This window comes from Protomyctophum parallelum (genome assembly GCF_964188405.1).
Source record: "Protomyctophum parallelum genome assembly, chromosome: 22".
NCBI classification, from domain to species: domain Eukaryota; kingdom Metazoa; phylum Chordata; class Actinopteri; order Myctophiformes; family Myctophidae; genus Protomyctophum; species Protomyctophum parallelum.
This window is the reverse complement of record NC_139714.1, coordinates 8,357,964-8,430,052: the sequence shown is the minus strand read 5'-3', so window position 1 is coordinate 8,430,052 and position 72,089 is coordinate 8,357,964. Positions and strand designations below refer to the sequence as shown.

At 41.9% G+C, this 72,089-nt stretch overlaps 2 protein-coding genes across 3 annotated transcripts in view; one reads left to right on the top strand and one right to left on the bottom strand.

Annotated features, from left to right (window-relative positions):
* phf21b (PHD finger protein 21B) overlaps positions 1-24,357 on the bottom strand; it is a gene marked incomplete at both ends in the record, with an annotated part of 123,838 nt that extends 99,481 nt beyond the window's left edge. Inside the window, 2 exons of the mRNA XM_083758035.1 lie at positions 23,527-23,580; positions 24,304-24,357. Of these exons, the coding sequence (XP_083614161.1) occupies positions 23,527-23,580; positions 24,304-24,357 (108 nt within the window). The remainder of the gene's footprint in view (positions 1-23,526; positions 23,581-24,303) is intronic.
* Positions 24,358-48,524: 24,167 nt separating this feature from the next.
* nup50 (nucleoporin 50) lies at positions 48,525-65,457 on the top strand. Of its 2 annotated transcripts, XM_083757423.1 has the most exons (8): positions 48,525-48,679; positions 51,288-51,368; positions 53,358-53,441; positions 55,457-55,664; positions 56,937-57,620; positions 59,105-59,189; positions 61,238-61,356; positions 63,345-65,457. In XM_083757423.1, exons 2-8 carry the CDS (start codon positions 51,300-51,302, stop codon positions 63,542-63,544), a joined length of 1,449 nt encoding a protein of 482 aa, XP_083613549.1. In that variant the 5' UTR covers positions 48,525-48,679; positions 51,288-51,299; the 3' UTR covers positions 63,545-65,457. The 2 variants fall into 2 exon arrangements, 1 of the variants encoding a protein (XP_083613549.1); XR_014568747.1 differs by lacking the exons at positions 48,525-48,679; positions 51,288-51,368; positions 53,358-53,441 and having other exon boundaries at positions 55,461-55,664; positions 63,345-65,068; positions 65,113-65,457.
* Positions 65,458-72,089: the final 6,632 nt, after the last annotated feature.

Here is a 72,089-nt window from a genome sequence, read left to right as displayed (position 1 = left end):
GGAGGCCTACAGTACAGTTGTGTCTCAGCTTTAATGGAAAAACACACCATCCAGCGGTGAATAGGCTCATTTGTTTCTGCCGCAAATCCTCCACATTAGGCCATTATTCCTCAATGCACTCCGTTAAGTGCTTCTCAACCAGTGGTCCGGGGACCACCAGTGGTCCTTGAAGGGACTCCATGGGTGGCCCCGATATAAAGATATTCTACGTCTTTGGTCTGAGAGGCTGAAATCTCATCAAATGGTGGTCCGTGGCTCAAATGGCGAATACTTAATGGACCGTGATAGGAAAAAAGGTGGAAAACCACTGTGTTAAGACATTAAAACAAGCGAATGCATGGATAACACACAGAGAGAGAGAGAGTGCGCACACACGAGAATGAGAGGTGTGTGTGTGTGTGTGTGTGTGTGTGTGTGTGTGTGTGCGCGAGCGACTGTGCGTGTTTGTGCATGTCTCACTCTGACTCTGACTCACTCACTTGCCTAAAAATATTCATCTACCACACATGTCTCTTTCTTATGCTGGGTTACACTGACTCGTGAGTCAGCAGCTGAAATGTCTAAAGAGGTTGAGAAACAGGCCCTGTTCTGACAGCTGGGATGGGGATGGGGGGGGTAGTAGGACCACTCAACCAGACCAGGAGAACATTCGGCATTTTTTCGGCGTGAGAGCCACTAGACCAGCGGTTTCCAAACTGTTCAGGTCGAGACCCAAAGATTAGAGATTAGACATTTGCCTGGGAATGATCTGTATTTGGCCATAGACTCCCATCTTTAAATATGTTGTTCCAGGGACCCCCCAGAAGCAAAGATTTGAGTTAAAAACGTTCGCTCTGAAAGAATATATATTAAAAGATTTGTGCCACATTCACGATTTAAAAAAAATAGCAGATCTACAAGCTCGTGATATACAGATATACAAGCTGTGTGCTTGTATATCTGCTATTTTCACTGTTTGGGTCCCAGGCAAATGTCTAATCTCTAATCTTTGGGTCTCGACCTGGACAGTTTGGGAACCACTGGTCTAGTGGCTCTCACGCCGAAAAACTAGCATGTTCTTGAACACCTCAATGCATTCATGGCCCACCCATCTGACCACTTCGGTGTCCGTGTGGGTGTGCATCTGTGCCTTTTTAGAGTATCTTTATTGTTGTAAGTGAAGCAAAAGCAATTAAGCGTCTATAGTCTAGATTTAGTAAACTGGACCTGAGTTTGTTCTGTACTTTTCCCCCCACCCATGACCAAATGTCTTCGCCCGAAATATCAGAGCTATAAGCTCGTAGATCTGCTATTTTTGGGGCTACTCTTCCTCCCCCACGTACAGTACTTGGTTATACAAGTTTCCGCCGGAGGTTGAGAATCACTGTTAGGGCAAAGACGGAGGTCAAGACCACACCTAGCAGGTTTCCATCACGGAGGAGAGTTCTCGCTCGAGGTCGTCTGAAGAAGACAACGGAAACCGGCAGGGGCGAGGAGAGATGGGGGGGGGGGGCTGACGGGAGAGCGCCACGGAGGCGGTGAACTCTGATGATGTAACTGGCATGAAACTAGTACAAGGAGGAGGCGGGGCGATGTTTCTCCATGGCAACCAACCAACCACGGCCCCCGGAAGAGGTCCCCCACCCCACCCCTCCATAATGAACGAGCGCAAAGCGCCACCGTGTGACATATTCATCATCCCACCTCTCCTTTGCACTGTGTGCCACGGGAGGATAGAGGAGGATGGAGCGTTTGTTTTGTTTGTAAATCAGGACACCTCCTCCTGGGCCCTACAGCGCAAAAACAAGGGCAAGATCGCTTCCCAAATCCGACCAATACCATCACCCCACCCCCAGGGAACCACGGGGGTCCTTCGACGCCCCCCAAATGTGGAAGTCTGAAGATGTTCCAAGGGTGCGCCTCGGGCTGATAGGAGGCCTAAAGGCAGTGGTTCCTAAAGTTTGTGTTGTTGTTGTTGTTCTTCTTCTTCTCAAACTTGTTTCATGATCAAGGACCCCAAATTATTTATGTATTTTGGCCATGGGTCACATCTTGAAAAACTTTTTTTTCCCTTCTTCTTCTTTAAAATAAATAGCCGATCTACAAGCTCACAACGTGTCGATGTAGATCAAAGACCCGACTTTGAGAACTCACCCTCGGGGTCTAGTTTACCAACTGCAAGAGTAAAACGGAGAGAGCGTGTTTCACGTCCGCACGGCTGCATCTGTGTCTAACACGGCCAATTCCGTACCTGCAATAACCGAGCGCCACCGAGTGGCGCGCTACGAGCTTGTAGGTCTTGTAGGAGCTTGTAGCTTGTAGGCTGTCACAGTGAAATCCCAGCTCCGCCGTCATTCTGATCAATGTTTTGTTTGTGCCGCTCGGCGGCGGCCGCTAGCAGTGTGTGTTGCCCACAGACGTGTAAAGTAACTGAGTACATTTACACTAGTACTGTACTGTACTTCAGTACAGTTTTACTTTACTGGAGTATTTCAAACTTTCTGTACTTTTACTTCTACCACTCCATTACGTTCAGCCCACTTATACAGCCCTATACATTTCGGTCATTTGAAGATGGCAGATTTACAAGCTCGCAACGAGCTTGTAGATCTGCAATATTTGTATTTATTATTTTTAATTGTCAAATGGGACATTCTGTGTAATGAGTACTTTTACTGTCGGTACTTTAAGTACATTTTTATGACAATACTTTTGTACTTTTACTCAAATACATTTTGAATTCCGGACTTTCACTTGTCACAAAGTATTTCCACAGTGCCGTATTGATACTTTCACTTAAGTTGCTCCAAACAGCTGCAGGGGTCAATAGGTCATATCCGGACATGGGGACAGACAGACCTACACACATAGCTGTTCATTGGAGACGGTGTGCACCGCTCAAAAATGTGAGTAGGCTACTTTTTCACACCACTGGTTGCCCAGTGACAACAAGCTTGAGGCTGTTGGCACTGCGATGCCTGTGCCAGATTCTCTCTCTCTCTCTCTCTCTCTCTCTCTCAGTGGAAGGTCACTGGGTCATACAGCACATTACATCACCCACAGGATCATAAAGTCTGTGATTAGCATCGCATGGTGCATCGCAGGGCCCCCGCTGATAAATAACCTGGCTATCTCCTCCAGCCCTAAAAGCATTGACGTGCCCTCACCTTCCCTCGCAGGGCTTTTTTTTTTTTTTTTTTTTGCTTTTTCTCTCTCTCTCTCTCTCTCCTTTTTAAGAAAGGTGATACGGACGAATAGAGCTTTTTCACCCCGGTCGTTCTTCAAGGCAGGAACGGGGACACTTTGGAGGAGGGCCTCTTTTAGCGCCGTGCGCCTGTGGGACGGGTTCCGTCGGCTCGGCTGATCCATCAGTTGTCACGCGGAGATAATTTGAAGCAGTCGGAGGTCGAGGACGCGGGGATCCGAGAAGCAGGAGCTATCTTATCTCTGGCCGCAGCCATGCACAGAGGTCGTATACGCATGGAGGAAGCATATACATAGTCTGCACTTATATACAATCGCACTGGAAGGACGTCTAATGTCACGCTGGATCGGAAATGTTTGCTAACATTTGGAATCCATAAACTCCTTAAGTCGCCACGGTCGGGTCAGCGGACCCCAGGAGGTCCCCAGCAAAAATGTGCTAATATAGCATCAAAATAAGTTTAAGTAGGCCTACTTTAACCCTATATTGCGTGTGTAGGCCCATCTTTTCAGACTGTGAGCTTGTAGATCTGCCATTTCTGAAACATTTCCACAAATGTTGACAAAACCTTTGTACAAACTCTTTTTAGATGGGATAGGTCCAGGTCCGCAGCCAAATAGACACAATTGGCGGTCCTTGACATGAAATTCTTTGGGAAACAGATACAGCTTATTAATAGTCTATGAAAAGGCTCTCCTCCACCCCCAAAGGAATTATTGGCAGATATTTTCAGCTCCGCCCACTGTAACTGTAGCGCACATAAATCACTTGTTTCTTAGCGTGCTTATCTGTTACGTTTGGTAGCCTAATGAAAAACAAAAGGCCTCAGCCAGTCAATGTACTCTAGGTCCAACCCCACCTGCTCATTTTTTTCAAAGGGTCTTTGAAGTCACCCCTTGTTGTTGAATGCAGAGCGAGGCCCATTCTTCATTTTATGGCATGGGGCCTCTTTACCCTTTTAAGGGGCGCCACTAGGATGCTCAATAATGCATAACAACCCAGGGTTATTGAGGGATGCAGGATTTTAGAAGGAATATGTAAATGAACTGGGTTGGAAAGGGTGTGTCCACGTGCGGACCCCTCCCACCACGGCATCACTCATTCTGTGGGTGTTTTACATTTGGGCTGGGTGAGGAGGGGGGGGGGCGGGGGGGGAGTTCCCCAGTTTAGCTTTTTTTTAATCTGTTTTGACCCTTGCTTGAGGATAGTGGCAGTTGTCCCGAGGGAGGTGATGTTCTTTTTTTTTTCTTTTTCTATCATGTAAGCTTGGAGCAGAGAGAGTAAGAAACTACAGCCTTACTCATTTTCAGTGCTGAGCACAGGATGTCTGATACACAATCAGGGCCTGATGTCGACCGACCGAGGGGAGGCCATTTTCCATCCAAGTATGGAATGGTTTCCATAACAAAGCGTAATCAGAGAAACACACAGAGATCCAGTGCCTTCGTCGTCCCTTTTTCTATAATTGACCTCTTTCTGGTGACGTCTGTTTAGCTGCCTGAGTGAGTCCATTGTTTGTGGCGGAGAAAAGAAAAAGCCTTGACAAATGCTTCCTCACCCACACAAGCACGCACACACACACACGCGCACACACACGTTTTGTATTACCGTACTATACTTTTGAGACGTCAACCTTTTAGGACGGCATTGAAAAAAGCTGCAGAGATCTACAAGCTCAATCGACTACTTTTCAGGGTGTGTGTGCACACAGCTAGGTCTAAAGAAAGATAGGGAAAGCTCCAACCTAAACCTCTACATGTCTAATGCTAACCCTATAAACCCAACCCGAATCTTTTCTTAATTCCTCTAGAGTCTAACTCTGAAGAAAAACAATCTGGAGAATTGTCCCAATTCTACTATACTTATTGTGGGGACAATTGGCCCTCACAAGTATAGCAATTCGAACACACACACACACACACACACACACACACACTAGCAGTTGATGGAAAGGGGAGAGGTAACACAAAGCTAATCAGAGAATGGTGAGAGGAGGCCGCGGCAGGCAGTGGGAGAGGAAAGCAGCTGCTGTGCAAAATAAAAGACAATAACATTCCTTTCTTTCTGCTCGTCACGTGGGCCCAAACCGCCTCTGTCGTCTGGAAACCTTGCTCTGTGGTGGAAAAAGTAGCCACTCCAAGGAACTGCAATCTGTCTTAGTGTTAGTGTAACACCAGCACAGAGCACAGTGCAGTACAGACTAAGGACAGCCAATAGTCAGACAACCAATAGTCTGACAGCAAATAGTCCGACAGCCAATAGTCAGACAACCAATATTCCGACAGCCAATAGTCAGACAACCAATAGTCTGACAGCCAATAGTCAGACAACCAATAGTCAGACAACCAATATTCTGACAGCCAATAGTCAGACAACCAATATTCTGACAGCCAATAGTCAGACAACCAATATTCTGACAGCCAATAGTCCCGACACCCCAACAGCACCACTCAGTTCAGAGGGGTCTGATTTTTACTTAAGAAAAAGGTATCAATACTATAAATGTACTTGAGTAAAAGCACAAAAGTATTGCGATATACTTAAAGTACGAAAAGTAAAGTTGCAAGTATATAATAACGATATATAATAATTCAATGGCATTGCAATTGTAATGATTCTCGTGGGAAATGAGTTGAATCCCGATGAGCTGACTAACACTGCCTGTTTGGTCCGCACGAGTTCAGAGCGAAAGTAAAGAGGGGAGTTGCACCACTCGGTTCACACGGGTGTGATTTCTTTTAAGATCGCCGCCATTACAGGAGTCCATGCAGCGGCCATCTTGCTGAGGTCAAAAACACAGCCGAGCGTTGCCTATAGCGACATGGAACGGTAATATACGGTAAATATTAACCCATTCTGACCTGAGATCAGATTCATACGAGGATTCCGCCGGACACACGCTGGTCTGATGAACCCATTCTGACCTGAGATCAGATTCTAGAAATGTCAGTCGCTCTTCGATTTTTCAAAAATAGCAGACCTACAAGCTCGTATCGCGCCACTCGGTGGCGCGATATGAGCTTGTAGATCTGCTATTTTTAAATAGCTAAAGCATGACATGATGCTGACACCAAAATGGGTGCCCGGTCAGAATGGGTTAAAGAGGCTATTCTGGATTAATAACCTAATAACTCGTCCAACATCGTCCTGATCTGTGATTTTGCTCAAAACTCATCCAAAGACGTCCTGCGAGTATAGGCAAAAAGAAAGCTAATAAACGTTGGAGGCATGGTTCTCTTTTAATTACACCACCAGGCTTCTAGTCCTGGCAGTGATTATGCATTGCCTTTCAACCCGATCTTAACTCTCCCGATTGCCACATTGCGCCAAAGCATGTTGGCTCGACTTGTGGAAGAAACGGATTATTAGCATTTTCACAATTTCCTTTCTTATCGGGGTCCCTGGCACCAAGTCTTCTCTCAGATGGGGATGCATCGCACAAATACATAACAATTTTGGTGGTCGTTGAACGTTGACAGGAAGATGTTTGAGAACCTACGGTCCAAAGTACAGTCGACCTAAGCCAGTTTGTGGGAGAATCCTGTGACTCTCCGCACTGCTAGGGACCAAGAACCGAGTCAGGTGATAAAGCGTGTTAAAGATATATATATATATATATACACAGTATATATATATATAGAGAGAGAGAGAGAGAGAGGGAAAACAGCAGGGGAAAAAGAGTTTTCTACTGTTGTGTGCCTGCTGCTGCAACTCCAAACTCAACCTTCCCTCTCAATGTTTAATCGCGGTGACCTCTTTCATTAGGAGGATAAATAAAAGATTAGAGCGGGGCCCAGTTAATACAAAGCAAGAAGCAGTGGGACGGGGACGGGGACGGGGGGGGTGGTGGGGCGTATCAGAAAGACTCACTTTCAACTAATACTACAACTTTCCCCAGGCCTGTCTGTGTGCCGGTTTGTTGCGCCGCACGCCGGGAAAGCATCCTGAGAGTGTCTGGATTTGAACTCTCTGTGGTGGTTCCAGTTTTCGACACACTCGCGAGTTATACAGAGTTCCACCCTCGGTGTCGCGGGGTGTGCAGATAATCACAGACATTTCGCAATGCATTTTCTTTCCCTCCTGCAGTTATAAATCGGTTATTGGTGTCGCGCAGCGCAGCGTGCAAGCGACAGATTAGCATCCGCCAGTGGCTATCTGTGTGCAAAGAGCATTTCAACCTAAAAGTGCCATGGTTGAGGATTCCATTCAGATTGTAGCCCAACAACCCCAATACCAAATCCCCGGAGAGATCATATCAGTTCATAACAATGTGAGGCATTATGGAATAACACCACCTGCTTTAACAATGCACTGAGAGCTAGTTGGCCGTCTTCCCTAAACCCACTGGTTCTCAAACTTTTCCGTAGCGATCCCTAAATTGAATTGTATTTGGCTACGGACCCCCATCTGAAAATGTTTTGTGCCAGGGACCCCCAGAAGAGATTTGTGTTAAAATAATGTACTATTAAATATATATATATATATATATATATATTATCATCATCATCATAATATCAATGTACAAGCTCTTGTCACTGACAAAAGAACTTGTACCTGCTATTTTTGAATAGCCAACATATAAATGGATAGTATGGAAAGTCAGTGGTTAAAATGATTGAGATGCTATAACTGTACCTTTGCTGGTGACCCCCTGGTACCCCTCCCACCTTCCCACAAGGGGTCCCCAAACCCCACTTTGAGAACCACTGGTGTGCTCAAACTCTACCTACACAGTCCAATACATCAAACTATGGCACAGATGTTGGGAGAGAGGAAAGAAAGCATTCGTGATTGTGTGTGTGCATGAAATGTGCTGTATAATAAATAATGTGAGGCTTGAGCGCACGCTGACATCATGTGTGAGTGCTCCAGTAGCACTATGACAGAGCTACTCAGACATGGCCACTGTGTTCTCAATGCAACACTGTGTGTCACAGAGGTCTTCTGAATCTGACCTACAGGTCTAATAGCAATGTCTTATGGAGGGAGCTGTACTATCCCTGTTCTCCCTCCCCTATCTATCTATCTATCTCTCTCACACACACACACACACACACACACACACACACACACACACACACACACACGCGCGTCGTATTATGATACTTGTGAGGACAGTGATTCTATTCGGGAACAACCCAGAAGCCTCCAATAGCTCACACTGGCGAACGATTATGCATAAATCAGCCCTTCAACCGTAACCTCTAAATGCACAGCCCTAAAAACCTCCATTTTCATTTACCATAAAAAACATAAATTTCTCTTTTGAGGACCAGGAAAAGTGTCCTCCTCACTGAAATTCTGAAATTCTACTATAAAGTGTACTTGTGGGGACATTTGGCCCTCACAAGTATAGGCCCTCACAAGTACAGTAATACACGCACGCACACACACACACGCACGCACGCACGCACACACATTGCCATTCCTACTCTCTCTTAGACAGATGGAGGTGAAATAGGTTATGGGAGCAGCATGCTGCTACACACCATCACCCTGTCAGTCTCCTGGATAATTGAATCAGATGTGTATAGCCCCCACCCCCCCCACCCTGCCTACACCGGAGCGGAGCGACCGACGCCCCCACTTCTCCACTTCCTGGCATAAGTGAGCACCGCCGATGGACAGTGGTGGACAGTAGTATATTTACTGGAGTAGCGACTGACCTTCACGGTAGGGTAAGTCGTTTCCTTCGCAAATAAGTGTCAAATATAGCTCTATAAGTAACGCTATACGTTTCCCAAAACAGTGGGTTGGCCCATTTGTGGGTCACAGACCGTTTGTATGGGCCATGACTTCAGTAAAAATCCCATTTTATTTTTGCTACATTTATTATCAGGATACAGTCGAGATGAAAAAAAACAGGTGAAATGGGAAGTGACGATGCAAAGGAACGAGCAGACAGGACTGGAACCGGAGCGCGCGCTGCTATAGCAGCATGTGGTCTGTGGTTTCCCTCTCGCACCTCGGCGTTCCTCTTGAAAATCCCAGATGAAGACATTCCATATGCCATCGTCATGGGAACTGTCATCATAATCCGACCATATAGAGAAGAGGAGGAGATATGGGGCTGTGGGGTGTGGGCGAGTGAGAAGTTGGGAGGGTTTGAGGGAATAGGAGCTCAGAGAGTGATGATGAAGTGTCTTCTATTCTCTGGCTCTGGGTCGCTGCTATAGTGTGTGCTGACTGAGCACTGGGGCTGGTGTCGGCCGCTAAGCTGCTGACCATATACAGCCGCTGGCCGGCACTCTTCAGCCAGATGAGGATCACGAGGCTCAGCTCAGGGTTTCTGGGGCTGCAACTTATTTTCTTAGCCATGCATTGTTCTATCCATAACGTTTTTTCAGATTAATCGAATAGTCACATTTGATGGAGTTTTATACATATACTGATGACATCAAGGTGTGACGTGTAGGTGTGAGGGCGCAGCGGCCAGAAACCTCTAGTTTGTAAAAAAGAAGAAAGAAAAGCCTTGACCCAGTGAAGTCTGGCCTTGCCATAGCGTCCATTATTGTGTCGATTGACAGACAAGTGGTTGTGCAAAGCCTGAGCTGAACCACAGCTCACTGCATAATGTGTTATGCTTGAAAGAACTTTGCACCCACAGGGTGAGGAAATTTGCTTATAGCACATCATCACCTTTTATTCATCTCAGTCAGCTGACCCCGGTCCAGCATGAGAGCGCAAAGGGGAATTAATGGATTTTAATAGCGTAAAACCTGATAATAGGAGTCATGCAGGAGAAGAAAAGGAGAGACTGAGAAAGCAGAATAAATGATTCTGACCTGGCCGCCGACAAGTAGCTGGAACGCACACACACTAACGTGCGTTGCTACGCTACCAGGGTGAGCAAACTTGAGGAAGTTCATTACAAAGAGGCTTTTGAATGAGGGAGGCTTTTGTACCTCTGTCTCGCTCATAATTTGCGTGTGTCCCCATTCACAACCTGAAACTGTCAGCGTGGCGTTTGGTATAGACGATAGGGCTGGGCATATAAATATATCGAAACCCACATTTTGAACCATTAACTGATTTTCCTTCTGTAGGTTAATGTGTAGGTTAATTATTTTAATAATCAAGAAGCAGTTTCTGTGTTGTTATGACAATAAATTACATTTTAAAATACATTTTCTTTTGTAATCAACTAAATCAATGAGTCTGATTAACCAACTAACCCTGTATTATACCTGGCTGTTCGATGGCGTACAGAAATCATCAAGATAGATCGGTTATTTATTGTCACAAGTTGGTTCTTTTTTGAGGGGCGCTAGGCCCTCCTATGCCCAGCTTTCCGGGATTGTGTAAACACAAACATTGGCTTTTGATTGGCTGATCACCCCATAGCGATAAAAGAAGATAAAAGTGAGGGCAGAAAAGTGAACACGCAAATTTGTGATTGGCCAGAATGAGATGTATGATGATAGGAGCGCCGCTCACTTCACACCGGTGTGATTAGAAAGTCACCATAATGATCGAGGCAAAAAGTTTTAAATAATCATGATATTGATTTTGAAGTCATCGCCCATCCCTAGTAGATGAGCTGGCATGAATGGACGCATGCTCAAGCATACATGCGTATACTTGGGTATGCGCGACGGAGCGCATGCACTAATGGCACACACATGCACCAAACAGGGCCTGGGGGCAGACCGCAGGCTGGCTGAGCCAGCTAATCAATGCATGCCAAGGAGCTGCAGGCTCATTTCAATAACCCATTCTGACCTGAGATCAGATTCTAAAGACAGTTTTCTGAAAAATCTATGTTTCTATGTCAGTCGTTCTTCGATTTTTCAAAAAAAATAGCAGACCTACAAGCTCGTAGCGCGCCACTCGGTGGCGTGCTATGAGCTTGTAGATCTGCTATTTTTCAATAGCTAAAGCATAACATAATGCTAACACCAAAAGGGGTTCCCAACCAAATTGGGATAACTGCTATTCCACTTACGACAAACTGGAATATTGTCCCCGTCGGGTGGAAAGAAACCTTGTATACTGTTACGTTTTCTTTTTATATATATATACATATCATTTATCACAAACCCTTGTAAATACTTTTCATCGGGTCATATTGATCACTTTCACTTTAAAACATTTTCAAAAGTAGCAGAAATGGCCGATCTAATGCGTTGTGACTTGTTGTGAGCTTGTAGATCGGCTACTTTTATGCAACACTGTTGTACCACAAAGGAGGGCATTAAATTAGAAGAAAAAAGACAACATAAAAAGTTGAAATTTTGAGGTTTTTTGCCACATAACATATTTAGTTTACGATGTACTATGAAGTATAAATGGGTCTTCGGGATAGTTGAATTGTGCTTTCCTGGGGAATGTGTTGAACTTTCCGTTTCAATCATCATCTCCATCCATGGTATTAAAAAAACATGGCCATAGTCTTAGAGTAGCTGTGTCCATGGCATCTGGATGAACTTTGTAAATATCAAATTTGCCAATATAATTGATTGCAACTTCCTCTTCCCACCCTCTCCAAAGTGCAAGGGTGATATTTCAGTGCAAGAGGATATTGTCGCTGTCGGGCAGAAACCTCATATATCCATATTTCAAACCTTACGTGTTTTTTCCCGTGTAAAATAAATCCTCTGCTTCATCATACTAGCAGGGTTTCTCAAAGTGGATGCCGTAGCACCCTAGGGTGCCTTGTCGCAAGTCCAGGGGTGCCTCCGAATACTTGATATTTTGAATGTATCAATGTCACTCGCATTTATTTATCTGGTGCATTCCTTTTCAGTCTACAGTACACCAAGTCTCTTCACCAAATATATCAGAACTACAAGCTCACACTGTAGATCGGCTAGTTTTGGTGAATCCCCCCCCCCCCCCCCCCAGAATGGGATGCTGGGGTTTCATTTGTTTAATGCCAATTATATCAATTATTTTTATGTCCTATATTGGCAGCTGATAGTCTTATTATATTATATGTTTTCCTCATGACATACTGTATCTTAGGGGTAAATATTTTGTACCATATTAGCGTACTGTAATATGACATAAGGTGCTATATAATGTAGAAAAGGCGGCGAACCAAGCACTCAAAAAGGTGTAAAAATCAGGAGAGGGTGGATATAAAATCAAGGTACTTTATTAGAAAGGTTTAAAAAGCCAACATGTTTCGACTATGCCATATACCTGCCGCATTTTCTTCAGTATTTTAGTCCCACTGATCTTTGAAGCACCAGCCTACTTTTAAACTTTTTTTGCACCTCCACCGAGCACCTTTTTCTTTTTTGCTATATAATGTAATTCAGTGATGCCGTGGAAGAAAAGTTATTTACAGGGGTGACCTGAACCAAAAATGTTTGAAAACCACTGCACTAGAATATAAAATAGCAGCTCTACATGCTCTGTGAGCTTGTGGGTTATTTTCACTATTTGAAATAGGTTTCAAAACGACAATAAAAACAGTTTTTTGACATACTAGGTTTCCACTCGACAGAGACGATATGATATTGTGCACGTTGACATAATGTAGCGTCCACTGAAGGCGAAGCACATTGATGCATGCACACGAAACCGTGACAATTAACTTCAGGTCTGCGTGAAATTGAGCAATGATATGGACTCATAGCGCTGCAAATACCACCGTCACAGAAAGGGCAAATTAGCTATCCAAAAACAAAACCCGCTCAAATTAACTCGAGTCACAAGTCACAACTAAATGCAGCTGTTTGTGTAGCATGACTAAAATGTGCCCCCACACAAGGTAGGAGGGGTGTGTGTGTGGGTGTGTGTGTGTGTGTGTGTGTGTGTGTGTGTGTGTGTGTGTGTGTGTGTGTGTGTGTGTGTGCGCGCGCGCGCGCGCACTTGCGTCGTTGTGTGATACATACGAGGGCAATTTTAGAAAATGTTACTACTTTTTTGGAGCTGGGTAATGAAAGCTATCCGCATCCCCTTGAGAGCGTGTCTCCTCGCACCCTGGAGGTAGTACAAGACAACCTGAACTGCACTGACGGATATTCTCACCGTGCCTATACATTTGACAAGTTAGAAGACAGGAAAAGGGAGAACATGACTCTGTGTCTATGCAAATGAAGTCCCTTCCAAAAAAGCTGCTGCTGCTGCTGCACTATCTGCAAGCATTGCACCTCCTCTGAGGATACACACGTAATTACAAAGTATACAATATAACACACACACACAAACACAGCATTTTGTCACTGTTGAGAAGCAAACTAGCATTTCCAAAACGGTTCCCTTTCAGAAAATGGAAGAAAGCAATTATTCTCACTCTCAGTAATACTATTATAGTGACGGCTTGGGACAACATCTGACCAATCCGTCAACAATTTGAACATAATGAGGTTTCCATCTGACTCGATACAATCTGGAAGTCATTACCTACTACTTCTTTGTTGGCATAGTTGTTTGTTTGCTATAGCTTATCAGGTGTATGTGGTGTATCTTACATAGTAGTTCAATCCGTTTCCCTACATTTCTTATCTCCCACGTATGCATTGATTGATCCATGGAGCAAAGCAGTGTACATTCTTTTGTTCAACTTGTCGCCGAACTCCATATCTGGAGCTGACTGATTTGGTTGCAACTGATGCCATGACGACACATTGAGTTTAGACAACACACTCCATATTTGGGCATAGCTGCAATTATTTTTGCGACCTCGCCCTCAGGGCGTCTTACAGGTAATATATGGGATAGGATAGGCGCCACATATTCTGTATGACAATGTAACTATGTGTAGTTATATGCCTAGAAATGTATTTTTGTTTGTGGTTCTCTGTAATTCCATAAAGGAATGACATGGCGCTTGGAAAAAGAAAGAAAGAAAGAAAGAGAAAAAGAGAAAAAGAAAGAAAGACTGCTAGACTAGAGAGAAAACAAATTAAGATTTGTATAATTAACTCCATTCCATTAAGAACTATTCAACTTTACTTCTGTGAGCGCTGCTACGTACGACATACGTTTGTTGAACCTAAACAATATCTTCATTATTTCCCCTGAGATGAGGTCAAAACCATGTTTGCTGTAAAAGAGTGCTGAAAGTTAATGACTTTTCATTCCCCCTGTTGTGTGGTGTACTGGATGATGTGTCCAGGGACTTTAACGTTACCTGTGAAACAAGCCTCAGGGAAACTTTTACAAAAAGATAAGTGGTTCTAAACAAGAGGGAGATATAGCCAGCAAAGCTAACTCCCTTTATCATTTTTTCTTTACTTATTTATTACTTTTGCTCATTTGCTTTATTGGGTAAGTATTATACGCTGTAGCTGTGTGAGCTATGAAGCTTAACTCGCTGAACCCTATGGGCATGTCATAAATAGTCGGACATTCTGCGAAATTGGAAGATTCACACGCTTGTAGGTTGGCTATTTGATGTAGAGGGAAAAGTATAGCCTATACTATAGGCTATACTTTTCCCCCTATAGACTCCTGGGTGGGGGGGGGGGGGGGGGGGGGGGGGGGGGGGGGGGGGGGGGGGGGGGGGGGGGGGGGGGGGGGGGAGTATATTTATGAGTGTTCAATACAATAATAGCAATACCTTTTATTACTGTGTCAATGTCCAAGCAAGAAGCTGAGCTATGTTGTGCTATAGCTATACGGTGTATGTGGTTTGAATGATGGCCGTGCTCATAGAAAAGTCAGGATTTACTCCTCTCTTTTCATGGTACACTGTTGCTTTAGGGAAAGGAAGATGAAACAGTGTTCTGTGAAGAGAAGGAGAGAAAAAGGGGGGGTGGGGTGGGGGGGGGGGTGACATAGCAGTCAACATGGGTTAATTCATTGTAGCCTTTCCACTCCCTCTGCCAGCCAGCGGAGCCACATCAGCAGTTTGCTATGAGTCCCTGGAAATGAGTGCTTGCCTTACAGTAATAGGGAGCCGTCACATGGAGCCACACAGCTGAAAGACGGTCCAAACCTGTCCTCATTAGTGCAATAGACGCTGCTGTGCGATAGGCCCTGCAGCAGGTGCTTTGCAACCTGTTTACCTGTCTCTCACAATTAGCCTTCTTGTCTAGAATCTAGACGAACAAACAAAATACAGAATTTAAAAAAAGTTTAAAAACAAAACACAAACTCATTAACGTTCTCCTTCTCTCTCTCTCTCTCTCTCTCTCTCTCTCTCTCTCTCTCTCCTGAAACATCCCTTCAGTCTCTGATTAGCAGGAAAGGTGACCTTTATAGCGCCGTGCTCGACTGTTCAGGGAATGTCTTAGCGTTAATGTTGACACTGGCAGACCGACAATGGCATTTTGGGGGAAGGACTCGAGTCGAGTGTTGAAAGCACTTGCACCTCGCATGGAAGTGGAAGATGAGACATAGCACAAGGTCAGACAGATAGCACAGCACAACTTCCCCCCCAACACACACACACACACACACACACACACTAGGGCATTAACCACAAATGTGATTATTCGGGTAGTCGACTAGCAAAACGGTAGTCGACACTGTAAATCAAAAATCAAGTATTCGCTAATATTATTTTTATGATTATTTTGTTGCTTTTCTACAGCAGACATGCAGCTGTGAGCTCTGTTGTTTTGTTGGTATAGTTCTCCAACTTAAGTACCGGTACTAATCCATTCCTGGCTGATTGTCTTCATATCGTAGTCTACAAGCCTACTGTACGTGGGTTTTGCCGTCACCGTCACTCGTGTAGGTGCGGTGGGCGGCAGCGGCACTGGCAGCATTCAAGACAGATTTTCTTTGGGAAAAGCATATGCCTCATCGGCTCATATGCTCAATGGGTACAACTACAGTGTGTAAATACTTTTACTATTGGTGCGTTTATTACTGTATTTTGTTCAACAAGTTAGATTGGAGACGTGTCGTCGTGTCGTCCAGTACAGTAAAGTTACCGGACGACAGTAAAGTAACTCCTCCTCAGTTCTGCCCAATATTATACACAGTTTGGTGACAGTCACACTACAGCTCTTGCCGTGATTTCATGTTTCTTTTTCTTATTCATCTTTCTTCATGCTTAGCCAACAAAAGTGCAGGCGTGCGGCATTATTAAAAACAAACAGCTATGCCGCGCGATCGTAGTCATAATAGTCGTGATGGAGTGAAGACAGTTGATCATCTGTTCTGATTCATAGCCTGCTAGCTAGCAAGCCTAGTATGTAATTATAACCTCCTAGCTTGTAGCTCCTTCTAAAGCTATGGACCAGAGCTAATCATAACCATTATAAAGACCAAATGAACTGTGAACAACGTAACATGCTATGCTGCGCCGTAGAAAGGTCTTGCGCATCAAAAATAGCAGATCTACAAGCTCACAACGCGTCTATCCGTGAGTCATTGTGCACTTGCAACTTTGACTTGACTTGTAATAACAGCTGATGTGTTTTTCGACCAATCAGACCGGTAGCTAGCAGCACAGCCAGCCTGCATTCAGTGGCGACACTAGCGTTGTTGACTCCAATTGTAACAATGGAATGCGGAAGTGCTCATTCTCAATGGGATAGTTCCAATGTTTGGAACTATAGCCCACATAGGTACCCGGCTACCCGCTTTGTGGCGAGATCAAAGTGTGTCGCCACTCTCTTATACTATTCCACTCGGCCTGCATTCACCGGCCCACGTTTTGCGGTTAATCCTTCACCCGCTGGCCGTTTCAGAACACGGCGTTTTAATGCTTGATTGGATGGAAAAGAATATCATATTTTACAGCCGAATAATCGACTATAAACCGATTTTGATGGTAGTCGAGTCGACAATCAAAAATCAAGTTTGGTTAATGCCCTAACACACCCACACACACACTCTCTCTCACACACACACACACACACACACACACACACACACACACACACACACACACGCACACACACACACACAGCATTGTGGGTAGCTGCTGTCCTCCCGGAGGAAGAGCCATCTCAGAGTTTCCTGCTATGCTGCTCTTAATTAAACTTGTGTGCAAGCCTTCCAGTAGTGATTAAAAGGAGTCTGCAAACAAAATACAGGGGAGGAAGGGGGGAGGTTCAACGTAGCCTGAAGTGCACGAGGACAAAAGCCGAGATTTATACTCCTTCGGGAATGAGCCAGGGATCGGCCACTACTCTCCAGTGTGATGTGTGGTTGCCCTTTACTTGCCCCTGTCCTCCTCGACACCCCCAAAGACCTGAAGACATGCACGGTGCACACACACACACACACACACACGACATATGACTCACTCTTTCTCTTAACACTGTCTATCATTCATATGGCTGAAACTGAGCCAGGATGTGCCATAATGCTTCAGTGCCTCTAAAGCTGCCTCCTCCAACTCAAGACTGTCTATGCACTGTACATTATCATCTGCTATCTTATAGTGGGGTTTACGTATACATTATCACCTGCTTTCTTGTAGTGAGGTATATCACACATGCTAGCTTATAGTGTGGTTGAAGCAATTCCTCCAAATTGCCATCTGATGAGGAAGTTTCAACAAAACGGCAACACGAAATAAATGAATAGAAGTGTATAAATGTATGGACTGGCCTACTGTAAAAGCACGAAAAAAAACACTTCAATCTCAAGGAGCCTCGAGGGAGCAGCACAGCTCACAAATAACAATTTCCAATGTAAAAGAAAAGGAAAAGAAAAACAACGTGAGTTTAGTGAAGTCCAACGGAAAATCCCTAAACCTTCCCCACTGGTTTTAATCGGCCCTGCAGGAGCCCATAATGAGCTGTCCTGGGATTAGCCAGGAGTTTGGTCAGGACTGCTGGGGAATAAAGTTGCCTCCGTTTGCCTGCCGCAGCAGGCCTTTACTCTGTGACCCCTCCGCGCACTCCTTGTGCAACTGAGACACTCACGCCACCCACCAGCCGAGAGGAGAAGCTGTACCTGCCCCGCAACAATAGATGGCCACGTTCGGCCACCCCCTCCCTGGATTCTTTAGCCCTGGCACAGCAGGAAGAGGTCTATACGAAAGAGCGAGAGAGAGCAGGAGGGGGATGGAGAGAGAGAGAGAGAGAGAGAGAGAAGTATCACTGCTTCCCACTGGGGACAAAGCACAGCTTTACCAGCCCTCTCAAATGTCCAATTACTGAGCAGGCCTGATGTATGACACAATACAGTTTTAGCGGCGCAGGCCAAAGGCTGACCCATGGTAACTAATGTATGCACAAGGGGAATTGGTGTAGATCAGTGGACAGGAAATAAAATGCAATGCCATCTTCGGGCAGCTTTTCCACCGACTCGCTCTAATATTGGAACTGCCTACATTTTCTTACGTAAGAAGGAACCGCGGATATTGTGGCACCTTTAATGCCATCTGTTGGATTGTGAAGGAACAAAAAGGGTATTTCCACATCTTCCTCAGTTTGTTTCTCCTCGCCCCGGAGCCTTCACAGCAGGCAAAGAAATACCAATTTGTGTTTTTGTTGCGACTGAGTACAAAGGCGCAAAACTCCTCATTAAAAAACTGTTTCAAACATTTCATCACTTATTAGCAGGTATTCTGGCGGGAGGAGGGGGATGGGGGGGGATCGGTTTTATACAGGCACATCAATCTGAAGAAAACAGTAGTGTGTCTGACCCCCACCCCCCCAACCCCACCAGGCTAAACTCCTAACCCCTGCCAGACTGACAAACACACACACACACACACACCATGAACATATGGACGTACATGCACACACTTATATATGCACACAACACCACAAACACACAGGAGTAAGAGATCACGCCAGCAGCTGGAGTGGGACTGAAGCCGGGCCCTGGAGGATCTCAGAACATATTAGCCAACATACTGGCTCGGGGCCCTTCCTGTCCCCGAGCCACCGTTCTCCGCATCTGTAGGCCAGGAAAAGCCCCATCTGAAGCCCCGCTGATACCACAGAAACATCCACAGGGTACAAAATCAGATGCTGTGACCTTGTTCTCGGCAACGGTCTTTGCCGACTGATAAAACATATATATAGTATAGGGAGTATATTGTGTGTCCTTAAGAACCACTGCTGTTTGCAGTTTTATTATACATAATTGGAGTCTTCCTTGAGTGGCTGAATTAATTCTGAGTAGTTGGCTTGTACTTACTTCGAAAAGGCAATGTTGCAATTATGTACTGTGTGTGTGTGTGTGTGTGTGTGTGTGTGTGTGTGTGTGTGTGTGTGTGTGTGTGTGTGTGTGTGTGTGTGTGTGTGTGTGTGTGTGTGTGTGTGTGTGTGTGTGTGTGTGTGTGTGAGGATGCCTGTTGACATGTAAACTTGCTGTCACTCGGCATTTCACACACCGTAATGATTACATCTGAATCGCTCCTAAACGCATCAGTCACGCCCTTTATAGGGTGGCAAAGAAGTGCAAGGAACCAGTTTGCATATAAACACAGCCTTCCTTATCATAACGCAGACACTTACAAAATGTGTGCACATTTACATATTAACCCATTTAGACCCATGAGGACGATTCTACAAATGTCTTCTAAATCCTGACAGTTTTCTGAAAAACCCATGTTTCTGTGTCAGTGGTTCTCAAACATTTTCATGTCAAGGACCTCCAAAAATAAATGTAATTGGCCACTGACTCATCTCAAAATATGTTGTTCCAGGAACCCCACAGAAGCAAACATTTTAGTTCAAAAACATTTTCACGATTTTTCAAAAATAGCAGACCTACAAGCTTGTGAGCTTGTAGATCTGCTATTTTTCAATAGCTTAACGGAATGCTTAAAACACCAAAAAGGGGTTCCCGCCCAGAATGGGTTAAACGGCAAGCATGGCGGATTGGCTCTCATTGCTGCAGGGCCCGCCTCTCTACCGCCGCCTCCTCCAATCCCAGTCATTCTGGTGGCAACTTCCACAGGTAAGTAACGCCAATCACGGCGCAGCATCGCTCAGGGCCAAGCTCATTTTCGCAAACACATCTGAGCAAATAGCTGGTGACAAGGTGCTGAATTACTGTGGAGCTGCAAACACACATCTGCCTTCACATTCTCTCACTCTCACAACACTTTTTATTTATTTTTTATCGTGGCCTTTAAATATTCCCACATCATGAAACCTGCTGTCTCTTTAGCGCGTGCACACACACACACACACACACACACACACACACACGCTCTCTCTATCTCTCTCTCACACACACGCACGCATGCGTGAAACAATTCTTAAACAGCTCCTCTTCCATTGTGTCTTTCATTGTGCACACATGCCACATGCACATCCTTCCAGTAAACAATATTTTCTCAAAGTACCACCCCGCCTCTCTCTTTACGCACGCACACACGCACACACACACACACACACACACGCACACACACACACACACACACACACACTGTCCATCTGTTTGGCTTTGTCCTTTTTACTTTCTCTATGGCCCATACGATCCACTACTACATAAATTAATAATAATAATAATTTGAAAGATCAGAACTGGCAGTAGTCAACAAGTACTTCTTTATTTCTAACAGTGCCTTTTCCCTGCAATCCAGCAGTCACAGAAGAAGCCATACCAGTGCACAGACACACGCATGTCACCTCTGTCAGGTGGAAACCTTGTATGTCCAAAACGGCCTGTCAGCGGCGATATGAAAAGGCTAAGTGATTCAAGCATGTGTAGTCTTACCACAGATGATAAGAATAGGCTAAGACACGTGATTCAAGCATGTGTAGTCCTATCACAGACGTTCCAATGGACGTAGTGGTGAAGGAAGATGTTCGCACATAGAAAGTCAAAGAGCTAAAATAAGTATCCCTGGTTACAGAGAGCGCCTTTGAAACGGGCTGACTGCCGGAGTCAGGTAGGGCCATGCATTGAAAAGACCAAGCAGCCCCGGGTACAGAACTGTGAGCTTCTGTGGTTATATTCTTTGAAAGGCCTCAGCCAGACAACAAATGGAGCAGAACAGTGTGCTTGGCGAGGAAAAAGAAATGAGAAATAAGAAAGGAGTCGTGTTTTTTTTCTCTTCAAAGCATTGAAATAGTGTTCTTTCCACCTGTCAGTAAAAAACAGAAAGATGGGTTCCATGATGCAACACGGAGGCAAGTGGAGCAAAACTGAAATGGAATCAGTGGATCTGGAATACATTTTGGTACATCTCGATACTGTAACTAAATAGCTTTTGACCAGAGTATGAACAAGTGCAGAAGGTCGACCCAGAAGAAATATAAAAGGCTGTAGTCACACTGGCAGTGATAATATATAAGCAGGGCCTCCATTTTGCGTTGAGTTATGCAGTCTCTATAGGGTGTGTGTGTGTGTGTGTGTGTGTGTGTGTGTGTGTGTGTGTGTGTGTGTGTTTAAACATTCATCAATTGCATTTACAAACATCAGTCAAATCCAGACAGTATTATCAACCCCCTCCCCCATCTCTGTTGAACAACTACTGTATACCTCCACTGTGTTTAGCTTTCCAAGACAGTGTCTAAAATACTGTGTGTGTGTGTGTGTGTGTGTGTGTGTGTGTGTGTGTGTGTGTGTGTGTGTGTGTGTGTGTGTGTGTGTGTGTGTGTGTGTGTGTGTGTGTGAATATGTTCTTGCATTTGCTACAGACAAACTAATGCAATGACTTGTGCTGCATGTTTAAGTATGTTAATGTATTCCTAACAAATCCTGAGTGATTTCACAGTGCGTGGTCACATAAACTCAGCTTCAAATAGTGACCATGGAATGACCTTTGTGCTCACTCAAACCAGCCGAACTGAACAAAAAAGAAACACAATCACTGTTAATGACTTGTGTCTTAATCCATCCATTAGTTTCCAGTGCATGAAGTACTCACAGCCATCTAAGTGCAACATTAAGTTCAGAGCATTAACAAAGTTATCTTCGCAGATAAATGCTGAAGATTCAAGCGTTCTGTTCAGTCAAAACTGATTTATTTTTTTAACAAATATATACCAAAGATATAAGACATTCCAACTTAGGTCTATATGCTTTGGGGCGACAAAGTGCACCAACAACAACAATAAACAGAGTTAAAATAGACATCCTTCACTGGCATCATCCAGTTAATACTTGAGAAGCAGAGGTCACAATTTGCTCATAAAATAAAAAGGGAATGTTTTTTTATATATATGTACACACAGTGATTGAACACCCCGGTGTGCAGTGCTGACTAGGGCATTCTCTCTCTTTTCTCTGGCACCCCTCCCCCTCCACCCAAAACGGCATCAAAGCAATCAAAATGGTAATGTTAGGCATGAATGGGGCCCATCCCCCTGCACAGAAACTCTGCAGACTTTTTCTCCATGTTAGGAAGAAACCACCCCTTCTCTCTCAAAATGGAAGCTTCCACTACCAAACTGAAAAGCGCTTTTACGACAACACAACAACAAACAAACCGTTACAGCCGGCCACCTAAAACCTATAGCATGTAAGGCTATACCAAAAAACAAAAAGCCCTGCGTCGATATCGGCTCCCCTCTTGTGCATTTAGAGCAAGTTTTAATTGCGAGCTGCAACAAATCAAGGCGCTGTTCCAAGTGCTGAAAACTGCATTCCACAGGAAACGGGATCGATTCAACTCAAGCGAATTGCAAGAGCGACGCTTGAGGAATAAATAAGAAAAATAAATACGAAGATCACAACTAATGACAACATATGTATGTTGTGACACCACCCCCAAACGGGGTGTTTGTGATTTTGAGGCAAGTTTGTTATTGTTAAAAGATTGTTTAAGTTGACAAATGCAGCGTTGTGACTTTAAAAGCCTCGCATGGCAGCTGTCCCTGGTGCTGAAAGACTCATGCTCTCCTGCTCTCTCTCTCTCTCTCTGGGCGTCACAGCTTTTCAACTACCCGATGCCTTCAAATGACAGTTTAAACCCACGCATGCTGAGTTTAAAACACTTAATATCAAGTTAATATTGGTCGCTGTTATTGCTACAAGATTGTACAGGGGGGGGGGGAGAAAAAAAGTGAAAGCGTAGTCGTGGGCGAATCAAATGCAACCTCGCCGTCATGTGACCAAGAAGAAATAATACCACAAGACTAAACTATAAAGTAACAAAATCCTGGATGTTTAGGTTATAAACGGCATTTAACACTCGATTTCGCTGCCATCGCGTTCTGTACTCGATCCAAACTTAATGCCTCGTGTCTCCAAAAGTCAGGGACCGGATACTTCAAGCTTCTCCTTTATTATTAGCCTACTCTCCAGAAACATGTCGACCTACTCAAAATGGACGCTAAAAAAATGTCCAACATTTCATGTTACACAACTTTAGTTACCGAGACAATAATCACAGTCGAGCCTATATGTATTATGCTTATGCTCTCACGTTAAAAGGGCTTTTGTGTGGTGTTAAATAGCCTACTTTTGAATCAATCGCATTGTTGTAGCCAGACGGTCTGTGGACAGTCTACAATGGGCACAGAAATATCAAATTAACACTTAGCCTAAGAGACGAACAAGATGCTGGGGATTCTTACTTGTGTGTCGCTTATTCTCGATTGTCTTTCGTGTTGTTTCCTAAGCTCGCCGTCCTACAGTTGAACAAAACACTGCCAGTGTGAACGGTAAATAAAGAGCACTAAGATCATATAACATGTCGGCAGAGATAAAACTTCAGGGCGAGCATGTCGGGATTTTGACGGTAGCCTACAGTAAAAGTCACGACGAGGACGAAAGCTGGACAAAACGCCGTGACGTTTAAGCAAAGAAGAGATTTATATGCAGATAAAGTTTTGTCGTATAGACTCCCCCAATTAATGAACTGTCCCTAATCGTGAGCATGTTCCATGTTAATAGACAGTGTATTACCTGTGGGTCTTGCTTCATCTGTGCAGTGCAACTAGTTTCTAAAACGAAGAAAGGGACGAAATGGGGGGGAATTGCAAAAGTGTCTCAAGTTTAGTAGGCTATGTTAAGGGAGGAACAAAGCAGCGAGCATTACCAACGAGTCAGTTTCTTGTGCAGCTCATAAATATTCAGGTCGCGTCCTGATCGCCACACAGCAGCAGCACTGCATTATCACTCCAAATTCTAAAGAGCTACGACAATACCAAAAGTACTCCAAAAAGTGTCCCGATCACGCTCGAAAGTGGATGTTTATGCAGTCACCCAGGCACATAAGCGAGACGCTGGCACGTCGCATACTTATTTATAACATCTCGGCGTTTCGACCCCGTGTTCAGATTTGTTTTCATAATTGCACTCCACTTGAACAGCAATAAGGCTAGAAGAAATAACACGATGTTTCGCTTTACCTGATGACATTGGATTTCTACTTTCAACGCCTCGTGCAGGCCTTGTAGTTCCATGTTCCGACTCCAAAAGCACTTTTCTCCCACTTTCGATGCAATCGAGCCGAAGTTTGAGTGAATTAAAGATTTTTTTTAAAAGCGACAATAACAATTGAAAGAAAGAACTACTCGGGGCTGCAAAGCAAGTTCTCGCTTCTTTACAGGGGTAGGACTCATCACCCACTTTACGCCAGTGGGGGAAAAGTGCTCCAAACACGGCGGAAACACCTCAGCGCTCCGACATTTCCACTCCAAAAATGTCCAAATATCGATAGATCTCGTCCGGAACGCCGAACTCCGTGGCTTTCGGTAATTTTGAGTTGAATAAGGGGCGGACTATATTTTGTCCGAGTCCGCGGCTTGATTTCACTTTGCCTGGGGAAAAAAGTTGCGCTTCGGCTGTCAATGCTTATTCTAAAGTTCCCGGATGGAGAGGAGTGAAAGAACAGAAACTCTCCTCCATCCTCCCGTCGTCTGTCTCCCCCCCCCCCTCCTCCTCACCCACCAACCCCCCTCTTCAGTCACCAACATACGCTCAGTCATGCGCACTCCTGGCAGAAAGGAAAACACATCCAGAGTGGCCCACAACATCGCATGAATAACTATTTTTATACCCCGAACGGTTAAAGTAATAATAATAATACTGTTGGTGGGCTCGGAATATGGGCCTTATATGAAACAGAGAGAATACATTTAGGTTATTATGAAAGCAATTATTCTGTATTTATGCTATTGTGAGGTTGTGATGTTTGATGAAGTTATAGTAGCTATAGCTATTCACAGTAATTAACTTAATAATAACCATAATCATGTGATTGTTGCCCAATATGCGAGATCAATTTGAATTACCAGCCTATACACTTCAAATAAGCTAAACTGGACTGAAGTGTCATTAATTAAATCAAAAATATTTTAATTTTCAGGAAAGTTTAAATAAAGCCTATAGGAAGGCTTGTGTAAATATACAACTAACTAAGCTATAGACAATATGTTTGATCCACTTTAAAATAAGTAGGCTACTTATAGGCTATACGCAAGGCAAATTGTATTATACAAATAGAGAGATAATACACGTTTGTTCTATTACAGAGGAGTTCGGGGTTGTAGTTTTTCCTCGGACCCCACAGAGACTATGGGCAAATGTGTCGATTTGATCGCAAAAACATAGCAGCTCATTTTATTTTTTCCTTTTCATCATTTCAATTCTGACCCCCCCCCCCCCCCCCCCCCCCCCCCCTCTCACCCCACCCAGCCCTCCTCTCCTTGTCAGTTCTCCTGCACATGGATTCGTCTCCCTCCCCCTCCTAACTCCCTCCCTCCTTCAAGGCAACACAAGTCAGGGCGCGATTGGAGATCTCTGGTGTGTTTGCGCAGAAGAGGCAGAGGAGAGAGCCAATCAGGAGTTGTGAACGCTGCTTATGCCTACGGACCCCATGACGAGGGACCAATCAGCGTGTCGGACGGAGGGCTGGGCACACTCAGAACATGATATGTGAGTTGAAAGTTGATGTGAAACAGACATGGCATATTTATGCGTTGTTCTATGCGTATATATATAGCCTATTCTTATTAACTCGGTGTAGAAACCTTACTAAAGAGTTGAATAACTTTTGTGTAACACAAATGCTATGCTATCAGTAGGCCTAGCCTAGCCTAGGCTATAATAAATATTATATTTATTTATATATAATATGGCATTGCATCGAGCTTAACTTTAAAGGAACATCTACAGCTGCACACATTAAAGCGAACAGTATAGGCCTATTGCGTTCGCCGCACGGTGTCACTTGCCGACAACAACAATAACTTCTCATCAAGCATGACAACAACAGCACGCATCCAAAGTGCAGGGTTGAAATCATAATATTGATTTCTGCCGAGTGAGCCAAGAGACGATCATCGAGCTCAGTCACGGCGGGGCTCGATCTGGTCGGCAAGCGACACCGTCATACGGCGGAGCTATAGCCTATTATTATTATAGCATGCTTTAAATTAAAGCAGGCATCACACGGCGTAGTGTAGTGTAGTTGGAACCGAAACATGATGAAGCAGTACCATGGACAGCGACACTCAGCTCAACTATTCGCCTCAGCCAGGGCTGTTCATAACAATTCGACCGACGTAGCTAGGCTACTAAAAGGAAGTTATTTATTCATGTAGGCGAGGTTCACTCGCCTTGAGCCATATACTCCATTGGGCATATTAATGCAACATTGAAATCCCATGGGATCTTTGCTCGACCACCATTTCCAAGACGCCAAAAAAACAAGGACATTTGGTCGATTCAGGAGTAGGAGTATTTTTGAATAGCCTATTATATTTTTTCAATGCCTACGTTATATGGGTTATACTTTAATGTCTCGTAATACTAGGCCTACGTCAAACTTTAAAGTTACGTAACTGCACCGCCAGCACAATGAGAAATACAAACGGGGAATGGTTTTGTAGACCTAAATCCTAAAGCGGATTTGTGTTATGTCCCAGCATCATAGGACCCATCCCCCACCCACAGCACAGCAGAGAACAGCACAGGTCGGAGCCTGTACTGTGTTGCTGCTTGCTACATCAGCTGCTACTTTTCATTTCACGGCTGAGCGGTGAAACTCTTGAACCCCTCTCCTCCGAAAACGACCAGCCGTCGCTTTCGATTGCAAGATGCTTGGAGTTAAGCTCCGCCAGGGTTAAGCATCACCCTTCCTCCCTCCCCAGAAAAGGGCAGATAGATATACCGAAAATAGTTGTTGCTGTGTTTGTGATTTTAGTTTGCATCGTTTCGGTTCCCTCTTCATCACCACCACCACCGCCCCCACATAGGTCTAGGATGAGGCTAGTGCTGGCGTTTGTGAACAAAGAGGATAATGTCCAAGATCACAGTTTTCTTAATCACTGGCAGTGGTGGTAAAAGTACTCACATTTATTCTATTTAAATAAAATTATCAATATAGATGCAATGTAGAAATAGCCTACTATTTTACAAGTAAAAGTCCAGAATTAAAAATGTACTTGGGCATCAAAATATACTCAAAGTAGCCTACCAAACATAAAAGCATTATGTAGAATGCCCCAAATGTTCAAATGTAAAAAACAAACAAAAAACAAACAAAAAAAAACATTTGAAAATAGTTGATCTACAAGCTCACAATGCGTCGCGTTGTGAGCTTGTAGATCTGCTATTTTCAAAAGGCCGAAATGTATAGGGCTGAAGTGGGTAATGTATGTTCTGTAATAGTCAAAATTATTCAAATAACTTTTGAGTTGCTTTTGAGGTGGAGTACCACGATTCCTCCCCACCCAAGAGGACATCTCCAATTCATTCAATAATTGTTGTGCTGAATATTTAGGGATCTTTAACAACACGACCTATTAAGAATCCTAGAAATGGGAAATACTCCAGTAAAGTAAAAATAGCAAAACATGTACAGTACAAAGTGCAGTACATGAGTAAATGTACTTAATCAGGGTCAGGGCCCACTTGGAAATCTCCAAAGCATTCACGGCTCATATCAGGTCATAGATGCGGGCCGCATGCATTTTCAGAGGATGTTTATTTTGATGATCAATGTAGCTAACATAATGTAGGCATTTAGCAGACACTCTTAATCCAGAGTGATTTACGCAAGAACAACACATGGAAATAAATAAAATACATTACAAAAAAAAATTGTCATCAAGACTCATAAGTAAGCTAAGTATCTAACATCTCTCTAACAGTAATCTGTACAATGAAACTGAGTAGGCCGGGCCTATACAATCGCCTACAGTCACATAGTTTACTTTATAGGTTTCTATCTATAGGTATTGCAATGAAAGCTCATGTTCGGAGGTTTGTAGCCTAATACAAAATACCATAACGTTAATATTATATCAATAAAATCGTAGTGTTTTGGCAAATATGTGTGGCCCCACTTGGTGTCCCGACCCGGAGGTTGGGAATCGCTCTTCTTAGTCATTTAAAAGCATGCACTACTCCAGTAAATTAGGTCAACCGATGTGGATGTATGCTTAATAAGATAAGAAAATATGATTATTCTGATGTTACTCATCTGTCCCTCACATCCAATTATTCTAATGGTATGCCTTTTAACACCATTGAACATTTGTTTCCTGAGCTTACGAGAATACGGTAGCCTATATTTACTTTGTAAATTGCATCGTTTGGCTGATTTGTGATCCTACAATTATGCATTTATTTTTGTTCTGCCCCAACGATGCTTTGAAAACCCATCATCTCTGTGGAGCAGTCCTTGAAAGGGCTGTGTGATGAAGAATACATTATATTTATTATCACTAAAAACACAGACAAATGGAGAGATGACTGTTTTTTTTGTGTGATAATAAATATATTCATCTCAAGCATAGGACTCAGTAGTGGGTCACAAGATGTTCTGACAGGCTTGTGGACAAGAAATACTGTATTGTATTATTTTATTTACTTCATGGTCTAACTGCTTTGGGTTAGTAGGTATCTACAGGTTTGGTAGAGCAATGTGTATTTGGAGACCTTTATTAGCCAGTTGTTAAATAAATGAAGGGGGGAAAGGTCATAGTTAAAAGTCAAATAATTTTTAAATATAGGCCTATTACCAGTAAGACGCCTTAAAGGCGAGTAGGGACCGCAGGGCTTAGACTCTACCAGAGTATTGTCACTTATTATGGGTTTTTTTTCAAAGGCTACTTAATAGTTAATATCCAAATCCAACAGATAAACAAGTGCAGCAAGTGCCTATATGAAGTGTCTTCAGTGTCTATATGAATACTCAAATGTGCTTTACATGGGGGGCATGAGAAAACAAATACAAAACTTTATTATGGGGGAAAACACTAAGACAAAGGAATAAAATCAAAAACTGTGGAATGAACTAGCTGGGGAGTGCATTTCACATGGGGTTGGGGCAGACCATTGTCTGACCATGGACTTCCACGCTTGCTGCTTCGCATCGAGGACAGCTTTACAGCTTCGTGCTGTGGTGAAATCACCGCAAGCCTCCGGTGTCCTCTGCGAGACATGTGAAGCCTAATCAGCTAGCATGGAAGCTAATGTTGGTCATATGGATTATGGAACCTTTCCCTCTGATATTGCACACAACCATGCTGTTATCCACGCGTCCATCCGATAGCTTTTAAATGTAAATGTCCCATCCACGGAGCAAAAGCGATATAAGCGGCTTCTTAATTCATTGTTTTATTGGTAATTAAATAAATGAAGGGGGAAACGTCATAGTTCAAATCTAGAGTAAAATAATTAGTGTGGTACTATAGTAAATTGTAACACTTTATTGTGGGCTTGCCCTAGCGAGCACACAGTTATCTCCATAGTACAGCGGCTAACAGCCATATTGTGAGAGAACCTTTCACTTGGTGATACAAGCGTGAAATTTGGCATGAACATGCCTCTGGGTCACCTCTTTAACTTTTTTAACCGAGCCAGCGAAAAATCCAATATGGCAGTCATTTTTCAAGATGGCCGCCAAATAAAAAAGGCCTTTTGTGGCGGTTCTGGACAACCATGGGTGCGGCCGACTCGAGACCGGGCACTGCACTCCCTGTGGGTGTGTGGAACGTGTGTGTCGAATTTGAAGTCGGTGGGGCGAACGGTTCTCGGGTTACGTGGATTATAGATGTACACACGCACACAAAATTCGTGCAATATATAAGCAGATCATTGGAACGGTTGTTCGCTTGGTGATACAAGTGTGAAATTTGGCATGAATATGCCTCTGGGTCACCTCTTTAACTTTTTTAACCGAGCCATCCAATAATCCAATATGGCGGTGTTATTTCAAGATGGCCGCCACGTCTAAATGTTAGCCTATGTTTACATTTCTTACAAATTTTAGGAAAATTTTCACCATTAAATACCGACTTACATCCCAGTAGCTACCCTCGATCAGTCCCATTAGGGAAAGACCAAGGCCACACAATCCGTTGGAACTACTCCAGAACTATACTCTGCCAGGGCTGGGAGGTACGCTTCTGGCGCATGGAAGGACTAGGCTCTGTGGGTTGACTCCTGTCCGGGCCCCTCCTACGTCCCACCAGGTGGTTCCAGGACCCACCAGGTCCAGGACCCAGACCCAGCAGCAGACCGAGCACTCAAAACACTCAAAATAAATATACAAAAATGAGCAGAGGGTGGATATAAAATCAAGGTACTAAGTATGATACTTGCCCTGATGAAGACTCCTTTGTGAGTCGAAACATGTTTAACATTATTAGTAAAGTACCTTGATTTTACATCCACCCTCTCCTCATTTTTATACTTTTTGGAGTGCTCGGATCGCCGCCTTTTCGTCACTCTTTCAATCCCTTTGATCTTTGAAGCACCAGTCGACCTTTTAAACCTTTTCTGCACCTCCTTTGAGCACCTAGTTGATTTTCTTTTACAACTTTATGTTACTTATTTTTGTGAATCTATAGTCACTACACTCAATGCCTTTTATGAGGAGCTGAGGAGCTCACAGATCTGCACACGTTTTTGCAGAATGTTAGCCTCTGAGTAGCGATACTATAGGGTTGCAAATCTGTATGTTTGAGGGTCTCTGTGAACCCAGAGCCCCTTGAATCCTCCACCATCTCATCGCTATCAGCATCAAATGTCAAGTTGTACCCTTCCTGCATTAATATGATGTTTGGTGTGTAGCCTACATTTTTAAAAGGCCAGTTTATGATAGAGTCAAGCAAAGACCTTGAAAGCACAGATAAAAACACGCAGCTTATCTACAAAGATATCATATGTCAATGCTAACTTTGTGTGATACCCAGAGTATCGACCCTCCAGAAAAACAGCGGGCAAAAATCCTTGATTTTGTGTAAATCCTTACAATTTACAATTCAGGCATTTAGCAGACACTCTTAATCCAGAGCGATTTACAGTAAGCAAGAACAAAAAACATGGTAATACATCATATACTGTACCTAGAAAAGTCATGAATCATACATAAGCTAAGTTGTCGGGGCTAGGGCAAGTGCTACGGGCTAAGATGGAGTCTGAAGAGGTGGGTTTTCAGACTACGGCGGAAGATTGAGAGTGAGTCTGCAGTTCTGATTGCAAAGGGAAGTGCATTCCATAGTTTTGGAGCCAGAAGGGAGAAGAGTTTGGGACGTGTGGAGCGTTGTCCTGGCGTTTTGGGGGAAGGTACTTCCAGCTTCCCTGCGTTGGCTGATCTGAGCGTGCGGGAGGGTTTGTAGGTTTCGATCATACTGCAAGATATGGGGTGCCATACCTTTGCTTGCTTTGAATGCCAGCATCAGAGATTTGTACTGTAGTTTATGTGATTTTATGCAGTGAAATATGTGAAAATTTGCAAAATATGCGGAAAGATGAGAAATGTGAAATAAGCAAAAAGTTGCAAAATATGTAGAAAGTTGCAAAATATGCGGAAAGTTGTGAAATAGGCGAAAGGTTCAAAAGGACACAGACAGATGGGTGGAACGGGTACTCTGCATTTCCACTGTGCAGCATGTGCTATGTATTTGTTAATATCATTGCTCTTGGAAACCTCATATGTTCAAAATCGCAGATATACATGTAAGCAAAAAATGTGTTGCGATGCAATGCGTTTTAATCTTGGATATCGGCTATATTTGCTGCTTTTGTCTGACAGTGTATTATAATGAGTAGTATAGGGCATATTTTATCATAAAAAAAAATTAATATGGAGATAAGAGGTTTCTGCTTGACAGCAACAATGTGGAGCTTCTACCCCACTTCGGGTTCAGCTGAAAACAAGTAAATGCTCCTGCTCATACAAAAAAGGTGTGAATAACTTAAAGTATAGGGTAAGTGATATTTTTTCATACGTTTTTTGTTCAAAGGTTCAATCACTATATTCTGATAGTAATCATTGTTATAGGTGTTTGTTCAATAACAGAGGTCTCCCTGTCTCTCCAGCTCTTTAATAAACTGAAAATACATTTTCAGGTAGGTGACAAAATTTCAGCTAATCAGGAGAGCTTATGTTTTATAGTGTTCCAGTTCCAATTGTGTCTGCTCATTTCTTCGTGTCATCACTTCCAATTCCACTTGTTTAATCTGTATCTGATTCCTGACTGCGTTCTCTATCCTGATTGGATAAAATTGGTATCCCGACCTGAAAATGCATTTTCAGTTTAATAAAAATCTGGAGAGACATGGAGACTTGTGTTACTGAATAAACACTATGTAGCAATGATCACTATCACAATATAGAGCTTTTTAACACTTATTTTAACCAAAGAAAATCACCCTGCCTTTAAAACAAATTGAAACAGAATGATCCTACATTTAAAATGATATTCTGACTGAGACCTCATGAAACTTCTCCGGGCTTTTCTTTCAGTATTTATAGATGAATCTGAATGGATGAATTTGAACTGCATTTGTATTTCCTGTTTCAAAGTGCCTCTTTGAAGTGTTTAAGAATAGAATCAAGTGGAGTTTTTTAAGAAGATATGCTGGAAGACTAAACAGATTTGATATCAGCTGGACATTTATAGTAGTCTAGTTTTAGCTTAGTCTACCCAAGGCCAGGCCTGGAATGGCCATCTGTCTGTTTTGGCAATTGCCAGAAATGTTTGGCCATTTCTAGAGGCTAGTGAGGACTGTCACACCATCGTTTCTTTTTTAAACTGACAAAATATTTGCAAAACAAAGTGAATGCCACAGGCAATTGCACTGGTGTAATTATGATTTCTTTGTCAGAGCAAGCACATTTCTTTGCAGGTAGGAAGGAGAGGGATGGGCTTTGATGCTTGTGATTCTAGTAATCCTAAGGTTTGTTGCTAGGGGAGGTAGGAACTTTGATTGGTTGATTGATTGAATACTTTATTTGTCAGAAATGTGAACAGCACGAATGTTTGCTGAATACTCGCCTATTTTCTCTAAATGTTCGCCTATTAAGACATAATAAATATATCTTTTTCTATTCTGGGTTCACGTGGAATTCACTGCTCTTAATAACAGCCCTAACCTTTATGACAAAAGCAACCAACCATAAATAAGTCTGTCACATTCTTTTATTAGAGTCAGTCAATGACAATGTGGCTTTTAGTGCTGTTTGGGAAAGAGGGAAACAAGGCCCAATCGACCGTTAAATCAACTGTTGTACATTTCATCATTTCATCGTTCTATAAAAGGTGAAACTCATCTTTCTGGCCGGTGTGTCTAATTCAGTTTGTCTGAACCCTAACATTGGTCGTGAAATGCATTGATGGTACAGACAAAAACAAGTTCAGCGGGCCAACCTGCAAACAAAGGACATTTAAAAAAAGAAAAGTTAAGGAGGCTTTGCAGGGAGTGTTCATGATGAACTTTTAACTACTTTTAACCACCCAATATACTTCAGTTGTCCCAGGTGTCTGCACTTGGTTACCTTCTTGTTTCCTTCTCCAGTAGATCTCTTTGCTGAAAATAACCAATCTACAAGCTATAGCTCTGCCGAGGATGTCACTGGTATAGGCAGGGATCTGAATGTTCACAGCCTTCCTCGAGTAGACGGAAATGGTGCATATATAATATAAAGACAGGTGGAAAATGGGTGAAATGGTCCTTTAACTTTACCACTTAAACTATAAAGCTGTAGAGTACTTATTCTACATTGAATCTCTTTGCCCAAAGTATAGTAGCCACTAAGCTCACAACGGGTCGTAACATGACTCGCTGTGAGCTTGTAGATTGGCTATTTTCTGTCAAATTTGCCCCAGATTATAGGGACACTAGGGTTTATGTTGTTAATTTAATGCATCTGAAATATAATAAAGCATCGTTGCTGTCGTGAGGAAACCTCCTAACTCAATTTTTGAGGTTAAGGAGACATAATACTAGTACCTCCTATAAATGCCGGAAATGCGATCTCCAAGCTGGAGGCGTTTGATGCCATTATTAATTTACACTTTATTTTTTATCCAGAGTGAATGGATAAAATGCGTTTTTGGGATTAATACAATATTTACTCATTCCATATTGACAGATGTTTTTGCTGAATTGGATATGGACAGGAGAGAGTGTGGAATACCTATAGATGTGACAGCAGCAGTGTGTCCACAAAATGATTGACTGGGTGGGTAACACAGTGGTCTCTGTGCTGCAGCTGTATCAGTGCATATCATCAATGGAGTGTGAACCGAAGAGCCCAGGGCAGTGCTGAGCGAGCGTCCATCATGATGCAGTCAATGTCCTGTCACCCCAAGGCTTTGTTGTGAGTAAAACATAAACCCAACCACATCCACAAACTGTCTTTCTCTGTCTTTTATTCTATGTGTTTCCTCACTCAGCTGTAGGGCTACAACTGTCGATCATTTTCTCTACCCATTGCTTTTTCCGATTAATCGAGTGATCAAGAAGCATGTTTCTTTTTTTCTTTTTTTTTGCGAATGAATCAATTCAAGACATACAGATATTAGTTTTTCGGTTTTCGGGAACGGATCGAATTGTCAGTTGGCAGTGGCACTCCACACCGTGACACACACGCCAAGTTTGAGGCCGTTCGGTCCGAGTTATGCCCAGGACGGACACACATACATACTCAGGTTCAGGAATTATTAACCCCAGCATAACCCCAGCATTGCCAGGGTTATGGTTTGGTGACGCTCTGATCAACGTGTTCATGTTTTGGCTGATGTCAGATATAATGTAATTATTGTTAGGCATATATAAGGCATGTCCATATTTGAGCATGATCCGTGACATAATTTGGTGTAACTCGCCGCGATTTTGTGTATTTCAGCTTCACTTCACCTTAATTTAAATTGCGTTGAATTGAGAGAGAGAGGGGATAGTTGTTTAGAGTTAACATTAGAGAAAGTAGGAATGCTAAAAGTTTAAAGACCAAAGTACCGAAACAATGTAATTCATTAGTAAACTATTCCTGAAATGGTAGGCCTATACTTATCATTGGTATTCACATACTCCCCTTTTTATCATCATCTAGCTGCCCATTTAATTGCACAAAATAAAACAGGTACTTGCATGGTGACAAACTTGTCTTTATATAGCCTAGAAAAGCATTTATTTTTGCACAGGTGTTGTGAATGACCCGATTGAGAATTTAAACGTTATTGCACACTGATGGAGGTTTAGTGCATTCTAGTTTGACTTCACCTTCATTTAAATTGCATTGAATTGAGAGAGAGAGAGAGAGAGAGAGAGAATGCTAAAGTAGGAATGCTAAAGTTTAAACACCAAAGTACCAAAACTATGCAATTCATTAGTAAACAATATCCTGAAATATCATTGGTACTATTATTGGTATTCACATACTCACCTTTTTATCATTATCTAGTCTAATTGCACAAAATAAGTTGAAATTAACTATAACATCTGTGGTTTGACATACTACACTGATAAAGATAGCATGTTAGCATAACGATGAAGACATTGATGAAGAATCTACATACATACATACATATACATACATACATACATACATACATACATACATACATACATACATACAGTCATACATACATACATACATACATACATACATACAAACCTTTATACAAAACTTCTCGAAAGACATTGAGGTCATCCTCATTTGCAGTGTCGTCGAGATACACAATACAACATTTCAAAGCAATAACAAAACATATACATACACACGCACGCACACACACACACACACACACACACACACACACACACACACACACACACACACACACACACACACACACACACACACACACACACACACACACACACACACATATGTTTGCTCTCTAGGGCTGTGGAATTATATCACTTGACACAATAACAATCTTGCAAACTGCAGGATTTGGAGGTTATTCATTATTTCTGCTCAAGTACACTGTTCTGAACAGTAGCATAATTAAAAAGGATTAATGAGGCACATAACCCAAATTAAAGATGCATTATTTTTTGAAACATTTGATAAAATAAAGCCAGCGTGGTCATTCATCAATTAAAGCATTAACATTCCAGTTATTAAACAATAATTAATCTTTTTTCGTACGGTAGACATTTTAGTTGCAAACGGTTTTGCTTGTGAACATTAACTAAGTGTTTGGCCTTTGAAAGTAGCATTGTATTGATAATTGGTATAAATAGTATAAAAAGGATCAATTTAGTTTATTATATAAACTATAAACTATATATACACACACACACACACACACACACACACACACACGCACACACACACACACACACACACACACACAGTTAAACGTTAATATCAAGAGAGACTCTACATCACTCTGGTGGTGAGGTGACATTTTTATTCTTTCTTCCAAATGGAGACTTGGCAGTCTGTCTATTGCACCACGCAGACAGGCACAGAGGCCAACAACATATCCCTCCCTCACTGCTGATGAAAAGATACACTGACATTTGTATGGATGTGACTTTGGGCTTACAAGAGGTTGACATGAATGTCAGCCAAATGTATTGTTGCGGAGAGCGGCGTTTGCATTCTTCTACGCATCAAAACACATATTTGTTTTGCTGTTCTTTTTGGTGGAGAGTCATTTGTTTGATGTACCGTAGTTTGTTTGACTAATACTAGATACTAATTCGGTATTCATCTTCACGTGCTGTACTGCAAGGGTTCCCAAACCTTTGAGGCTGTGACAAGCATTAATGCTTGGCTGTGACAACTACAGGCTCACAAGGTCTTGCAGTGCGAGGTGTGAGCCTCTTACTACTTCTTTGTAATATTTGACAATTTGGTATTAAAATGTCATTCAATTATAACTTTATAGAGATGTGCAAATACCCTGTATACACTAATATATGTTTACTGTTGATTGAGAAAACAATGTTTCACATTAACCTTTTAGTGCTTGTACTGTAGGCTATTCTCAATTCTCTGTTGGGTGGAAACCTACAGTATTATGTCCAAAAAACAAAACTGTTACCTTTCAGGATTCAAAAGTAGCAAAATTAGCATATATACAAGTTTGCGTAGGCTATCTGTTACTTATTTTGCTTTTGTGTGATGATATGGTCAAAACTAGGCTTTATCGATTAATTTAACATTTTTATGAATCGAAAAAGTAATCAATAGAATAATTGCTAATAAAATAGTAGATAGTTGCGGCCCAACAACAAGACACTGTATTTTCATTGCTGTGCTGTTAATCCACTGAACAGGTCCTATTTTTCTGTCTGGAAATGAGAACAGGCAGAGACAGGAAGCTAATGAGTAATGACACATTTTGTTTTGGTACAGCTAGCTGTTGGTATACTGTGACAGACTGACTGGGTGTTTGGTTATTCATCATTGTTAACGTTAATGGTTTCAAACACATCTCCAGTATTTAAAAGCACCGTCACCTTTCCACAACCCTGAACAGTCTTCCATAAAGTTCCTACTCAGACTGCAACTTTATAGTGATAATAGTGAGAGAAAACAAATGCCAAATGCAGTTCGGATCCTAGGTTAGCAACTTAATTTTAGGAGTTTCTGAAGTATATCTTGACAACAAAAAAATAAATGTATGGGTGAACTTTTCTTGTCACTATGTGAAAGACAGTAATGAGATAATACTGCTTTTGTTTGGATGCATTTTATGTCCAACCATAATGGCTAAGTAGTAATTAATTTGCCAAAAGAAAAACATCTTTTATCATACACTTCTCACATTTGTCATTATTCAAACATTTTGGCAGAACCAAGAAAATATACACTCACCAATGACTTTACTAATTACAAACAAAACTAAAGAGCTTTCTATTTTTTCCAGTGGAACTCCAACTCCATTAAATCACATTTGTGGTGCCTTCAGTATAGAAACAAAGTTTCTCCCACATATTAGTCTTTGTGCAACACTGGCTATTATCCAAGTCTGTGAATGAAAATGCATAGCGGAATGCAAGGGCACGGCTACAGCATAACGTCGTCTTCTTCTTTGAACAAAGGATCGGTTGAGTCCCATTTTACTATTGTACAATTTTGCATTGTTCAGCTGGAAAATTGGGCATGTGGAGATAATAATGCTGACTTATATGCTGACTCCCCAATGCGCTTTTGTGTGTCAAAAACAGCTTGGGAGGTAGAGGAGAGTACATACCGAAGGATATCTATGTAAGCGCTGTGTGCCAAATTGTCAGATCTTGCTTTAATTATTTTCTTTGCCTGGGAAGAATTCCAAAACCTTCGGGATGTGTGCTAAATCAAAGTCCTTTCATAAAGGCAAATGCATTGGAAACATGTGTCATTCCAGCGACTAAAGTGCTAAGAAGAAAACAAACTATTTGAATTATATCAAATATCATAACAAATCAATTAATTTGCTCATTTTAGTATTAGACAGATACCTGTGGCTTAGGTAACCACTTACCCATTTTGGGCGGGAACCCCTTTCGGTGTTAGCATTATGTTATGCTTTAGCTATTGAAAAATAGCATATCTACAAGCTCATATCGCGCCACCGAGTGGCGCGATACGAGCTTGTAGGTCTGCTATTTTAAATCGAAGAACCACTGAGAAACATAGAAACATAGCTTTTTCAGAAAACTGTCAGGATGTAGAAGACATTTTTAGAATCTGATCTCAGGTCAGAATGGGTTAAACCTTGTACTTGAACAGGGTTTGGGGGCGGGGCTCTGTACTTGGTCCCCTCCTTTTCTCCCCTCTATAAAAATAGCCGATCTACCAGGTCAGCCTGCAGCGCATTGAAGTGCGATGCCTTGTGACCTTTTTTGGTCTGCTATTCTTGCCAACTTGTCTCCACAAGTATACACAGTAGGGACACTAGGGTTCATGTACTTAAATGTGAAAAGGCTATAGGACTTGCACTGTGTTACATTGCATTACAGCATCGTAAACTAAGCCCGGCGGCGTGACTCCGTTTGAACTGTGTTGCCAGGTTACTTCACACCAGTGCAGTGAACCAAGAAAAGAAAATTGAGTCATAATGCAGAACAAGAAGCACAAATGTTAGCTAAGAGCAGTGTAGACCTCTCAAAGCGGGGCCTGGGAACCCACGGGTGTCCTGGAGGGGGTTCCAGCATGCAGCGGCCTATTTTACACTTAGGTTATTTAGGGTATTGTCAATGTTTTGTTTCGAAAAAAGATTGAAGAATTGTGAAAATCTTTGAATCATTTTGAAAATCTTAAACAACACAACTCTTCTCTTGTGGGGATAAGAGAAGAAGGAATAATTGTCACATATTTAAACTCACTCAAACACTCACTCACTCACTCAGTAGCCAACAGTGCAGGATCACAGTCTTAAAGATGGAGTATTTTTTTTCTTCAGTTTTTCATATGTCTATGAGGTGACAGTACTTCATTAGACACCCTGGAGTCATGTGCAATGATGTCTTCACTTTGTATTTAGGGTTTCTTCCTGGAGGCTGAACCCTTGACAGTCAAACGGGCCAATGAAATAAACAGTAATATAGTGACATCACACTATCAGCCCCTCCCCTAACCCCTCCCCCTTTATCATACAACTACAGCTGTGGGTGTGGCTTCAGTTCAGGTGGATCACCACCCATCACGACCCACCAGGCAAACCAGGCACACACATAAAAGCATGATTTTCATGATCATTGCTGTCGGGTGGAAACCTTGTATGTCCAAACACCTTTTTTTCCTTTTTATTATTTTAAACAAACTCCAAACAAGCTCACAACGTGTCGCGATGTGAGGTGTTGTGAGCTTGTAGATTGAGCTATTTTCACTACTTTTGTGCAACACTCTTGTATGATGACGTAGGACATTCATTTACAGAAGAAAATATGAAAAGTTTAAATTTGGAGATCTTCTACCCGACGGCACAAACATAACATCGGGACATACGAGGCACACCGTCGCTCCAATCCGCACGAAGCTTGGTGCAAACACTGTTCATCGGTCTGCCATGAGCCATGTGCCCCCCCCCCCCCCCCCCCCCCCAGGGGCCATGTTAGGGGTCAAGGCCCACAGGGGCCACACACCAAGCACAATCTCCTAGGGCGCCCAGGTTTTCGTTCCCACTAACAACAATGTTTTACACGTTCTGAATGCCCATGCCGGCAGATTCAGTAGCACAGCTCGGAATCAGTTCTTGAGGTGTTCACTGTTCAATACTTCGAATGATGACCAATGGTCTTTGACCATTGCTGATCAGTGCAACATATAGGATTGGATTTGAAGTATGCGTAGTGGCCTGAACATCTAGCAGCCTAATCTAAACATTTCAAATTAAATAAAGCTGTCGACATTTGTATTGGGGTAAAAAGTGCAATATTGGACTCTGAGATGTGGTGGAGTAGAAGTATAAACTGTCCAAAGGCTATTTATACCGTAGCCTAGCTACTAAGTAGCCTAAGTACTGTAAACATTCTATTTACAGTACCCAAGTAAATGTACTTACTTTACTTTCTTTAGGCACGAGAAGAATATGCATTGAGGTGTAGTATACTGTACATTTAAAAACAGTGAGGTTCACAGGAAGAGGTTACACACAATATAGTCTATATAGAAGGACTTTACAGCCTAACCCATGCAGTCTATAAACAAGAGAGACATCTGTGGTGGTATTTATTTATAAACAAGAGAGATATCTGTGGTGGTATTTATTTTTCATTCCATATTCTGCTCTTTCAACTCCTTCAAGACATAATTTTATATTGTTGCTGTTGGGCAGAAACCTTGTATCTCCATATTTTTGTAATAAATAAATGAATGCCCTACTTTTACTTTATCATACTGCAGTGTTAACCAAAGGCAGCTAAAATAGTTCATCTACAAGCCCACAATTTGGATATACAAGGTTTCCACCCAACAGCAGCAATATCTGGATGATATGCCATCGCAGTTGCACAATATTTCAGTTCAATATCTGAGGCTAAATTAAATTGCCTCAGCAGTATTAATGTTTCGTGGTGCTTTTAATTCATTTCATTCATTTTAATTCATCTGCAGTGGTGGAAGGTAACTAAGTACATGTACTCAAGTACTGCACTTAAAGCTGCACTATATAATTTTCTTCTTCAATCGCGGATTTGAACCCTGTTTGCTGACAATTTTACCATTGAGCCAATATAGAGCCTGCCTGCTTGCTCAGGAGATAAATTAACCACCTCCGCCTCGCGTCAGTGGTTAATCACCTTGTCGGTGATTTATCTATCAAGTAAGTAAGTACATTTTATTTATATAGCACTTCTCACAGAGAAAACTCACAAAGTGCTTTAACAATGACCACTCAGCCATACATTATCCCTTAATTAACACTGAACCCCTAATTGCTCCCGATGTGCTAGTTGGTGCCTTGCATGGTTTCCGCTGCCATCGGTGTGTGTGTGAATGGGTGAATGTAATGCACAATCTCTGTAAAGCGCCTTGGATAAAGGCGCTATATAAATGCACCATTTACCATTTACCATTTACTCTAAACTCTTTATAACTATATTTATTTCACTATCTCTTTTTAGTCTAACTTTTTGGTTTTTACTCAGAGAGACCTTTTACTGTTACTCCACTATATGAATATCACCTGCCGTATCTGAGGCCCTTGTTTGCATCCACACGGTAACAGTGTCACAGCTCTTTGGAAGGAGTTACTGGGCTTCTGCATTTGAGGATTTAATATGAATGAATAATTAATCGCTATAATTCAATCATCTCAATATGATTGTTCTAACCTCCCTGCAGTGTTGCCAAGTCACTTCATATTAAACCAAAACCGACAGCTTGCAATCAACTGACTTTAAGCAGTCTGACGGGCGAATTCATTTATCAGATAGATATTTCCCAAGGTGAAGGGAAGGATCATTGAATGTCTGAAACAGTTATTAGATGCGATCCAGCGCGACAGAGATCATGGAACTCCCAGACAAAGAGCGCCATACTATTAATATTGTATCTAATAATGCCAAAAGCACACTTCATAGACCGTTTCTTTTCATCAACTGCATGAACAGAGAGAGATATGCTCCTTTGCTCTGTTCAACCTCTTTCTGACTGGCTGGCACTGTTTTGGGCACGTCATTATACAGTAGGTAACAGTCATCAAACATCATCAGAAATGTTCACATCTCAAAAGGTTTCAGAAAGTAGAAGATCTACAAGCTCGCATCAGCTGATCTAGAGAGCTTGTGGGCTTGCAAATCTGCTATTTTCACTGGTTATAAGTATAGACAGATATACAGCGTGGCTCTGCAGGAGTCTATGCTTGTGTTTGGAGTTAATCTTGCACACCGCTGGCTCGATCAGTGCCAAATGTGTTTTGCACACTGCCAGTAACATGTTTCATGTTATGTTTTAATGTTTTAAAATAATTAGCTTTAATTTATTTTCCTTATCATGTGTGATTTTTTTTTTTTTTTTTTACCACCGTAGGCTATATGAGCAATAATATATATAGGAACTGCAGTAATACAACATGATCTGACCTTTTCCGTATTTGAAAGAGCATTGACAGTCTTGCATCTTTTCCTCTGGTTCTGTATTTATAAAATAGATGAGAGGGAATGCAGAACAAGGGTTTTAAGTCCATTCTTATCCAGAACAAATGATATAGAGAGATCAGTGCCTTGCCCAATAACCCTTTGAGGGGACTCCCACTTTTTATCATTTCCCCTTATGGGAATGAAACAGAATATATAATTATAAATGTTTAACAATTTTCTACTAATTATTTAAAATACATGTTTTATTATTATTATTATTATTATCATAATATCATGATTATCATGATTATTATTATCACTTTTTTGTCATCTATATGAAGTGGATGCTTCATATGCATAAATATATTGTTTATATTTTGTTTTAAACATATGCGCTTTGGCATGGTGTTTTTTTTGGCATTTATGGAGCGTGTCTTGAGTGTACAGGGTTTGATATGGTCAGATCAACATTATGGAATGTCACAACAGGTCAGCTCCATATATGGAGATCTAAGGGTAGGGCGAGGTCATGTGCACGCATATGGAATGTCACAACAGGTCAGGTCTATATATAGTATGGAGATCTAAGGGTGGCAGTGGGGGCAGTTTCTTGAGTGTACAGGGTTTGATAATGGCCCAGGTAGGGCCGGGACTTAATTTTCGGGCCTGTTGAGAACTCTAGTTTTCGCTGGCTGCCGGGCGTGGCTGCACTAATAACTTTGGGGCGGGCCCGTCTAGAGTTTAAATGGACAGGTATCAGTCAAAAGGGAGACATCAAAGAGGAAGGATGGATGGGGAAGGATCAACATATGGAATGTCAGAACAGGTCAGCTCCATATATGGAGATCTAAGGGTTTGAGGTTTGAGGTCAAATGGCCAATATTGATGACATCAGAGATCTCCATATATGGGCATGCCCATATATGGGCTTAATATTGAAGACATCAGGGATCTCCATCCCTGATGATGTCACGTGATGTCACGAGGCATGACCAATATGGTCATGCTTGGGGTGACCAACCAACCAAACAATGAACTGACTGACGGAAAATGCATGATTTCATAGTAAATGCGACCTGTGGTCGCAACAAATATATACCTATATGCAATTATGCACACGTGTGTATGCTCGTATGCACACATGCATATGGGGATACACATATCTACTATATAATTAGAGTGATTTTATATATTTATCAATTACTTTTTTTTTTTGTTCTCTTGAATTTTATGATGGAGTTGCTCAATTTTAGTTCAGTGTCCAGTTTATTCTATAGAATCACCCCAATGGCAGATAAACATCTCTCTTTGATGAGAAACTTTGGTCATCTTAAAAATTGCCGTTTTTTCTAGGCTTAAACAGCTCCTGCATCCAGATTGGAAGCGACTAATTGTATACCTTGTACATTATTGTTGCAGTGTCACGGTTGACTAAATCTTCAAATTCCGATGTGCTGTTTTTAATGAATATAGTCGGTTTGTTGACAACAGTTATTGCTTTCTTTTGTAGGATAGAAAAAGAAAGCAAGGATAGAAATTGGGTCTATTATAGTTTTGTATGTGTTACCCCAGACTTCGACACAGTATTTAAGGTAAGGTAAGGAGAGTTGTAGTGTCTGGAGTGATTTTGATTTTGTCTTTCATTTTGTATAGGATTGCGATTGTGTCTCATAGGAGTTCAGAAACCCGTCCACCAGTGGCATCATTGTTAGCCAGATTTATTTTAAACAATATTTAAAAATATATATATATTTACATTTTTATTATCGTGAGAAGGCTGTCTTCCATTTTCATTAGCTTGGATTCCCCATTGATGATGTCACTGATGGACGGGTTTCTGAACTGAGTACTATAGACGAATAACAGTTTAAGTCCACACTAATTATCCATAATGTATAAATGACTGATAAGGGGTCAGGACAACTAGGCCTTTTCTTTTTACTTAAACTGTTATTCGTCTGTCCACAGCCCTTATGAGACACAGACAGAGTAGAAAATAATTGTGGAGTTTTATCATGATAATTAGTGAGGACCAATTGTATGAAAATAGGTTGAAAAGTGGGGAAGTGGTCCTTTAAGTCTTAAGCCAAAACATTTTGTTTAAATGACGGTGGGCAAAATATAAGGGTGGCAATTGGGGAGAATGGAGGCTCATGTTTGCTGTGGACTGTGGCTGCATGTGAAATGCTGAAGTCGTGTAGTGACTCAGATGTTAGTTAAGTCATTATTCTCCTACAGGCTATATAAAGTAACTACGTCCATTTACTCAAGTAGGCTACTTGCTACACTAAGCATAGTGTCAAGGTGCTTTACTTGAGTATTTCCAATTTACTTGATACTTCTCAGAGGCAAAGCAGTTTTTATATTGTTTTTTGTATTGTCCCTGTCAAGTAAACATATAAATAAAAATATATAAAGTTACCAGTTACTTTGCACATTTGGATAATTAACAATGAATGCCATTATTAATTAAAACTATTCTACATTTTTGGAAGTATAAAATAGGGCCTAAATGATTAAATATAATGAATTATAATCCAATAACATGATATAATACAGTATAGTTCTGAAATAGACATTCTGCACAATACTTTTATACTTGTGCTACTTTAGGTATATGGCTAAAACTGGTGTACTTTGACCAGTAAGATTTTATATACAGGACGTTTACTTGTAACAAAGTATTTTATTTATATTTATAATTTTTACTTGAGTCCAAAATCTGAGTATTTGTATCACCACTGTTCTCCTAGTACCATTCTCAGCCACTAGAAGGCATTGGGTTGTTTTCAATCCAGCTCTTTCACTAATTCTGATATGCTCTCTTGCAGTTTATGCTACAGTGTCATTTTGCTTATAAAAGCATAACAGATAAGTGCCTCTACTTTAAACTAACTTTTTGCTGTGCTTTACAGCTCATTTACAAAAACTATTAAAATCTTTATTATGCTAATTGCGTTTGCATTTTCATATTACAGGTTTTAAACTACCTTGTGTATCAAAGTAGAAGTAGCCTATGCTGTGCGTGTGTGTTTTGCATGCAGCATTGCCATTTAATTTCACAGCATTAAGAACACTGGCGACGTTTGCTTTTCATTTTCCACTTGACTAATTGCTGTGCATAGCTGGACAGTTAACTAATTGAACATAATTACGGCTCCATTTGTACATGCCTGATTGACGGGAGATGTGCCTGGTGAATTGACAATTAGGAAGGGATGGAGGAAACAGAAATTATACTCAGGTCCTTGACATTTAATCAGGTAAATATCAATTAATAGCATGTCAAAGACTAAAGGCAACGACTGCAACTATACGACAAGAACAATGTGTAGGATCAGTGTTCTTCCAACTGTTATGAATGCATCCCTCTGGTCTTGGTGGGCTTTGAGGCAGTGCAGCCACATGCTATCGCATATCGACATAATCACCAATGTTCCACAATCCCTTCATCGTTGGTGATCAATAGCGTGTCTATGCTCACTGGGAATACACAGGCTTTGATTCTTCCCACAGCTCCAAAGGACGATTCTCTATACAAATCCTGCAGAGCTGTGAGGCCTGAATGGGCGCATCACCCATTGGCTGTTAAGAAGTATGTATCCTTCATAGAGTGCGGTGGGACCCCATGCACCATATTATCAGCCTGCTGTAATTTGCTCAACCCAGCAGGGAGAGTTGGTGGCCTCCTTTTGTTGGCTCACAACCCTCCTCGATGGTGGTATCGCTCCAGACCTATAAGCGTTTGGCTGAACCCCGCTTTGTTGTTGTTGTTTTTGTTTTGTTTTCTTTGTTTAATAAGAAATAAAAATAAAATCAGATTATATTCAGTATAATAACCCAAATGTCAGTAGTCTATATCAGTGTGTGGAAGGTGTTGACCTGTGGTATATTTACACATACAGTAGCATATCCTAGCCTGGAAACCAGCTCTGATACAGGATAAACAATGCCCTGGCAGTGATATTTGTCTGACCATGGCAGATTATCCATCCAAACATTATGTACCATTTAGAAATATAGCCTATACCAGCATAGCAGCTGGTATAGGCCTACTGTTCATGACATAGAAATAAGTTCAAGAAGAGTATCAGTGTGTTCAGTACGTGAAGAACTGAAGATAAGCCTTAAATATTTAAACGGTTCCTCATGGTGCTGGGTACTGCCAGGCTCTTTGAGAACCAGTAGTCTCTAGTATATAGTGTTTTGTATTCTATCTACATCTAAGGGTTTTTTTTATAACCTCTGCTCTGTTCATCTGCTTCATTCAGCCGTCCATTTTGTCTCAAATTATTGATGGCTTAATGCCCTATACCACATAAGCACAACAGTGACACTTGCTGAAAATAACACATTTCCAAGCATGATTTTTTTTTTTTGGAAAATCAGTGCTTGTCAGCAAGCAACACTGTCATACTACGGGGTGTATAATTTGCCTTTCCCTTTTTTGTGGTGCCAATCCTTTCCATTTTCTCCTCGCCAGCTGGTCAAGGGTCTCCTGCTGCCGCCAGGGCCCCTAGCTCACTTCCTACTTTCTCCAGCACCTGTTCCTATTTGGCACGACGGTCTGGGATCCTGAGAGTTTGGAGACGGGCCATCTGCTCCCCAACTCTGCACCATTTTACCCTCCATCCCTTCCCTGGAGCCTCTCTGTGCTTCCCGATTTATTGCTGCCCCTGAAACGCACAGCAGCACTAGAGCTCTAGTACGAGCTGTAATGGATTGGCTGGCAAATCCCACAATCACTCCAGCTGAAAGGAGAGTTGGTCGTGCTGTCACTCCCGTGTGCCCATTTTGGACCCGTTTAAATTATGGTATGAACTATGAAGAGTAATGGAGGCTATTTTGTCCTATATGGTTATAATCTGGTCTGGTAGAAGTGGTCCCAGTGATTCTATAACCTTTATTAATTTCAAGGACAGAACTCCCAGTTTGATATGTGTTAGATTAGGACCCCCATTTGATATGACTTGTATATATCTGGGAGTCGGACCCCAATTTAAACAGTAAAATCCCCTGTATTTATAATTTAACACCAACAGTGACAGACCGTAAGGGTCCATTTGGTTCCTATAACTATCAATAAAGTTTGCTGGAGACACCCTGGACTCCACATTGAGAACCAATGATAACAGTCCAGTCTGCAGCTCTACATAAAAGATAGTTTATGAAGTGTTCATCCTTTTCATTTAGTTAATCCATTTTTGGTTCACAAAGGCATTGATTCATTAGATAATATGCTACATGGCTATAATAATATAAATTCATGGGAATATAAATAGCTAGAGATAGATATTGTTAAGTGGTTGATTAACCAATTAAAGAACACATTTGTCTGTGTCAGTTTCAGAGGTTTTCATCTCTGCTATCCAAAGTTTGCAGTCTTAGAGACTGCCCATCTTTTCGAATAAATGCAATATTCCAACATGTATTACTTTTGAATGCTCACATCTACATCACTGTTATGCTCCCTAAGTGGTTGACTATTTCAGACAAATAGCATTTGTCAACCACAGTAAGTGGGTATAGGTCTTTTCCAAGGTTATAACCACAGGCAGAAAGAAGGGACATACATAATTTATATTCATATTCCGAAAGTCTTGAGCAGGTAAGTAACTATATAGAAATAGGTTTTGTTGAAGTGAGAAGGATAAATGTTAATTATCCTGTAGAGAAAAAAGTCGCTTTCTTTATTATGTTTCAACATAGCCTTTATATTGCTCTTAAACTACAATTCAAAGTGCATGATGTAATGGACCACAACTCCCATGATTGATCAGGACTCGGAAGCACATTGATGGTGCGCATGCGCGTGAAGGCGGGGTCGCGTGAATTGCGGAAACCCCTCTTGTTTGTGTAAAATGGCGGCCTGAGTGTTTCTTATTCAAATGAGCAGCAGCAGCACACCACCACCAATAAGCCGTTTTTTGCCTTAACATCTCTGAAAAACGTTCCACTGTGTACGGAATTAATTGACACCCAGAGATACTGAGCGGAATTCCCACGTAAGGAAAAGCAACGGTACGTTTCCTCTAAACTAGGCAACGAAAACAAAACAAACCTGTGCTAACAACAAGTCAAGTGTTACGTGACGCTAGTTTCCCAAGCGTTAGCATGCTAACCCGCTACCTCGTTCTTCGTTTTGCGTAATGTGTAATGTCTGTTCCGCGTTCAGAGTGAACGTTGACGACCCTATGCTAGACTACGTGTTTTTTTTTATCGCGTCATGACGTACGTTTAAATTGATCAAATGTTTGATTGATTTCCTATTGTGTCTGTCGGTGTGTTAGCTTAGCGCTTGGCTAGCTGCGGAAGGAAGGGACTCGGGAGTTGATGATGCTAGCAGGGCTTTCCTAGAAAATAGCCGATCTACAAGCTCACCCCGCGTCGCATCCGCGGCGGGTGGTGAGCCTGTAGATCGGCTATTTTCGGGCGCTCGACGCCGTCGTACGACGGCGCATAAATGATGCCGTAAAAGAGTTGACATGTGGTTGAACTTGAGACACGTTTTCTATTCTGTTTCTGTCTGTAAGTGTTGGGCATCGACTTAGCCATGGTTCACATGACGCTCGTTGACAGTCATGTTTCAGGGCTAGGCATCGACTCGGCTCTTGATAATTTTACTTTTGTTGTGTAAACATTGGGAGTGAAATTTATGGTGTGCTAAGAAAGTCCCAACACTTTCCCCATCGAATCAAACTATTTTAATCATATATGGATTATAGTACAGTATACGTGATGATACTATACCTGTTAACCTGTCCCGTTGACTCCTGTATAGGCTGCTAATGTTACATAATTCTATTTTCTGGATTAATTTAGCACATAATCAGATTCAAGTCCACTTCATTGTCACATTACAGGTTATTTTATTTGTGTTTGTGGGGGGGGGGGGGGGGGGGGGATAGAAACAGGTGCATGTATGTATGTACTGAAATAATTGTTCTGCGTTTGCATTTATACATTACATACATGTAAAGTGGTACAACTTCGTTGTGTGTTTGAGATTTTGTCTTTTGTCTTCTGCTTAAAATGTTAACCACTTTCAACCTGGCATTCCTGTTTTGGGAATTTGGATATGTCAAATGTTTTACAAAATTGTGAATATAGGAGATCTACAAGCTCACAACATGTTACTGCAACGTGTTGTGAGCTTGCAGATTGACTGGGGCCTAAAGCGGCATGAAAGTTTGACTTTGTAGTCGGCTTCCGTTCAGATTAAAAATGTCAGAACTTGGGTAAAACATGGCAGACTATTTGCAACGCTGGTAGTGTTGCAAATAGGCGTTCTTAGATGCAATACATTGAGAAAGGACACAATGATGTCACCCAATACAACGCAATACTGTACTCTGTAATGTACTGTAACAGAATCCACGTTAAAAACAATCGCAGTAAAACAGCGAAGGAAAAAAGAAAATTAAAGGCTGCATCCAAGTGTAACAATTTCTAACAAACTGAAACTCATTTGAGCGCCCAGTCGCTGACATTGTTATATATTGTTATAGTGGTGTGAGTCAGAGGAATGAAAACTTTAGCATCTGTACAGTGTTTACGCATTGATGAGGAGGAGAACAATGTTGATACAGTTGCAGTCAATGTTCCCTCTAATTTTTCATCGGTCTGAGCAAACACTCCAACCTTCTGAGCGCAACTTGAACAACTGCTGAGCAACATATGATGAAGGGCAGGCACGAGTGTACATTACGCTCATGTCAAGTTATGGCTTATTCAAACCTAATTACAGAATAAGTAACAGTTGCATTACCTTTTTAATATCTTTATTGAATTTGTATTAATTGTAGGCTATATGGTCATTTAAAAAAAGCATATCCATTATTATTCAGTATTTTAGTGAATACATACGTTGACAAAATGTGTACATAAATACAATAGGCCTACATGAGTCAACAAAACAACAATGACATAGGCCTTCTGATTGGTATTGACAGATATCTAAAAAAGGTTAGTCCTGACTCCTGGCAGAGAAGTGACAGGCATTAATACAAGACAGTAGGCTAATAATGTACGTGCATACGGTGCATTTAGTCTATATATGATGTGATGTGATCATTTGCTAGGCCTACCATTTGTAGCCTTACTAGCCTACACTCTGAGTTGAATGGACAGTGGACACTGGCTTATATAGACTGGGGTCCGAGTCCAGAGATGAAAATCATAATGAAATTACCTAGCCTAATTTCTATCAATTTAATTTGGGGGTCCTTGAAATTAATATGGCTGAGAATCAATGGGTTAAACTGGCTGTAGAAGACTAGTTAATTCACTGTAGGTCTGAAAAAAGTGAATTACATCTTGATGATGACGCCATCAAGATGTACTTCACAATGTTAATGATTTATTTTTCAGACCTACAGTTCTACGAAACACAGAACGAGGGTACTTTTTTATTATTTCCACACAACAGCTCTAAGGTATATTAATGACATAATAAAATGAGTGGAATTCCCCTTTAAGTTGTGAGTGATTCTTCAGTTGCAATTTGCGGCGTCTCGGTATCAGCCGATCGTGAGGGGAAACAAAATCTGGTCGGGATTGGTCCCCAAAAACCTGATTGGAGGCTCGGAGCACCCCTAGTAATCTAATCTTGCCTATTGCATGTTAACAGGGAAGAGTTGTGATGGCGAAGAGGATTGCTGACAAGGAGCTGACAGACAGGAACTGGGACCAGGAGGATGAGGGCGAGGAGGTGGGTGAAGTAAGCACTGCTGGTGGTCCTTGAGGGGGTTTCAGGTGGTCCCCAGCTAAATGATGAACAGTTGGTTACCAAATGGACCCTTATAGATCTTTAACTCTTAAGAGCGTAAAATGAAACCAAATGGTTTCACGCTCTCAAAAGTTAAATTATTGTTAAACATCAACTTACTTAATTTACAAGAAGTCTACACAATCAGTGAATGTAGAATAATTGTTATTTTGATCGTTTGCCTCTTATCTCTCCTATGGTACCACATCAATACAGCATGGAACAACATCTTATCTAACGATAACAAAATATACGTTTGGGGTCTGAATGGCTAAATCTCATCAAATGGTGGTCGGTGGCTCAAACTGAAAAAATAATGGGCCTTGATATGAAAAAAAGTTAGAAAACTACTACTACGTACTAAAGCGCAATAAAAACCAACACTAGAATGGTAGTACCACCAACGCTATAGTTCGACTCTAGCTTTGCTTACTGGCTGTCGTCGCTCTGATTCATGTCGATCTGAAAAAAGAACCCAGCTCTTCACACAAATGTGTGCAATATTGGCCCAGGCCGTAGCGTAACGGTCTGGGCACCGGACTGGTGATCCAGTCGCGGTGTGCCGCGGGTTCGACTCCCGGACCCGACACGGCCTTTACCGCATGTCATCCCCCCATCTCTCTCCCGTTTCCTGTCAGCCTACTTTCTATCCCTTAAAAAATCAATAAAGGCGTAAGCCGCAAAAAAATATCTTTAAAAAAAAAAAAAAATGTGTGCAATATTTAGCTATTTACTATGGATAGTTTCAAATGGCCCTATTCTCAATCTTCTTTTTCAATGAGATTGGCCTTATATACCGTAAATTAATCACTGCACATCCCTGGTTAACAGATGTACAGTCTATCACTAAATGTACATGTATATAGGCATAGACTTAGCTGCAATGTAATGGTCGTAAGTGCCTAAAAATATATCTTTGGAAGAAAAATAAATAAAAAAGGACCCGCAAAATGTTGCTCTTTTTTAATTTGATGTTTCGGTCGTTAGACCTTCATCAGGATGGACAATAAAAGATCCTTGAAAAAACGGATTAATGTGTGGTACTTATGGAAAGAACTGAGTTAGATGTGGTTCTTTGTAGTAGATTGGTTTAATGTAAATTGATAGAACCGAGTTGCTTTGATTGCGGCCATCCTGCCCTATAGGTGTCATTATTATAGTAGACCACAGACACCAGTGCACCCCTCCACTGTACCATCCTGCCCTATAGGTGTCATTATTATAGTAGACCACAGACACCAGTGCACCCCTCCACTGTACCATCCTGCCCTATAGGTGTCATTATTATAGTAGACCACAGACACCAGTGCACCCCTCCACTGTACCATCCTGCCCTATAGGTGTCATTATTATAGTAGACCACAGACACCAGTGCACCCCTCCACTGTGCCATCGTATCTCTTGTAACTGCTTGTTATGTAAAAGGAATCGATTGTCGTCTATATTGTAGACTGTGAATGACAATGTATAAAGTAGATGTGTATATCTTAAATTTAACGGCTGTAGAGCAGAAAAACACAATTGACCTTAAACAAAATGTAATCTAACATTATTAGAGCAATGATGTAATTTACCTCAAGTAGTAATGTCTATTGCATCAAATCATTTCTGAGTATCTGTTTGATCCCACTCACTATATTTGAATGGACTATAATACACAATAATATCAATTAATCTGTCAGAAGACCTAATGGGAGTACAGTCATATGGGATGTGTACTAGTTTTCACATCTTTCACATGGTGCCTACTACTTAATTCAATTATCGGTTTCCTTTTCCATTTAAATATTGTATTGATTGTCAAGTGGAGAAGTGTATGCCTTTTCAGCAAGTGAATGCAAAGCAGATGTACTATAAGTTTCCCAGCTGAACTGCTGCTCGTTGTAAAAGTCCATTGATTCATTGACCCCTGTGTGTCTGTCTGTCCTCCAGGCAGGGACATTTTCCGTTGCCAGCGAGGATGTGTTGAAAAGCCGTCCGATTAAGAAGGCCAAACGTCGAGGCGCTACAGGGGAGGCAAGTAAAATTAAACTTTACAGCTTGCTTTAGAATTGTGTAGTAGGCAGACGAAAACACCATGGACTTCACATGATGTGCAGGTTTAGAATAAATCAAGGAGAAACTGCACACTCCAGATACGAGTTGAATACAAGTGACTTTTAATGTCCTGAGTCTAACCCAACATTCTTTGTCAGTCTTCTAGACTTCTACCAAATCGTCTACTTCGATTTGTCAATGAGCCACTGGTCCCACATACAAATATTCCTAATTAGGCAGCTGTTAAATATTTACAGTTTGACTTGTGTCATACACAAATAAATTATCAGATCTTAAAGATAAATATAGAGTCATCATTAGGGCTTAGATGTTGGGAACAGTTAGTATCATTCTGCTGCCTTTTGATTCTTGCCTGTTCAGCTGTCTTAACGCAATTCCATGTAATGCAATTTCACCTGAGCTTGCTGCAAGGAGGATTACTCGATAGTAATTAACTTTTGTTTGTATAGCAAATGTAAGAAGGATGCAGTTTATGAAGTGCACTAAGTTATGCGCGAGCCAGTCCAAACAAGGCATCATAATACACACCCACAAAATTGTTGCACTAATACAAAATATGCCATCCGTGGAGATCCAATGAGTTTTTAATTAGGTGTGTGTGAGGTGTATCTGCTACCGGCTCTATTACTCCTATTAGTGAGATTATTCAGCCACACCACCCACTCAGCCAATCAAATCCCATATTTCTTCTGCATGCCATGTCGCACCCCTCCTGCAGTCCACCTCCAGTAGGTCTATGTTGCCATGGTTACCCGAGGTTGGCCACGGTGGAAATGGTTTTGGTGACCTTGCTTATCTCCCAATACACCACCTAAGGGTGGCCATGGTACTATAGGAATGAAGCTGGTGTTAGCAATGTTGAAAAGATATGGGTGAACTAGTCCGTATATCGAGTTATCGTTATGTCAAATCATGCAAGGAAGTGGATTACCTTATAGTTAAGCCCTGCATTGAGCAGAAATGGGAGATTAGAATATTCATTGACTCGTGTTAAAATTCGAAATGGCCTTTATCTTTAAAATTTGCATTTGAGTCTGACTGGAAAATCAAACATTCCTGTGTGGATATCTTTGGCTCATGCAACATGAGTTTGGATACTTTGGTAATACAGATCTGATTTTCCAGTTTTTGTTGTGTAGCGAACATTATGGAACAACAATACCAATGTTAACAGAATCCGGCAAGTTGGATTAAGGTGTAGAACTGTAGATGCTGTCTGCTCAAAATAGTTTAAATGAAATTAATTGTCTGTTCTCAACAAAGCTAGACTCAGGGCTGAGGTACAGAGGCCTGATTTTGGGTGAATGAAATCCTTTGCAGAAGTTCTCGCTATAACATTATGTAAAATATAATATATATTTATATACCGTATATATAAACGGTGTGTTTTGCAAAGTGAAGCCTTAGTACAAGAGAAGTAAGTGATAGCAATAAATGCCTCTCGCTGCCAGACAGAGATGAACGTGCTGTACAGAAAGTGCAATGTCATGACTGTAATGAGTGTTGTAGCAGTCCCGGTCCAGATTGTAGTCACTGTATGGTCTATGATGGTATAAGCAAGAGTTTGACAGCCTCTACCTACATACTGTATCAGGATGAAGTTCTCAAAACAGAGGAGTGTATGAAAATAGATTGCACTGTCACTAAATTATAGCTGTATTTCTCTGATGGCTTACTATAGAGTTGCCACTTGCCAGGGTAGATTTTAGAGCTGCCCTCTGGTAGAACCCTCACACTGTAATATCCTGAGTGTTCAATTAACACAGAGTGTACAAATAATAATCTATAAATTAGAACTGAGGATTTTTACTGTGCAGTCGACTGATGTTCAGTCGAATCGGGCGAGAGGGATGGTCTCCCCCGCCACAGTGTGCCTCTTCTGCCTTAAACAGTAGCTATACTTTGTCTCGTGTGTCACATTCATACATTATTTATGCATAGCTTCTGTCCTATTTTCTGTCCTCTTATTTCAGGGTGAGAGTGCCGGAGCCTTCAAAGGGTTTAAAGGATTCGCTGCGATGTCAACAAACACAACAGGCGGTGCGGTGACGGCGTTCTCCGGGTTTGGCAATGGCACCGCCACCGGCTTTAAGGGCTTCAGCAGCATGACCAACGGAAACAGCACCGCGCCGCTATTTAGCGTCTTCTCATCCCCTGCCTTAACGGCTAGCGCTACACCAGGTAAGACCATTTCTCAGTTTGATTTGGTTATACCTGTTGTCTCTTTCAATCCAGGAAGGCCTCTGTGTCATTTTAGTTGTTGCTATATATTTACTGTAGCAACATGATGTTTTGAAGTTAACCTTTCTGGGATTCAAACACGATTCGCCCACATTAGAGGCCACATTCTCCACAGGAAAAAAGGCAGCCCCTGTTAGCCAGGGGAGATATTGCACTTCTGATCTCCAGAGAGTACTACTTGTCAGCCAGTAGGTGTCCTACCTTACACCAGGACTAAAACCACTGCAGATGTACTAGTCTGGGTAGTATTGGCCAAATTGACAATCTTTATAAATACATGCTTTCCTCACAAGCAATATTACTATGTAAATACGGGATGAGCTGATATATTTCTAATATATCAAATATAGGATGCTAGGAATCATTCAAGGAATCTCTGTATGTTCAGTATGTATATACCATATGACTACCGTATATTGTATAACTTGCTGTACAGTGAAAGCAGTACAGTGAGCGGATGGGGACAGACACCAGGCCAAGTATGCCTACAGTGCAGTCCTGCTTTGCTGTGCATTTTTTATTTTATTTTGGTGTTGTCATATTGTATTGTTTAACATTTGTTTTTGCTGGTCTACATTTCCATGATGGGGACATGATGAACCAAATGAGGACAAAAATAATACTTAATAAAAACATAATTTCCTATCCTATTCTTATTTTTGTTACCGCGACACAATTTCTTCCCTCATTGTTGTTTAGATGCATGGTCAATGCACCCTTTGAATTAGACATCAGTGGGATATTGGCCCTCTGCTGATATGTAATCGAGTTGAAAATGTCTTCCATTGTTGAGGGCTAGGGGTTTTGCATTGGAGGCTAATGGAGCTGAATCGGCAGGATGTCGTTCATATGGGCGCGCGCACGTGTGTGTGTGTGTGTGTGTGTGTGTGTGTGTGTGTGTGGGGCTGCTCTTTCCTTTCACGGTGCGTTGCTCGAGGGCAAGATGACAGGGCTGCACTGCAGCTGAGATGAGCAGTGTTGTCTGCCTGTTGGGGGAGGGGGAAGGGTGCGTGGTTACACTAGCAGACGCAGTCGGAGCCAGACCCCCCTACACTACCCTGCCCTTCCCCCTCCTCTGTTCCTCCCTGTAGAAAATGGGGCAGAGTCTACCTCCCTGGCATCTCAAGCTGTACATGGCTGTCAAAATAACCAGAATACCACACTCTCCTCATTCCCCCCCCCCCCCCCCCCCCACCCCCCTCTTCATCTCAGGTTTAACATTCAACGGCCCCGCCTCCTCCAAGCCCACAGCTGACATCACTTCCAAGCAGACCAATGGTTCCACCCCGAGCCTGACTCAAAGCTCGGGCAGCAGCAGTATCAGCAGCAATAAGGAGTACAGCCGACAGCTCACCGCACTCAACTGCTCGGTGCGGGACTGGATCACCAAGCACGTCAACGACAACCCCCTGTGTGACCTCAACCCCATCTTCAGGGATTATGAGCAGCACCTGGCCAGCATCGAGAAGAAGTACGGGGGGGTGGCGGCTGCTGCTGCATCTGCCACGGCACTTGACGGAGGCACAGAGAGCAGCAAAGCGTCGGGGGAGAAGCAGGGGGGAAGCCTGCCAACAGCCAGTGCCGCCACGGCGCTCTCCTTCTCCAGCGGCAGTGCTCCTCCGTTCTCCTTTGGCAAGGATAAGGACGGCGCGGCCCCGGAGAAAAGCAGCGGCGCTCCGGTCCCAATTGGTGTGACGTTTAACTTCGGGCAGAAGGTGGACACCTCGGTGCTGCTGGCCAACCTGGGCTCTGGCGGTGCGCCGGCCGGCTTCTCCTTCTCCTCCAGCCCCTCTGGCCAAGCCTCCTCCCTGTTTGGAGCTCCCCCTGGTACCACTGCGCCGTCTGCAGCCCCCTTCTCCTTCAGCGGGGCAAAGGCTGAGGCTGTCCAGCCTACAGGTAACTAGGGCTACAACTATCCATTAGCTCCTTAAAGGTTGTTCTGTCATCGATGGACATTTTTTATTCATTGATGTTGTCATCGAGAAGCGTGTTAATTATATATTATATTTATATATACACACACACACACTTATGAATTGATTAACCACCTCAGTGTTGTTTAATCCTTAAAAAACCTTTCACCTATGACAAAAACTGTTTAATAGGGATCGATTTAGAATATATTATTTTAAAATAATCAAAATATAATGGATCAAATCAATTAGTCTGCTTAACTGTTGCACCTTTAAAGCTAACCCTCTCATCCAAAATGAGTGGATGATTAGAGAATGCTTTGGCCTAGGGCTGGGCAATATATCCATATTATATCGTCATTTGCGACTATCGCGACGTGTTGTCTTTTCCTGGTTCTCATCACAGCCCCATTTTATAAAACAAATTTTAAAACAATTACATATCTACAAGCTTACAACATATCGTGATAATGTGGTGTAATGGTGTTGTTGATCCGCTGGTTTTGACATCTTTCGATTTTTTCTTTAATGGTAAAAAAAGATATATCGCCACAGTGCGATATTATCGTTAGAAAATTGGCGTCAAAGGTATTTTAATAGATACGTTTTGTCTATCACCCAGCCCTGCTTTTGACCCAAACACTGTCAGAGAGTAGCAGGGTCATTATGCTTTCTGACTTGATTACCACCGTAGGCTAATGTTTCTCATTCCTCAGATAGGCTTTCATTCCACAGCCAATGCGACCGATGTTTAATTATAGAAAAGAGGTGTGAGTTTTACTCTGCATTTATCCTTGAATTTTCTCAGAAATTATGTCATCTTAAATCTAAACGATTTAAAGTGGAAGCCTCCATAGTCCAAAACAAAGTGTTATAGGTGATGGGGAAAATGTTTTGTGTGCTCCAGTTATTGTAATTATCTTTTTTTTTTTTTTTTTTTTTTAAGATATTTTTTTGTGGCTTACGCCTTTATTGATTTTTTTTAAGGGATAGAAAGTAGGCTGACAGGAAACGGGAGAGAGATGGGGGGATGACATGCGGTAAAGGCCGTGTCGGGTCCGGGAGTCGAACCCGCGGCACACCGCGACTGGATCACCAGTCCGGTGCCCAGACCGTTACGCTACGGCCTGGGCCGTAATTATCTTTTCTTTAATGAGAAAAATGCCTTGCTGATAACGGCTTATTATGTTGTGACATTTATTTTGTAACCATTAAGCTTAGACGAGGACTTGATTAGAGGTGGACATAGATGGCATCACTTATTAGTGATAAGAAATGCAATTAAAAATAGCATGACCAATTATTAGATTGAGCTAATTTGCAGTTTTTCATCATGTTACTGTCACTAACTCTACTACCATGCTATATGTCTGTAGTCTTTTTACATATTGTGCAAAATGTTGGATAGTGGTGGTAATAATGAATGCCGGTGAATGTTGGTGTAATGACCCCATTTGTCCCCTCTAGATGAAAACGGAGACGAGGAGTCAGACGAGCCCCCCAAAGTTGAAGTCCGAGAGATCAAGGAGAAAGATGCCTTTTACTCAAAAAAGTAGGACTTCTCTATTATTTGTGGTGCTGTTACACATTTATGTGAAAGAAGGGGGAGGGGAATGCCCAGGAGATGTAAGGAAAGGGAAAACTTCAAATAATTTAGATCGACAATTCTTTTGTGATCTTAAATAAGGGTATTCACTTGACTTAACAAGACATGATTAAAATCTATAAATCCTACCATGTTTTCCATGTCCACATAAACCCTATTTTGTCAGAGCTTGTGGAACAATATTTAAATATATATCAAAATCTATATCCACTTTAATCATAATACATTGGCTATTTGAAAATGGCCGATCTACAAGCTCGCAATGCATTGCATAGTGAAGTGTTGTGAGCTTTAAGATCTGCTATTTAAACAATCTTGAAAGATTTTGAATATTATTAAACGTTTTAACACAAATCTTGTAGGGGGTCCCTGGCACATAATATTTTCAGATGGGGGTCTGTGATCAATACAAATTAATTTAGGGGTCCTTGACGTGAAAAAGTTGAGAACCACTGGTTTAAAGTACTTAAGCTGTGGACCCCCTGGAAACGCTTCAGAGACCCCTGGGGTTACTCCAACCCCACTTGCAGTACTGCTCAGTTAAAGAATGTGATTATCTGTTCACATTGTCTTTCAATAAACGGCCAATATGCCTTCCTTCTGCTAGTGTTTAGGGCTGCAACTATGGATTATTTCTTAATTCATTGAGAAGCACGGTTTATTTTTGTTATATTTTTGATAACCAATAATGGGGTTTTTTAAATGTTGAAAAATGCATTGTGATACAGATAAATACCACGTTAGTTCCATTAATCCAAGACGGAACACAATCACGTGATGGATCATTATACTGAAAATGCATGCAGATTTCAGATGGGTGGGCGCTGTGGGCCACGGACCAGTGTGGTTTTTTATTTATTCAAGAGTCTTTTGAATAACACCATTTAGTTTTACTGTAGTCCTATTTTAGTCTGAAATTGTTTCGTCTAGTCTCGGTCTCAAATCTAAATATTAGTCTTTAAATGAACAATGCCATGAACACCTTTGAGATTTTAAAGTGGGCCCTGAGCTAGAAAGGGCTGGCAGCCCCTGGAACGCCACAGAAACATATAGAAAGAGAATCAAATCCGCAAAAGCCGCGTTTCGGCGCGCAGGACTTCTTCAGTGTCAGAAATTGACGAAGGCCAGCGCGCCGAAACGCGTTTGTCTGGTTTGACTGCGGCTGCAGATCATCAACATTATTAAACAAGACTCTTACTACGACTGAGAGTGCAGATTTTATTCTCTTTGAATCTGCACGCAGCACACGCCTGAACCTTTAAAAGACTGAGTTGAGCGAGCCTTTTCCCTTGATGCCACAGAAACAATTCTATTGTATGGTGTACTGTCGGGTGCAGTACTTAGTTTAGACAGTTTTTGGTTTAGACTAGTCATTGGTTAGACCAGTCATTAGTCCTACAACTACAACCTATCTCAAACCCTCACCTTAAACCTAACCTCCCACGGGGCAGCACACCTAAACCTAACCTTAACCCATGTCTAACCAATGACTAGTCTAAACTAAGTATGCACCCCGTACTGTCTACTTTTCCCCCCTGTCTTTGAGCCTGGCGCATTTTAGCGTATTTCGTGAATGTCCACACTACAGACATTTTTCACCTTTAAAGGCCAGTGTACTTCCAATGGGCAGGGTTTTCCATCCCCTTACTATGATGCAAGGACAAAATGGCCGCCGCATGAATGTGGGCCATGGAAACATGTTAGTAAACGTGTAAGTTCTCCGAATGTCACTAGCAATAGAAATGTTGAATTGATTTAGATCCATTTAACTAATTGTACCTTTATGTAATGATGTGAAAATCTGTGCTCTAAAACAAAATCACACCCGTGTGAACTGAGTGGTGCAACTCCCCTCTCCCCTCTATCATGCAGCTTGTTGTATTTTATTTGGATGCCACAAAAGGGTGGAAGGTTCAGGTTGGACAGAAATGTGTGCGGTGGGCCGGAGGAGTTGTAAATGAGTCTTAATGTGGAGCACTGTCGTTCCTCCCCAGGTGTAAGCTGTTTTACAAGAAGGAGAGCGAGTTCAAGGAGAAAGGAGTTGGAACGCTGCACATGAAGCAGACCCCCGAGGGAAAGACCCAGATCATAGTCCGCGCCGACACCAATCTGGGTAGGCTAACATCTTATCAAATTACTGGTTGTTGTTTTGTTTTTTATCAATTTATTTTTTCCTTCCTTGATCAACAATGAACGTGTCCTCCATCATATTTCATACATTTATGACAGCCATGCATACAGTGCACAATAGTGGTTGTATACAATTATGTCCCTTAGAGCAGTGGTACTCAATCTGTGGGGGGTGGAATTATTTGGCAAGTACAAACTAAATGACTCATATATATATATATATATATATATATATATCTCCTGTTTAATAGGTTGAGTGCCGACCAAGGGGAAATGTTGGACCCTTTTTAAAGGAATGGATAGCTTCCAAATGTAATATAAAAATGCCAAATGATGTTCCGTTCCTTCAACAAGCCATTAGTAACTAACTAGCAGTGAGTTAGTTGAAAGTTTAGTCAAGATCCAAAGCACTGCTGTTCATGTATTGATGATTTTTTTGTTTTTTTTTGCTGAGATAAAATGGCAAATCGATGTGTGTTCATAGGAATATCTCTTTAACGGCAGATTGAGCGAGTGTATGTTGGCGCCTTCTAGTCATTATTACCAGGGTTGTCCTTGACCTGCTGCGTTTTACGTGAGGGCATTACAAAAACCTGTCCCCCTTGTGGCTGTTTGGTGGAACTGCGGCTAGATCTGCAGTCTCACTGCAGCTGTGTGTGCTGTAGTTCAGTTTTTTTTTGTTAGCTTTTCTGCCTTTATTGATGCAGAAAGACATGCAGCAAAGGTCGTCATGAACGGGACTCGAACACACGACACGCTGTCAGGCCAGAGCCTGGACCGCTAGGCCAGTGGGCGCCCCATAGTTCAGGTTATTATATGAGATATTATAACAGTCAGGTGTATTAAAGATGGACGAGGCAGACATTCTCACACAATCGGATTGAAATGAATTGCGTTTACTGTTTCGGTTTAACACGTTTGGGTACAACTGTTCTACTGTACGACTCGTTTCAATAGTTGTATTTTCATGCTGCTTACAGCTCTCTGTGGATTGTTGTAGTTTCCTCTCTGCTGTCATTATTTGAGATTGTTTACTTATGGGTACAGATTAGTAAAAGACAAGAAAATGCAGTTAAAACTTTTGTTTTCAAAATGTGAAGATCTTCTTTCTAAAGCCTCTGGATTAACTCAAGAGTATGAAATGTCCCCCTGCTTCAAGTATACACATTACACATGTTAAAGTTGCTGTGCACTGTGCACATGAGTGGTTAATGGCCTTTTCATGTGTCATGTTTCAACATTTTCTGTTTGTGAAATTGACTATAGAAATCTCTGTGGAAATGTGGCGTTTTAAACGATGCTGCTGCCAGTATTGGCCAGTTCCTGTAATAATAATAATAATGTCATCTTAAGTAATTGCAACTAAGTATATTATACTTGGTTGACCAGAGCCCTCCAGGGGGGTCTATACTAGGCCCCCGCCTTTTTTTACTGTACACAATTTGCAGACAATTGGTGATCTACAAGTTCACAACGATGCGTCACGTCGTTGTGAGCTTGTTGATGGGCTATTTGCACCGAATGTTTGGCCCCAATCTATGCTCACTTTGTGTGGTTAAGCCCTATATTCTTTATCATATGATAAACTCAGTTGTAGATCTTCCTATTTTAAATTCGGTTGAATTATTTTCTGGATCGAAAAACTAAACTCATCTTGCCTCAGGAACACCACGGTGAAAGTGGTTATTTATCCCATTCTGACCGGGCACCCATTTTGGTGTCGGCATCATGTTATGCTTTAGCTATTGAAAAATAGCAGATCTACAAGCTCATATCGCGCCACCGAGTGGCGCGATACGAGCTTGTAGGTCTGCTATTTTTGAAGAAATCGAACGACTGACATTTTTTTGAATCTGATCTCAGGTTAGAATGGGTTAATCAGACCAGTGTGTGTCCAGTGGAAACCTCGTGTGAATCTGATCTCAGGTCAGAATAGGTTAAAAACAATGTCCCCCCGTTTCTTCCCCACAGGAAACATCTTGCTTAACATCATCCTGCAGGCCTCCATGCCGTGCTCCAGGACGGGGAAGAACAACGTGATGGTGGTGTGTGTGCCCAACCCGCCCGTGGACGACAAGAACCCCGGCAGCCCCGTCACCATGCTCGTCCGAGTCAAAACCACCCAGGACGCCGATGAACTCCACAAACTGCTTGAAGAGAAGAAACTGTGAAGCCCAATTCGTCGTACCTCGTCGCACTGCGGCGTCGAAGAATAGCAGACACACAAGCTCACAACGCGCCGCGTCCGTGGTGCGTTGTGAGCTTGTATGTCGGCTATTTTCGACGTGTGACCCTGCGGTTCGACAGAGCGTAATTTGGCTTATGAAGCCCACTTAACACACAGACTCCACCAAACCCCACGACTGTCACAATCCAGCCCCCCCCCCCCCCCCATCCCGGACATAGCCTTGCGTGATACCATACTGACCTCATTGAGATTATTTTCAGTCCCACAAACACACACACACATTTGTGGAGAGCACTCACACAGTCCCGTGGAAATCAGACCATTAAAAAAAAAAAGGAAATGTGAATCGCGTCTTACACGACACTCAACCCCCCAGCAGATTGGTCTAATATCAATACTGTAATGTCTAAGAGAACTCGGCCCTCTTGCGCCACAGCGAGAACGGTGTAAATCTTAAATGTGTCTTGGATATTCATTTCGCTCACACAGGCAACAAAACATGGGGGAAAAAAACAGGTCACTCTTCTGGACATAACATTCCGTCGGGTTTGAATACTGCTGCTATTTTATTTAAAATATGATAAAACAAGACAATATTTTGTTTTTAGATGTTTGATTCTGCTGTTTGTTTTTTTATTTTTTGGGGGGATTGATTTGGTTCTGATTGACTGGGCTAAGCAGATTGCAAGTATGATTTTGGTGTGTTGGCTTGAATGGTTTTATACTTGCCATGTCTGTTCTTAGCTTTGGAAGACATGACTAGAAAATGTGAGGATTAAGCTCAAGTATGCACCTGACATCCATCAAAGTGACTGAATTTTCTTTGGGGGTGGCAGAAGGAAACTGTAACCGCAGTAACAAAGGTTAGTTAATTTACGTTCAGTTAAAACTGTAGATTTTGTAAAGAAAATATTCACAGTATAGCGGGCAGCATACATCAACATTTTGTGCAGACAAAGTGCAGACAATTTTTTTTATAAATGATACTCGATGCGGTTTTGTTTTGAGTCGGCTAAGACAAAATAAAACATCTCCATTGTGTATGTTCTGGTGTGTTTTTGGATGAATCTTTCACAGTGGTCAGCAGTAAGTCTTCTCTATTGAAGCTCTGTTATCTTATCGTCGTATGACGGTGTCTTGTGAAAATAGCCGCTATTTTAAAAAGGAAATTGCCTTTTTTATTTTTGAAAGGGTTTGCCTAGATAATGACATGGACAAAATGTCAGGTTGAAAGTGGTTAATGAACCTGATTCACTAAAACTCATCCCACATCGTTCACAGTACTACAGCAATGAGACTGGCACATGACGACGTTCACATTGGTGTCACCTGCAGTGATTTTGACTAGTTGGAAAATCGTCTGTACAAAAATTACTGCAAAGGCAATGTTTGTTTTCTCTGCAGTCATGTCATGTTGTAGTCCCTTCTTCCTGCCTAACTTTGCTTCCACAATAAGTATCTCTGCCCACTTTAACAGTTATTTTCACGGAGGCATAGATGACTAGAGGTTACTTGTTTTCTACCTCTATGCCCAGACCTGAAATTCATGAGTGTACGTCTGTGCTGAATGTTAAGGCGTTTGCTCTGGAACTATTTATTAATGGAGGCAAAATTGTAATAAACAAATGTTATGAGTCGAACCCCAACCCATCTGTCATGGAATTTTGTAAATGTTTTCCCCAGTTCTTAAAAAGGGGGGGCAAGTATGTAATGATAAACCTGTAATTTTCCACATGGCAATCTCTGTAAATGTGAGTGTTGTTCACTCTCCAAGTGTCCTTTGTTTGGCCTTAGATGATTGCCTTAGATCAGGCATGTTGTCATCGGTATCTGAAACATTTGCATAGTCGTTTAGGCCTATTGAAAAATAAAAGTTGGGGGGAAAAAAGAATATCCAAGTTTGTTTTGTTCTTTATATGGTTTATGTTATGGTCTTGGGAAAGGTATATAGGGAGAGATTTGGAGAGGCAGCGTCTGGAATTTCAAAAGGCGCTGGGCAGATTTTTCTTTATTTTCTTTTAAGTTACTATCCATATTTAGAGCAATATCTAAATCCTCCAGGGGGGCAGTCAGACAGATATTTTGGGAAGCCACTAAGGAAATCGGGATTTCCTGAAAATTCATATAATGGCCTGTTGTGGCGCTGTCATTGGGCTCAAAAAACCCCATAGCTCCATAGAGATCCATGTATTTGGGCCCAACTTCACCTATACTGTATTACCTTAATAAACATGGTCATGAATACTTTCTACTTCCAGTCACTAGTTTAAAGTCTCATTTCTAATGTCATAATATTCTTTTTGGAAAATTATCGTCCCATTTATTAAAGAAATTACCATAAAGTTGCGTATGTTCTGAGGGGCGTGGCTACCGTTACAGTCTGAACGGGATCCCCCACCCACTTGAGTCAAAATAAAAACCAACAAAGAAGAAGGGGGGAAGTCCCGCCTCGTTGTCTGGGCCAGCCAATGGCTCAGCTGGGCCAAAACGGATCTAGAAAGATGGCGATTTACAATTCAAGGACTGACAGGCTTCATTTTACGTCCATATCAGACCCGGAGAACTCTTTGTCCATATATATTTTTTTACAGTCTATGAAATCCTCAGAGCACAAGTCTCCACTCTCCACTAGGTCACTCAGGAAAGTTTGTTGTGGGTGTTCATTGTTTGGTAGCCTATTGAGAGATCATAGAAGTAGCAGTTTTTGGCCAATATTGAATGTCTTACAGTAGCTTAGAATATAAAAAGATCTGACGGATCCATCTTGATCACATGACTATAAAGCTTGGGGTGCATACTTAGTTTAGACTAGTCATTGGTTAGACATGGGTTAAGGTTAGGTTTAGGTGTGCTGCACGGTCCATAGCTCTAATGCATGATAGGGAGATGGTGAGTTCGAACCCCAATCAACTCTTTACTTTCAAGACTGATTGTCTGGAACGAGTGGCTCAGTGTGTTAGAATGCTGGCCACATGTTCGGGAGATGGTGAGTTCAGACCCCACTTGAGTCTTTACTTTCAAGACCGATTTCAGGAGAAGAAAACAAACAAAAAAGCATTGTGAATTGTCTGGAACCATTGGCTCAGTGTGTTAGAATGCTGCCTCATCATTGGGAGATGGTGAGTTCAAACCCCACTCAAGGCTTTAATTTCAAGACCGATTTCAGAAGAAGAAAACAAACAAAAAGCAGTGTGAATTGTCTGAACCCAGTGGCTCAGTGTGTTAGAATGCTGCCACATGATCGGGAGATGGTGAGTTCAAACCCCTCTTAAGTCTATACTTTCAAGACCGATTTCAGAAGAAGAAAAGAAACAAAAAAGCAGTAATAACTAGAAAAAGTGCCCTTCTGGGCACAGGTCTCCACCAGGATTTCTTCCTCAGCCTAGTGGGAATATGCGTGCACAGTTTCATCGCAATCGGACGCTGCGTTGAGGAGTTGTGGCGATTTGTACAAAGCGGGCTACTCCTGAAAACTGTAGGAGCCAATCGTGGCCAATCAGGATGGAATATGAGAAATCAAACAAACCTGTCTTGATCACATGACTATGGAGATCATGTGTACCGATTTGCGTGAAATTTGGATAAAATCTGAAGGAGTAATAGAAAATGTGTTTTACATATGTCGGCCTCCTGGTGGCGCTATAAAGAGCAGATGTGAAAAATTCCAGGCAAAGGTTTTTCCTTGGCCTCTAGGGAGTTGGCATACAAAGTTATCCACAGATCCATGCAGTTAGAGGTAAAAACACTTTTGGGCCAGTTATAGCGCCACCTTGAGGCTGAGTTGAAATTGTTCATGTGGCATTTCGTCCTCGGCCTAGTGGGAATGTGGGTGCACAATTTCACGGAAATCACGCGATGTGTTCATGATTTGCAGCATTTTGTTTGAAACTGAGCACTCCTGTGAACTTTGGAAGCCAATCTTAGCCAATCAGGATGGCGTCTGAGAAATCTGAAAGACCGGTTTCGTTGAATGGCTCTAGAGAGACTGTGTACCAATTTGCGTGATGTTTGGACAAAATCTGTAGGTGTACTGTGCAAAAACTTGTTTTGCACAAAGCGGCCTCCTGGTGGCGCTATAACAGGCCGTTCTGGAAAGTTTGGGGCAGAGGTTGATCGTTGGCATCCAGGGAGTGTGTGTGCAAAATTTGGCATCGACCGGGTTAACGGTGGCCGAGATTAGCTCCTCACGGACGGACGGACACACACACGGACGGACACACGGACGGACGGAGTGCAAAACATACTCTCCCCCCATGCCTTCGGCCTGGTGGAGACAATAAGTGTCTGAGCTGAAATCGACATGTAAATATGAAATAAATGCTTAAACATGTAGCTATAGGTGCAAAGACCACAAGTGAACCTTTCATGCCTGTTTTCTCAACTCGCTGTTTCTCTGTAAGACATTGCTCTATAAGCCATATCTCCAAAACTGGTGGGTGAAACTGAACATGACCAATATGTCAATTTGAAGCTATGATTCCCTGCTTTCATATATATTTCATATTGTGGGTGTGCAAAGGTGCAAATTCCCAAAAGATAATTAGTTTATTTACTTATGTAGGGAAAAATGGGAACAAAACGAATGGAAATAATTACACACATATATATGATTATTATTACTACCATAGCCCATAGCCATATAGAAACTCAGACTTTCTTTGTTTAAAAAAGAACCTTGGGGGATTAATAAAGTGACAACTTTTACAATATCTCCATTACCATTATCCAAATTAATTCCTGATGCATTTATGGCCTAAACGGCTTCCCATACTCGACTAAAGAGCCTTGATCCTATAGCCGGGTAGTAGAGCAGCACCATATAGCCTAGTCGACACTAGCATAGTAGAACACAGGCAGGATTGATTGATTATTTTACAGTTTGCAAAATTACAGTACATTTCACTGTACAACTCAATACAATAACTGTTAACTGTGAGTGGACGACACCATAAAGCATTACACTTGTTTACAATAGGGCCCACCATTTTCAATTCATCAAAATTAGACGTACAAATATACACGACAACTATAAATCCGACAATGTTCCATGATTTAAACACTCTCAGAGAACAAATTAACCCTGATTTTACAATATAGATTGGGGGTCCCAGAGATAGAAATACCACTCAATGGGGGTAGCCTAATGCATGTCAAACTAGCCCTAACAATAACCTCACAAAACAACTAGTCGGTGTTGTTGGAAAGTAATCAACGGGGCTCGAACCGGCAAAGTTAAGTTGCTAGGTTTAGAGATAGAGTTCTATATTGTCTATGTAAGCCATGACGTCAGCGTCAGCCGCCCTTCCAGAGCCACTTCCGGACACGTGTACAGTTACGTTAATAATTCTACTCGAGTTGGAAGCATTAAAGACCCATTAACCCTCATTGGCTTCCTTTCTTTTCCCTTTTTGCTTCCTATATGATGAATTCCTGTTCTGTTCTTTAACTATATAGAATTGTCTATTTGTATGTCTCTAAATGTTTTGATGAATTGAACAATGTGGACCCTGTTGTAAACAAGTGTAATGCTTAATTGGGTCGTCCACTCACAGTTAACAGTCTTTGCATTGAGTTTGTGCTTGAAATGTACTGTAATTCTACAAACTGTTAATAAATATTTCAATCAATCAAACCAGAGCTAGACTACACCATGATATATTATTAGGAGTACAATAACTTTGCATTGTGAATAAAAAGGTATAGCCACAGCTGGGGTTGCAGTGTAATGCTTAATTGGGTCGTCCACTCACAGTTAACAGTCTTTGTATTGAGTTTGTGCTTAAAATGTACTGTAAATTCTACAAACCGTTAATAAATATTTCAATCAATCAATCAAAAATGAATCAATGATTGAGAAAAACATCAGCGGGGTTTGAACCCGTGAAGTTACATAAGGTTGTATTGAAAGTCGGGTGTTTAGACCGCTAGACCACTAAGGACGCTGCCAGAAAAGGGACTGATGTCTGTATTGACTATTCAAGCCGTGACGTAACCCGCTTCCGGGTCTTACTCAAGAAAGCTCCACGTCATACATTTTCTTTTCTTTACAGTTACATTAATAATAATTATAGTCGAGTTGGAAGCATTAAGACACACTTTAACCCTCAATGGCTTCCTTTCTGAAAAATAACGCTATTGTAAAAAAATAAAAAGATTCACGCGTTCAGAATCATAATAGAAGCGGACGGGACCCGGATGTAACGTAAGGAAAAGACTCGGCAAAAGACTCGCGGGCGTGGCCTCACGGCACGTCACACCCGGAAGGAAGTGACGCCCCCCCTCCTCAAATACGGAAGAGACGCGTGGAGGGGGGTTTGCTTCAGTGTTGTTTTGATTCTGCCACGTCACCATGTCCGCCGCCTCGTCGTCGTGTCCGCAGCAAGGTACGTTAAATGTTATTTAATACTTAAACGTTGTTGTTGTTGTTCAAACATCTGTGATCACTTTATATGATGTTAACTTTGTTGTGATGTTTATATATTATGTTCGTGCCGCTCTGTAAAACCGTGTTCCAGTGGCCTAATGGTTACTGTCGGCGCCTAGCAGACAACAAGGCCCGGGTTCGATTCCCCGTCGAGGACTGAGAAGTTAGCTTCATTCTTACCAAACTAAACACAATTGTTTGAGCTTTTCTCGTCGAGGTCCATTATTCAATTCAGTATTTGAGCCTAAAAATGGTGGTCCCGTGGCCGGCTCAGATACTGAATGAATTATGGACCTCCACTTGATGCAAACAAACAGTTGTGTTTGTTAAGAAGAAAAGATACTCGGTCATCGAACCCGGGCCCGGATGTTCACATAGCATCGATTCTAACCATTCGGCTACTGGATCATGGTTTTATAAAGTAGTAGAAAGATAATATATGAACACAACAGAGTAGAAACAGCATTCTGGGATGCACGCTAGTTCGTTAGCTAGCTAGCTAGCGTGCTGCCGTCGTGAACGTGCACAATGATATAGTCAACGGACCAGCGCGTTCATGTGTTTGGGGCCAGGCTGCAATACCTTCATTCGGCCACTATGTCCATTTCAGCCTCAGGGTTTCCTCTGGGTGCCTTCTCTATTCATAATAATTATACTCTAATGCTCACAATTGTGGTCAGTGGCTCAAATGGGTCTGAGAGGCTAAATGGCCACAAATGGTGGTCCGTGGCTGAATAAAGAATCGACTAGAGGTGAACAGAGTAGTGTTTAGATGGTTCTGTTATGACTGCATGCTGTAGTGTTTAGAATTTAGATGGTTCTGTTATGACTGCATGTTGTAGTATTTAGATGGTTCTGTTATGACTGCATGTTGTAGTATTTAGATGGTTCTGTTATGACTTCTCCTCTGCATGCTGTAGTGTTTAGATTGTTCTGTTATGACTGCATGTTGTAGTATTTAGATGGTTCTGTTATGACTTCTCCTCTGCATGTTGTAGTGTTTAGATGGTTCTGTTATGACTTCTCCTCTGCATGTTGTAGTGTTTAGATGGTTCTGTTATGACTTCTCCTCTGCATGTTGTAGTGTTTAAGATGGTTCTGTTATGACTTCTCCTCTGCATGCTGTAGTGTTTAGATGAATCTGTTATGACTGCATGTTGTAGTGTTTAGATGGTTCTGTTATGACTGCATGTTGTAGTATTTAGATGGTTCTGCTATGACTTCTCCTCTGCATGCTGTAGTATTTAGATGGTTCTGTTATGACTTCTCCTCTGCATGTTGTAGTATTTAGATGGTTCTGCTATGACTTCTCTGCATGCTGTAGTATTTAGATGGTTCTGTTATGACTTCTCCTCTGCATGTTGTAGTGTTTAAGATGGTTCTGTTATGACTTCTCCTCTGCATGTTGTAGTGTTTAGATGGTTCTGTTATGACTTCTCCTCTGCATGTTGTAGTGTTTAGAATGGGGGTGGGCAACTTTGACGATAGAGACTATATTTCCACTCTCACTCCAGAAGGCCACGTTGCATATTACTGTTGTAGCAAAAATAGCCGATGTACAAGCTCAAAACGCGTCGCAGTGCAACGCGTTTGGGGCTTATTGATCAGCTATTTATTTTCCCCAAGACGGTGGATTGTAGTTGGTCTGATACCACTGTGCGATGGTATTCTCCTGTGGGTCGGCGGCAGTGTTGGTTACGACTGTTGGCCACCAGTTGTGATGCAACAGAGTTCGCTGTGACTGTTGTGAATTATGTGTGGCTCCCTGAGGTCCTTGATCGCCATTGGGTCCAACAGTGGTCATTGAAGCGTGCACACACACATGCACACATGCACCTACACACGCACAGGTGCACATGCGTATGCACACCTGGACCTTTAAATGAACAACAACACAAAAACTAAGGCACTGGTGTCGGACTTCTGGTTTACCGGAACGGGGTTCAACTCCCTGCAGTGCCCTGCTCAATGTGTTGTATTTCATTCATTGGTCCATGGTCTCAGAGGTCATTGAGCGGCGCGCTATAGTGCGCGATTCTTCATCATTGTTGAGGATTTTTTTTTAAAGGTGAAAATCAAGGAAAAGCAAAAGGCTATAGTCCAT

Bases quoted from the DNA above. Each gene is read 5' to 3' on its own strand.
- nup50 (XM_083757423.1), top strand. From the start codon at position 51,300: ATGGCGAAGAGGATTGCTGACAAGGAGCTGACAGACAGGAACTGGGAC. The intron at 55,665-56,936 runs GTAAGACCATTT...TCTTCATCTCAG, and splicing joins AACGGCTAGCGCTACACCAG to GTTTAACATTCAACGGCCCC. The intron at 59,190-61,237 runs GTAGGACTTCTC...GTTCCTCCCCAG, and splicing joins GATGCCTTTTACTCAAAAAA to GTGTAAGCTGTTTTACAAGA.